A 69,088-nucleotide genomic window follows, 5' to 3' on the forward strand; every position below is an offset into this window, starting at 1 on the left:
GCTACGTCAGGAGGGCTTAGTGGAGGAGGCAACAACAGTGACGAGGGGCTTCGTGGTGCGTTAAGAGCGGTGTGGGCTTCGTGGAGGAGGCAACAACCGAAGACAACACACCTGCTCGACTTCTCTCGCATCGATATGTAAGCCTCTTCACTCCTGATTTTTCCATTTTTCATCTTCTTTTCACTGTTTTGCTTTAATTTTTAGCTTTTATAATTTGTTCTGAACTTGTTCTAAACCATTTTACCATGGAAAATATTAGTGGACCATTTTGTGTAAAGCTCCTTGATTAGTTGGTTGTGTGCCTACCCAAAATGACAAACTATTTTCACCTTAGCTCCTTGATTAATTGATTTTGTTTTGGAAAATTGATTATAAATATCTTGAGGATGACAACTCCTAGCTTCCTGCCAGTGTCTGTAACTTAAGAGTAGTCCCTCATAACCTAAATTTTATTTTCAAGTTATGATGGCAAAGATTTAATTTGTGACAATGGTATATTGTCACTTTCTCATATATAGTATATTGGTTGGAGAGTTCGTAAATATCATGCAAATTAAAGTTGGCATCTTGGGAGGGATTTGCTTTCTCTGTTTGTGTCTTTCGTAAAAGAAATAAGTTTTGCTTTAAATGAATGATGGAATGAGTTGTTTGTTATTAGTTTGTAGAAAATTCCTGATACCCCTTTTGTGTATGTTTGATGGACAAATTTGTAAGCACCAAAATATGATGTCACAAACTTGTTTCACAATCGGCAAGTATGACCGAATCGTTCAAGTAATAAACTTGGTAAGACCAAGTATCGTTCTTCCCAAAGGACTCACGGCCTAGTTTAGTTGTGTGGTTTCTTGATTAACTAAGACTTAAAGACGAAATAGTTTGATTTTATATGCAAAAGACGAAATTTAAATATGTATGCATGAAATTTGATCAATGGCAAAGACAAAAGATAAACACTTTCAATGAAATATATGAATGAATATGTTGTTGGGGGTCAATTTCATCTCATCCACTCTCATACATTTTAGGAATTCAACATTCAAATCATCATTGTTAATGCCACTCTCTAAAGTACCATTCTAGATGGCTTCTCCCTAATCAAATAGTTCATACAATTCCTAGCATTCCTAATGATTAGTTCATAAGTGCAGGAGCTTAACGACAACCAATATAACATTGGGAGAAATTCCCCGGATCTAGACTTCCCCGTACGTGTCCGTATCGACAAAACCAATAATCATGCAATAGAATGAGTTAAACAATGCAAGCATTGAGCAAAGAGGAAAAACCCTAACTAATGATGAAAGAAAGCATAAGTCTTAGATTAAGATGCAAGCATAAATTCCATATATGAGAGCTTCAAGAGATTACATTGATTCCCCAACAAACATACAAGGTTTAGTTCACCATATTCATGGTGAACCTAGATGAACAATGAAAGAATGAAAGAATAAACCCAATAAAGGTGAAGAGGTAGCCTGAGCATCCAAGATCCTCCTTCAAAGGGGTGGAAGAGAGAGTGTTTGCCTCGTTTCTGCCAAAGATATCTAACCCTAGGACGTGCAAGTCCTTATATACTATTCTAGAGTTACAAAAGATTACAAAAGCCCAAGCCCAAAAAGTGCCGCTCAGCGGTAAATACCGCTCAGCGGTGACCTCGCTTCACTTTTCTTCCCCTCAGCGGCCAATTTGCCCCTCAGCGGACCTCCCGTGACCTCCTGAGTGCCGCTCAGCGGTAAAATGCCGCTGAGCGGTGCCTTCGACTTCTCTTTTTGCACTCTTTGCTTCCTTTTATGATTCCACTTCTCTCCTTCTTTACTTCTTTCACTAAATTCACCTCAAAACCTGCACAAAAACACTCAAATCAAGCATAAACCTGTCCAGCTCTCTTATTTCTGAAAATATAGATAAAAGCATTGATTTCAAGCTAGTTTCTAAGTCTAAAGGTTGCTTTTAATATCAATTTTAAGCATGAAAATAACAGTTTTTCAACTGTTATCAATGTTACACTTCCATCTGATATGCAACAGTAAAAATATATTTAGTTATGTGAGAACATGAACATCTTCTGGAATTGGAGAATTGTTACTGATTTATAGAACTGCACTTGTAAAAGGATGTCACTCCTCTAAAGTGAGGGAACACTTTTCAGGGTAAAATACAATAATTACTGTTGATTTAAAAATCAGTAGTTAAGATTATAATAAAATGTATACACAAAATTTAAAATTTACCATGAAGTTCTTAGAATTTCAACCATGGCATTTCTCACCAAATTATTTGAAGAAGGTTTTTTCTGAGAATTCAGTAACATTCCCTTTCTGCCTTAATGCTGCCAGTTTGTCAACGTACACCTATGTTTCCCCCAAATCTTGTAATTAAAGATCTAGTTAGTTCTTCCCAAGATTGTAGGCAAGGAACCACTGAGGTTGTTGTAGGAGAGGTCCCTGTACATATTCAAGTCATAAGAGTTAACATAACAGTTTTTTACATAGAAATGAAAGGTTTGAATGTGCCCCTGGTTCTATAAGGTTAAACTGAAATATTATTAGGCAAAAAGGAAAATTAATGGTGCAACAAGGTGATAAAGACTTACACAAGGGTTTGACCTTCGATGTTGCTAAAAGAGTAATGAACTAGACCTAGCTGCACACTATCAACTAAGAGATATGAAGTGACCTAAAACCACTCAAAGACTAAACCACAGTGCTAAGCTCTACAAAACACAGAAACAATGATAAAACTAGGAAAATGATGAACTGAACAACTCTTTTTGAGATTCAGTGATAATTTCTGATTGTTAGCACCTGAAACATGTATGAATGTATCAAATACACTTGTCTCAAGCCTTAGAATCAATAAATATTTGCCAAAAAGAGTGTGCTCATAATCAAACCATTAAAGTAAATGCCTTTTAGCAACTGTATAATGTTTCTTTTTCACATGTTTCAATTCAAATCACAACCTAGCTTTTGTTACAACCCAAACCAATTACAAATGCACAAATTCAAAAATCAGAGTGTTGTTCAACTTTGCAGTAGAAAAAAGGAGCTGTAAATTGAGGTTTTGAGTTGTGAAATTGCACAACAGTGATTATAAGTAAAATTAGAATTTTAGAACAACTTTAAATCATCAAAACAAAGTCTTTTGAGCTATTATTTGGTATATAAATAGTAGATTCCAAAATTTGACCTTATAACAGGTAATAATGTAGCAAATTAAACAACTAGACACCTCATTCTAAGTTGTAATGATTCCAACATGTAGCTATCCATGCAAATGACTGTAGAATGTGTAAATACACTAAACTAAGCTTGAAAACAACAACTAAGCATGATCAAACTCGAACTGGACATTGCAAGGACATTTAACACGGTGAAAACCATCACTTTTTGAGTTAAAATAGAAGTGGAGTAGTGATTTTGAGTTGCAGGCTGTTTATAACTCATTTTAGAGTTTAAAGAGAATTAAAATCATCAAATAAAGTTACCTGCACTTTCATAAAATAAGTAGCTTAATCCAATGGAAACTAAAACAAGGACCCGTTGAGCGTTTTAGTATTGCAACATTTGAATGTGGTTTTGATTTTTAATAATCTGATATATGCAAAGGAATTTTTGTTCGGACTATCTCTTGCATGAGCATTGAGGTCATGAGTTATTCTTCCTTGTAGTGTAATTGCACAAGAGTTGTAACTGGGATAGTTATGTTCCTTCTTTGATAGCCAACCTATTACATTCAAATTATAACCTTCTTTACCGGTTTGGAACTAGAACAATGATAATGTAACCGTAAAGGTTTAAGACTGTATGCCCTTCTGTTGGTATGATTTAGATTCTGAAATCTAATTAGAAATCTTTAAATAAACTGTGAAATATTGTGAGAAACCTTAAAGTTAAAGTTGTTTAGGTTTGGGATGGATATAGGGTGTTTGATGATTAATCTTTTGTTGTTGTTGCGTTTTGGTAATTAAAATTTTCCATTATAACATTTGGGGTTTCAATTAGGAGCACATAACATTTGGAAGCTTCAAACGGAGTGGGTTAAAGTTAGTTGCAAAAGTGTCATTGTTTAAAGGCTACACTCAAGTGTCGAAGACTTCATCATTTCCAAGTAGGTAAATGATGTGTTATTCTATTTGCCTTGCTTTATTTTGCTCCTGATTGATCTGTCTAAAAGCCTATAGCCATAGCCATGCAACAATTTGATAAATAAACATGTTGGCCCCTCCTTTTGGTAAATAAAATTTTATTTGCCTTTTATCTCTCTTTCTGTTTCGCCTTTTGTCTTCTGTCTTGTGTTCTCTGTGTTGCATATTCTTCTAATATATAATCTCCACACCTTGTTCCCCACCCTTCAACCGAAATTCCCTCTTGGAAAGAGACTGTGACAACACCCTTAAAAATTTCTTTCAATACAGGGTAAGACTTAAAATGAGTAACTATAAGGATGAAGTAGAGCACAAGGACAAACCAACATGCATATATGTTGGTTATATATTATCTTGAATCCCCCAAGTAACCAAAGTAGAAGGAGGAACCAAAGTTCTAGTTGTTTTATAGTTTATATATTAACTAAAAAACTTAAAATTCCTTACTAAGGGCTAAAGTAGACCACCTCTTAGGTTAAACTTTATTAACTTTGCTCCAACTGGCAGTGGTTAAGGGCACTCCAACGATTAATTTGGCCTTCAACATGTTAAAAGATATGTCTATTAAAGTCTCCAAAAACTTGGACATCAATTTAGACTTTCATTGTGAAAGTGAACTCTAAAGTCAAAGTTCAACATATGATTTTGGACTTCAATTGTGAAGTCTCAAAATTGAAGTACTTAAAACATAAAAAGTGTTCTAAATAGGTGACAATTTCAAAATTCACCTAATATAATAGCAAAATATCAAAATTTGACAACCTAAAACCTAAAATGAGTACTACTATATTTAAATCCTAACAAGTTTAAACTAGTAGAATGAAGCTAGGAAATTTGTCAAAAGCAAAGAATTACCTAAACTTCAAAGTTTGAGTATGTAGAACCTAATAAAGTCTACTAAGAGGGTGAGAAAGAGGCAATTCACCTAAAGTAGACTAACAATAACTAATGTTAATATCCTAACAAGTCTTAAGTAGTGAAATGACACTAGGAAACTACTCAAAAGCAAACAAGTACCTAAAACTCAAATTTTGAGTAGTTAGAACCTAAAATAGTGAACTAAAAAGGTGAGAAATTGGTTTAAATCGTGTTTGTACTTGTTGTGCTTGTACTTCCATTGTTCCTTAGTGTTTCTTCATCATTTTAATCAGTGAATTTCGTTTGGTTGAGTTGAATTCCAGCTTGCATATTCATTTTTCAGTTTTGTCTAAAGTCATGTGCCTTATGTGCAGTGTTATTTCTGCCATGAAGTGTTGATTATGTTCCAGCCTTTATTTTCTGTGTTTTCTTTGCAAATCTTTGTTTAGATGCATGTGTAGCAATATATCAATCCATAAAAGGCATTGAGGCAATGTGTAGCGTGGATGATATAAGCTAAAGCATTAAAAAAGTTATTCTATTTTTCAAAGTCTGCACATAATTTTCAAATCTGGTGCAATATCCAAAACCTGTTCCAATGCATATTTTGTTGTTCTTAAGATTTGAACACGTTCATTTCATGTTATAAGACATGTCTCAAGTAGTGGCAACTTGTAATAATCCATAAAATGCAAAAAGCATATCTAAGTTGCTTCAAATCCATTAGCAAAGTGTTGTCACATATTTTAATCAATCTTTTCACTGTGATTGATATCCTTGCATGTGTTTTATGTCTTTAAATATGTCGTAGCTAATATTCTCATCGGCTACATCTAGTGAGTTAGGACTTCCATAAGCTTTGTTTGTGCTGTCCAGTTTGATTGTAGTATTTGTTTTCAATTCTGGTGAAAATTTGGTGTAAACAATGCTGCATAATTGGCTACACAGTTGAGTTGCTTGAAATCTGGTTTCAAAACACTGTTACTTTTTTATCCAAGCTTCTACACCGTGCTTGACTTCTTTGTTGTGTCTTAGGCCATTTAACATCTCCCAGCTAACATTTTCCAACTAGAATCTAGTTGCTTAGGACCTTTCTTACATGTTTGTTGATCCATCCACCATTGACTCTGTTATATTTTTAATTCCTGGTGTTGTTTGGCCATTTTTACTGCATAGTTGCCAACTTACAAGGTGATTTTGAGAATTAGTGTGCTTCTGTACTGTTTGACCATTTGTGCAAGTATAATTGGCCATTTCAAACTTGTCTGCACTATTCAATTGGTCAATTTCCAGCTTTGGTGCAACTTCACATTTGAAATACTCACATTTTGTTAAATTTTGGGAAGTGAACCAGTGAATTTCTGATGTGGTTACTTTCTTTGTTTCCTAAGTGATTGTACACATTCCATTTCATCATCTAAACTTGCTGGAAGTCTCAATTGAGCTTTAAACACAGTACCATTCATTTTGGACACTGATTTTTCCATTTTCCAACCAGATTTTATGGTACAACTTTGATTAAAAGTTCTGCATAATTGGCTACAACTGCTTTGAATTGTTGAGTTTGGATGTTTCTGTGATTTGTATATGTTTGCACAAGTTTATTTCACCATTTCAAACTTGTGTGCACTGTTGAAATGGTCATTTACAATCGTATATGCAAAATCACCATCCAAACCATCAATTTTGCTTGAAATTGGAAGTGGATTAGTGATTTTCTGGTGTAGTCTTTTCCTTTGTTGTTTAAGTGTTTCCACACATCCAAATTGATGATATAAACTTGCTTGAGGTCTCAATTAAGCCTTAAACACCCTGCCATTCATTTTTTCCACTGCAAGGACCACTTTAAGTGTCATTTTCTGGTGCAGTTTACTTTTTTTTTCCTGGACCCTGCAAAGGCTACAATGTAAACATGTAATGTACTAAAGGCTATCCTTGGACACTTACAACAATAACAAAAGCCTTATGCCACAAAGTGAGGTTCACTAAATAGATCCCATGATAATAACAGAAGCATATAGTGGTTATAAACCACTTTGTCTGGTTAATTTTCGTCAAACTAAATGTACACCTCAATTTAGGGGAGTCAACTACAAAAAGAAATATAGGTGACATTTTACCAAACAGAATTTTAGAGAATATAAATCCTCTGACTTCTTGGCTGAGATCATCGGTGCGAGGATCCTCCAAAGTCACCCCTGCAACCCACAACAGAATCATTAAGGGAACTAGAAAAGCAACCTATTACTATGATTATAGAAATATTCCTTCACCATTTTATTTGGATGAACAGTGCATGATCAAGACCAAAGAATTTATAAATCTTGAATTAATTAAAATTAGGAAATATTTCTTTCAATTATCTGCTTCAAATATAAAAAATGAAATTTGTCAAGATTATCAAACTTGAAAGACCAAAGCCAAAACAACAGGGGTAGAAGTTGAGAATTAGGACATATTAACCTACAACATGAACCAAAATTACATGCAAAGGAAAGTGAGTTAGAAGAGATAGAAGTTCCAATAAGGAGATTAACTAAAAAAATGACCCAGCTCTACAAATGATAACATTGAAATGATACACAGACATCAAAAGAAGAAATGATGTCTAGTGTCTGTAATAACATTACACTTCTAAAATTATGACCTAAGTCAAAAATGAAAAGGAGAATGAAGCAGGTAAAACTCAATGTCACCTATATTGTAAAAGAAACTTGAGTCTACTGTCAAAATTCAAAACCTTAAGCTTATAAATGAAGATCATAAATAAATCATTTCCTTTTATTTTTAAGCTAAGAACCTGTTGCATTTGATTTGTAAATATGTTTGAATACTTTAAGCATAAAAATAAATAAAACCAAGAAAGGTTTATTAAGTTTTGATAACCACATAGAAGTATTTAACACTCAAGTTCACTATCTTGACTAGGGTCTTCAACTGGCACTATCTTAGAAAGGCCTTTGAACTTGTTTGAACTCTAATTGATTCTGACTAATAAGTTATTCAGACTCTTTGGTAATACTTTCAGCAACTTTCATTCATCAATTTAAACTTGTTTGAACTGTAATTGGGTTCAAAACCAAACTGTATAGCAGATTCACCCTTTTAGTTCCCAATTTCACTCAAAAATGAGGTTTGAATATTCATATTGCCCATAGATGAATATGGCTTTAATTTGAATGTTCTAACAAGTTTAAAACAACAATTAGGACTTGTTTAAACTGCCAAATAGCACAAAATGACTGCTGCACGAAAATTGACACCCAATACAACTTTTTCTTCTTCAAAATGAGTACTAAAAATGCACTAGAATGGTTAAAATTTGCACACTGCACTAAACTAGCCTAAGAAACTTATAGGAAGTTATCCTAACAAGTTTAGAACGGTAAAACGTATCTAATTACAAACTCACTACAAAAACAACCTAAATCTCAATTTGGCTACTTAAACCTAAAATTAGACCTAATGTACACTTAGTTTAACTAATGTGAACATCCTAACATGTCTAGAGTAGTGAAATGGACCTAGTAAACTATTCAAAAGCAAAGAATTCCATAAACCACAAATTATAGTATATATCCATGCTTTTATTATAGATATTTGATTGCATAAATTATGTTGATGTCTATATTGTATGTTCATGTATATTGTCTTTCATTTATTAGGCTACAACTTGATTAAGTTAAGTAGTCATTTAAAATCCTATGGTACTACACACATTCTCAATGCAATTAGAAGGGTAAAAATACTGTAAACACTTAGAACCTACAAAATATATGGAAGTACTCTAGACAAGAGAACTTCAGTAGTAATAAGTTGTCTCCTCCAACTTTAATAGACATCCCCTTAGAATATCTAAGGCATTTCAATACTGAGGACTTCTCTTTGCATGCCCTTATTGAATGCCTATGACAATAGTGTTCAAATTGCCTTCCATGTTCGACTTGAGTAGTAATAGGTTTATTACTTATGTCACATGGAGTGTTGCTGTTTTGGCTTAGTTTTGATTTGTTTGGCTTGTCACAGAACATGGCCCATTTTCACAACCATCGTGGATGGATGTACGACCGTTGTTATAGTGGAAGGAGAGGTTTGAAGGAATCTTTTGTCATCGGAGTTGAAGAGTTCGTGGAGACGGCCCGACGATATCAATATTATGCCCTTGATGGAGGGATCCGATGTCCATGCATCAAGTGCGAATGTACAAGGATTTTGAAAGATGAATTCGTCAAAGTTCACCTTTACCAAAAAGGGTTCATGCCTAATTACACGGTCTGGACATTTCATGGTGAAGAAATTCCTTCGACCTCCACTGCAGCTGAAAAACGGCTTGCATCAGGTTCGAATACTGTTGTACATACATGTGAGATAGATCAATTTGCCTACATGCAAGAGATGGTCGACAATGCTCTTCATCACCATGCTGAAGAAGCACACGATAGTCATGATGAAGAGCCTCCAAATGAAACGACGCAGAGGTTTTACAATTTACTGACAGAGGCAAATCTACCTGTATTTGAAGGTTCATCTGAGTCAAAATTGTTAGTGTGCATTAGACTCATGGCTGGGAAATCTAATTGGAACGTTCCCATTCAAGCAGTGGACTTCTATACAAAATTGATGTTAGATTTGACACCACCAAACAATTTCATGCCGAAGAACTATTACCAAGCCAAAAAATGTGTTTCAAAGTTGGGATTGGATGTGAAGAAGATTGATTGTTGTGTTAATGGATGTATGTTATTCTATGACAATGACAGTGGCAAAAATGATGCATTGTTGGTGGAATGCAAGTTTTGTGGCTCACCTCGATATCAGACAATGCATGCTGGACGGAGGCAAAAAAAACCAATTTCATTAAAGTCGATGTTCTACTTACCTATAATTCCAAGATTACAAAGATTGTTTACTTCAATGCAAACAGCAGAACACATGACATGGCATGATGGTAACAAAACTCCGGGACTTTTGCGTCATCCTTCTGATGGTGAAGCTTGGAAGCACTTCAATCGTAAACATCCATCCTTTGCTAGTGAACCGCGTAACGTCAGACTTGGTCTATGCTCTGATGGGTTTACCCCGTACATTCAGGCGTCTGCATCACCGTATTCATGTTGGCCCGTGATAGTTACCCCATACAACCTACCACCTGAGATGTGCATGACAAAGCCTTACATGTTTTTATCGTGTATAATACCAGGTCCATCTAATCCCAAATCATTGATTGATGTTTACTTGGAGCCTTTGATTGATGATTTGAAGAAGTTGTGGAATGGTGTTTGGACGTATGACGTTTCAAGGAGGCAAAATTTCCTTATGAGGGCAGCCTTGATGTGGACTATTAATGACTTCCCAGCGTACGGCATGTTATCTGGTTGGAGCACACATGGTCGATTAGCTTGTCCACATTGCATGGAACATACAAAGTCATTCCAATTGAGTCATGGCCGGAAAAGTAGTTGGTTTGACTGCCATCGACGGTTCTTGCCCATTGATCACCCCTTTAGAAGAAACAAAAAGGCATTTCGCAAAGGACAAGTTGAAACGGATATGCCCCCGCCAAAGTTGACTGGATCACACGTGTGGAGAAGAGTGAAAGACTATCCAAAAGTGACTGAATCTGGTCCGAATAGGCTAGAAGGGTTTGGGGAATGGCATAATTGGACTAAAAGAAGCATATTCTGGGAACTTCCCTATTGGAAGGACAACTTGCTAAGACACAACATCGATGTCATGCACACAGAAAAAAATTTCTTTGACAATGTCTTCAACACAGTTATGAATGTTAAAGGTAAGACAAAAGATAATGAGAAAGCAAGAAAAGATTTACCTTTGTATTGTGGACGAAAAGACTTAGAGTTGAAGGCACAAGGTAACGGCCGATTATTTAAACCAAAAGCAAATTACACCATGTCAAAAGACGAGACAAGAATAGTGTGTGGATGGATCAAGGAGCTTAGAATGCCAGATGGATATGCTTCTAACTTGTCCAGATGTGCCAATGTTCAGAACGGTACTATTCAAGGGTTGAAGAGTCATGATTGTCATGTATTCATGGAGACTTTCATCCCTCTTGCGTTCAGTTGTTTGCCAATGCACGTGTTAAATCCACTGATAGAAATCAGTAACTTCTTTAAAGATTTGTGTTGCACGACACTAAAGGAAGATTCCCTTAAAAAGATGGATGAAAATATCCCGATTATTCTCTGCAAATTGGAAAGAATATTCCCTCCTGCATTCTTTGATTCAATGGAGCACATTCCAATTCATCTTGCATATGAAGCTTGGCTTGGGGGACCCGTGCAGTACAGGTGGATGTATCCCTTTGAAAGGTTTATGGGAGAATCCAAACGCTCAGTTAAAAATAAAGCTAGAGTGGAAGGCTCAATTTGTGCAGCTTACTTGCACAGAGAGACAACTTATTTTTGTTCACATTACTTCAAGAACTTCATGTTGTCCCCCACTCATGTCAGAAATGAAATGCAATGGCAAGTTGAACCATGTGAAGGTGCATTATCAGTTTTCCGACAATCAGGCCGTCACGCAGGGAAAGAATTCACTCATTGGTTAACTGATGCTGAATTCAACTCTGCTCATGTCCATGTCTTGATCAATTGCAGTGAAGTAAAGTCGTACCTTGAGTATGTCATCATCCATCTCTAATCTATCAAACGGTTTAATTGTTATACACTAATGAATTTCATTTGTACCAGCTCATTTGTTGTGGCTGAGCAAGTCGTAGAAGGAAATACTTCTGCTAGAATACACTCAGAGTTTCCCCATTGGTTTAGAAATCAGGTCCGTAGTTTTCCCTACGTTTAGAGAAAGGTTAATTTGACTATTGCTTTTATAATTTTGTTAGTACCTTTGTAGGTTTTTAATCAGGCATTAACTCCCACGGTTCAAGAGTTAAGACATCTCTCCAATTGGCCAATGAGATGTGTCAAAGAATGGCACACTTACTTCATCAATGGTTACAAATTCCATACACATGAATGGTCTAAAGGAAAGAAAACATCAAATTGTGGTGTGTATGTCAAGGGCCTAACAGAGGGGTCTTATGATGATTTCTACGGCATCATTCATAAAATATATGAGTTAGAGTACAACAGCACTACTTCTCCAAACAGGGTGGTACTTTTTTATTGTGAATGGTTTGATCATTCTAGAGCTGGTACTAGAGTCGATCCACGCTTTAATATTGTCGAACTGAACCAGAGATTAAGATATGGGCCTTTTGATCCTTTCATTCTACCATGTAATGTCAGACAGGTTTATTATGTGCCATATCCACCATTTCGCAATATTGACAAGCGTGGTTGGGCCGTAGCAATACAAACGAAGCCTAGAGGTCGCATAGACTCAAATGAAGTTGAGGAAGATGTAGCCTACCAACTTGACCAAATGTCACAATCACAAGAAATTATCGAAGTTGAACGTATAACCGCATTGGTCGACCCTGATGGTGATGGAGATGAATTAGAAGCAACAATACAAGGTGATGAAGAACAAGAGGAAGAAGAAGAAGAAGAAGAAGAAGAAGAAGAAGAAGAAGAACAAGAAGAAGAAGATGATGATGATGATGACGATGAAGAAGAAGAACAAGAAGAAGAAGACGATGCTGAAGATGAAGATGAAGATGATGATGATGATGATGATGACGATGATTGAATGTTGAACATCTATTGTAGCAAATTGGACTATCATTTCATTACCATTATCTAAAATACCATCTTTAAGTTGTATGCAATTACTTATACATTGACTTTGAAAACAATTCAATTATTTATATTTTTTCGCTTTATTTGTAACCATTTGAATGCAGTAATGACAGGACAAGGTTCAGAGCGTCCTGATAAAGGAAAAGGGGTAGCAAGGCCTACAAAGAGGCAACGGCAGGCACCAAAGTATGTACTTAGGGTGCCTGCTAGACTACCTACCCCTGCTCCCGGTAGTTCATTATCTGTGGGGCCTCCTCCTACCCCTAGTATACAGACTCCTACACCAGCAGTAGACCCTACTCCTCCTCCTGCAGTACACCCTTCTACTACCACTGCAGTAGATCCTTCTCCTCCTCCTACAGCACACCCTTCTACAACCCCTGCAGCACACCCTTCTACAACCCCTGCAGCAGACCCTCTTCCTCCTCCTATTATTGCCACCCCCACTCCTCCCCCTATTGTTATTACCCCCACTCCTCTCCCTGACCCTACTTCTATACCTTCCTCATTTTCTGTACCTCCTTCTGAGACTGTCACACCACTTGGTGATCCAGATTCAAGTGGTGATGCTGAAGATCTTGACCCGCCCCTCCATGATCGACCATGGATTGAGCCCTATGGTAAAGGGTAAGTTTATAATCTGTTGCACTCATTTGATGTTTAAACCATATTGTAATTGAAATGAGTTTTGTTATTCAGGTTTATTCCATCTAGGGTTGCTTCCCAGGCCATCACACGTTCAATAAAGCAACAGTTTTTAACTCCATGGCCTACTTGGGGAGCAATACCTCATGACGACAGAAAGCCATTCTGGCAGCGCTTTCAGGTGAGCAATCTATTACACTAATGTCTGTCTTATTTTAGTATGTTTTGTAATCAATGTTTGTTCTCTTTAATGTTACAGATGAAGGTGCAATGGAAACCTGAGCATGAAAGTCAGATACACAGAAATTTCCACATGAAAGCATCTCATCGGCTGTCAGAGATGTTTAGGGATGCCCGCAATGCAGGACAACGCCCTAACTGGCTGGGTGAACACATTTGGAACTCTTTACTGGCCCATTGGAATACAGTAGAGTTCCGTAATAAGTGTGCCAAAGCCCAGCGGAATAGAGCGTCTGAAAGGGGTGGCACCCTGCATACTGGTGGGTCGATCACCATTCATGAGCATGCCATTCGTATGGTATAATCTCATTACATAACTTTTTCTTTCATACATAAGTTATGTATATTCTATTTCATATGTACGCTTGTAATTCTTAATTATGTTACAGGCACAGGCTCTAGGACGGGCGGTCCATGTTGATGAGGTCTTTGCACAGACTCATGTTCGGAAGGGAACTAATCAATTTGTTGATGAAAGATCTCGGAAGACTCATGTAAGCAAATAACACTATTACTATTACTAATTGTTCATTTATGTTATACTATCGTTCCCTGACATTGCTTTTAATGTTTTAACAGGAAGACTTTTCTACGAGACTTTCACAGGTTAGATCTGAACATGAGTCAGCTCCTACACCGGATGATGCCAGTAATGCAGATGATGACATCCGTAGGACACAGTGCTGGATCGACATCGTTGGTGGGAAGAAAAAGGGACGAGTGTATGGTGCGGGACAGCTTGCTGCAAACTATACAGCATCTAGAGGAGGTACTCTGAAGCACCAGCCTTCTTCCACCAGTACTCCTGACGAGGTTCTTCAACTCAGGCAGGAACTCCATCAACGTGACCAGGAGATCACTGATCTCATAGCAGAGTTTACAAATTTTAAGGCCATGGTCATGAGAGTCTTGCCTCAAACCTCACAGGACGAACAAAATATCCCTCCCACCCAGTCACGACCCTCCTCATCACCTGCTGCCACTCAGCAGCCCACATCAGTCCAACCCTCATCAGTCCAACCCACACCAGTCCAGCCATCAATAGAGGAGCAGGATGATGAAGATCATTCTGATGATAGTTATGTACATTATTAGTTTCATTTTCTTCTTACTTTGTTAGACAAACATTTAGATATTAGAACATTTTAGACTTGATATCATTTCAGTGTTAGTTAGATCTACTTCCAGACTTTGGATGTTAGAACATCCTTTTGTTACATTGTTTTATATTTGAACTATAATTACATAATCTATACATTAATGGATGTTCTATGGATTAATTGATGTTCAATGGATATTGATAATTGATTGCATCTGCATCTTTGAGATGCACATTATGCATGTTTGTATGTGCTTGAAAACTGATATGCAGGTCTGTTTGTAATTGAAATTTGATATACAGGTGTGGGTTGCAAAGAAAAACCATTTCTCTGAAACCTGCTCCGCATTTTACCGAAGGCTTTTGATGTGCATTACCGAAGGCTTCTACCCTTCGGTAAATACCCTCGAATGGCCATTACCGAGGGCTTCTGTCCTTCGGTAATTACCGAGGGCTTCTGCCCTTCGGAAATTACCGAGGGCTTTTACCCTTCGGTAAGTACCGAGGGCTTTTGGCCCTCGGTAATTACCGAAGGCTTTTGGCTCTCGGTAATTACCGAAGGGCAGAAGCCCTCGGTAATTGTTAGCGACAACAGATTTACCGAAGGATTTTTGGCCGTCGATAAGCCTTCGGTAAACACCCATTATCGACGGCCTTTGGCATTTTCCGAGGGCTTCTGGCCTTCGGTAATACCCTACTTTTTTGTAGTGAAACCTCACAATTTGCTTAAAGTACTTTATTTGGTAAATTATATTTGATTTTCCACAAGCAAGCATATAGACATGTATTAAAAAATATTTGATTTTATGCTCAAAGTACGTTTTATGATGAATTTGTTTCATCCAAAATCTCAACTTCAATAAATTATTTCTTCATAAATGTTGAAAAGAAACATAACAAACTATAAAAAATAATATTAAATAACATTTATAGTTGTAACTACAAATAAGTCTACGTTTCCTGATGTTGTTTCATATATTTAAGACTCAAACAAATTATTTTTTCTAAATTTAAATATTAGCTCACTTAAATACCCTAACAAAACGATGTATCATCTAAGTGCTTATCATTTATCATCTAATCATACTATAATGTTTAACATTATGTCTATATTTCATTTCAAACAATAAAATATATCTATTTATATTTTACTCTTCAAAATATGGAATTTAACCACATTTAGTCTAACTTCAACCAAAAGAAATTTGTAATCAATTACTTAATACAATATTTGCAAACTCATACACATAACAATTTACAACGTGAATTTCTTTTATACAGTAGCCATCAAGAACTAGTTGAGAATGGTATTCAAATAGGAAAATATCTCTTTAACAACTTTTTTATAATAAAATATGTGATAATTTGTGATTAGTCTTTTTCAAATATACGGACCAATAAAATAGTGACAAATAATCTGTTATTAAAAAATTGTTAAAATATAATGATCCATTCAAATATATCAAAGTTATCTTTCGTTATTTAGACATCAATTGCCATATCCCCCCTCAAAGCTCTTTCCTCCTTTACCAAAGCAAGTATAAGACAACGCACTTCATTCTGTGCACCACACCTTTTTTTTTCCTTTTTTTCTTAAATTGTACGTCCAACCTTTTTAAAGCAAATTTGTAAATAAATTTTTATTCAAAATTCAACATAAAATCCTAAATTTCTGTGGTAGTTGTGCGGTGTCTACAAATGTGAAACAACAAGTTGTTAACCAAAGACAAAGATCTTCAGAAGGCACATGATAACAATATATCATGCTACATTAAAATAATGTATTGATTATGTTTTTTTCGAAAGCAATTCACACAATAGTTTAATGTTACTAAAATATTAATCACCCCATTTTTTATACTTTGAAAAGTATATCAAAATTATTACTGAGAAAATAGAGCTGGAGATATCTCATCCTTGGTATAGTATAAGTTTTATATTTAAAAATAAATAAAATCTCACGTGTTACTGAAGTATTTATTGATGATACTTCTTTTTCTCACTAAAAATAGTATAAATTTCTTATATTTATGCAAAATAAAAATAACTTCCGACAATAACTACTATTTGTACCTTAATCTTATACTCTCTGTTTCACGATTGAAGCTCGTGTCACATTTATTACAACAACTTCTTCTAACAAAGCAGCACGTGAAGAAATGGGGAAGCAAACAAAGGAGGAAGCTAATTATTGGTATTGTACTTTACAGGGGTAAAAAAGAGGGGAAATGTGGTTAAAAAGTTACAGAAGGAAAGTTGCAACTGTTTCGAGGCTCCTAATAACTGAATTAGTATCTTGAATGCAATGGAATATTGGAGAATCTTACTAAATTGACCATTCATTATCTACATATTTGAAGCAATAGTGTTGTTTTGTGGAACATTTGAAGTGGTTAGAAGCCAATCTGTACACGTGTAACACGTTGAGACAGCACATGTAGAAGAGTGTGTTTGGTTGAAGATAATGGAGTGAGGGAATTTGTCTTCGTATTTTGAACCATAAGTTTTCTGACAAATAGTTGGTGGCTAGAGATATATGTTTGGAAAGAACGCAGAGAATGAGCTATCACCACTCATTCCCCTCCACCAAAAAACCAACCTTCCAAACGCACCCTCACTTCGCTATGCTCTCTGCCACATTCCCCTCCCCTGTCCTCACCCACCACCACCATCACCACCACAACCTTAATCTCAACGAATAATCAAACACAAATTCCAAGCTCACACACACTTTTCTACATCATTCTTCGTTCCTCAATTAACATGAATCCCTCCTGTCGCTTCGCTTCGGCTAAACACACTCCCTTCCTTCGTAACTCTCACGCCACCTCCCCTCTCTTCCTCCGACACTCCCACCGCGTCAACACTCTCCTTCCCTCCCCGCCGCCACCGCCGATACCACTAAAACCTTCCTCGCTCAGCATTCTCAGGTTCAGGCACTTCAGCGCCGCCAAGCGCTTTGCCACGCTGTCTTCTTTCGCCGAAGGGGAGGCGGAGGGGCGGAAGGAGGGAGTGCGAGCGACGAACGGCGATGAGGTGGATGGGCTTGCAAAGGCCTTTGACATATCCTCGGGAACCGCGTCTGCCATATCGATATGCATGGCTTTGGCGGTGCTGAGCTTCCCGCTGATGATGAAGTCGCTGGGGCCGGGGCTGGCGGTGAAGACGAGGGTGCTGTCGTACGCAACGTTGCTGTTCGGGTTTTACATGGCGTGGAACATTGGCGCCAACGACGTGGCGAACGCGATGGGGACCTCGGTGGGGTCGGGGGCGCTGACGTTGAGGCAGGCGGTGCTGACGGCGGCGGTGTTGGAGTTTTCGGGGGCGCTGTTGATGGGGTCGCACGTGACAAACACTATGCAGAAAGGGATTCTGTTGGCCAATGTGTTCAATGGGAAAGATACTCTGCTCTTCGCTGGCTTGCTCTCTTCTCTGGCTGCTGCTGGCACTTGGTTGCAGGTAAAAGAAGCAATAAAAAACAAAAACAAAACCACCACTCTCTTTCATAATCTTCTCATTCAAAACGCAAAATGAAATTGAAACATAATGTCCTCATTGAAAATCCTCTCCCTCAACAACTATGCATGGTATTGCTCATAAGATCAGGTAGAATCAAATGACAACAGAGGTATTAAACTATTGTCGTTGTTATAGTTACTCAACTTATAGACAAATGCGCGCGTAATTGCGGTTATAGATTGAAGTTTAAAACCTTCTGATTAGAAGAAATATTTAATTTAATCGGAATGCACTCTAAGCTTCTTGGCTATTTTATACCGTGTTTCAAGATTGTCACGTTTAATTTTAACGGAGTAACCAAATTTAGTAAACTTTCAAATAAATCTTTTAAGGTGTAATTTGGTAATTATGTTAGTTCAAAAGATTATGTGACCTAAGTTATATGATTAACAAAAAAAAGTAAAATAATGAATTTGTTATAAATGAAAAATGTTTTATACTATTTTTAGTGGATTTGGGATTCATGTACACTTACCTCTTGTCCAATCACCTTAATCTTTGTTTATGCGGTAATTATAATCAATCTTTATCGATACCTATATCAATTGTTTAATTATGTCTAATATGTATTTGAATTCCTAAAATATTAAGGGTTATGACCCTTTGTTTGGAGTCATCAGGGCTCGTACCCTTTGTTTCTTTACAGATTAGACTTTGAAGCAACAGGTGTTAGATGCTCATTGCTTACTATAAGTAACGAGGGGATAAATTCTTTTGCACTCGTAAAATTTTGTTGTCAACAATTACTTTTGAAGAAATTTATCCAACCGGAACATAGTACTACCAATCTGAACCTGGGCTTTGAACATATTGCTTTGTTCAAGAGATAAATTAAGAGTAATGTTTTGTTTATATATATTCCAACAATCCAATGAAATTGAACATCTATTTATTGTTTTGCTCTATGCAGTTTGCATCATATTATGGTTGGCCAGTATCTACTACACATTGTATAGTAGGAGCAATGGTGGGGTTTGGTTTAGTATATGGAGGTGCTGGAGCTGTTTTCTGGGGTTCACTGGCAAGGGTGATCTCTTCGTGGGTGGTGTCACCACTGATGGGAGCAGCTGTATCATTTCTTGTCTACAAGTGCATCCGAAGGGTAAACTCTTGAATCCAACATGCTGTCTTCAGGGTTCTAACGTTTTCCTATTCGATTTCAATGGCAGACTAGGAAAAAGTAATCAAATTTCAAAAGAAAGGTTATTTCGGTTCAAAATTATTTGATTTTAATGTATATGCACTCTGATTGGAAAAAAGTTTAAACTGTATGTGACATCTCATAGTTTAACGAGTTTAATGACATCAACTGTCAAACGCCTTACTGGTGTGTTGGATGGAGAGGATGAAACTAATACGGATTTGGTAGGAAAGACAGAAAAGAAAAATAATTTTAAATTTACTATACTATTTCTCACTGATTTTTACTCATCTTAGTCTCTCCATATAACTTTTCTATTTTTCTACAACCAAACACTTTTACCTTCATTTTATTTCTTGCCTATTTTCAGTCTTCCATTTTATTCTCACTTAACTTATTTCTCTATTCTCCGGCAAAGATGACTGGAGCAGTGTAAAAATTGTCTATATATGTGAGGAGTACATCAAAATTAAACTAAAATATCTTGTGCTGAAGATTTATTATTGACACTATTTGGATTCATTTTCGAAACTTGTTTGGCTTGAAAAAAATTATAACTTCAAAATTTAACGTTGTCAATCAGAAAATATGCTGAATTCCTGCTCTTAATCTTTCCCCCGTTCAGTTTGTATACAGTGCACCTAACCCCGGACTAGCAGCCGCTGCCGCCGCACCAATTGCTGTATTTCTGGGTGTTACTGGGATTTCATTTGTTGCGTTTCCCCTTAGCAAGAGTTTTCCTTTAGCTTTGGCACAAGCTTTAGTCTGTGGAACTGTTGGTGCTTTTCTGGTTGACAGAATCATCAGAAAGCAGCTGGGCCATCTTCTTCTCAAGGCAAATACTCCAAAGCCTGAGCCAAAAGAAGAAACTGTCCACCACAATATAGGATTCCTGGATGATGTTGCAGGCCCAAAGGGTGCTCAATTGGAAATAGTTTATGGAGTCTTTGGTTACATGCAAGTCCTTTCAGCATGTTTCATGTCATTTGCTCACGGTGGAAATGATGTCTCCAACGCCATAGGCCCACTGGCAGGTGCACTGGCTATCCTTCAAGGTGGTGCCATGGGAACTGAGATTGTCATTCCAACTGATGTTCTCGCTTGGGGAGGATTTGGAATAGTTGCAGGGCTAATGATGTGGGGTTACAGAGTGATAGCTACAATAGGAAAGAAAATTACAGAACTTACTCCAACCAGAGGATTTGCAGCTGAGTTTGCTGCTGCCTCTGTGGTTCTGTTTGCTTCAAAACTGGGGCTACCCATCTCTGGAACCCATACTCTAGTAGGGGCAGTAATGGGTGTTGGATTTGCAAGGGGATTAAACAGTGTTAGAGCAGAAACTGTGAAGGAGATTGTGGCTTCATGGATAGTCACTATTCCAGTTGGTGCTGTTCTCGCAGTCATCTACACTTGGATCTTGACTAGGATTTTGTCCTATGTTTTATGAGGGTGCATTCCGAGATATGAAAGCTTATATAGGTGGTTAATTCAACTTACTGTTACCATCTTTCAAAGCATTGTTTTGTGCAATACAAATTGGAGAAGAGGGGATTGGTGTGGCTGCACACGCATCGTGGATGGAAGATTCTTAACTCAGTTGGCAAGGGATGAATCTTTTATGTTCGGATGTCAAAACTGTGATTACTATGTTCATTTAATCTCGGATGGAAATTTAATAAGAAGGAAAATGAGTGGAGCATTCCTCAGCTCCAGCATTTTTAGACTTTTACTTTTATCACGCTAAGGTATTGTTTTTAATAAGCTTCCTTGTTGTGTTTACAGGTTACGGATTCGGCGATATTGGTCTGTATTTAGTGAATTCATTTAACCTTTTTGCCCCATCTCTGCTTAAAATCCACTCGTTAAACATTCTTTGAAATAGAACTGTGTGATTCAATTAGACATCTTAATCTCCAGCCCAATTCCATGGAGTAATATAATGTGAAAATAGTACAAGAGAAGTACATCCTACACCCTTGAATTAGAAGGTGATCACTTAGAAAAAAACAATATCAAGACAACATGAAAGTATGAATTTAATAAAATAAATAAATAAATGGGATGTGATGGAGATACCTGGATTCAATATAACGAGATAACTCAATTTCATTTGTGGTGTTAGATTTGTGAGAAGTTCCGCCAATGCTAGCAATAATTTTATGCAAATGGCTCACATTTTTTCTTCTTCTGTCTAATACACATGCCAAAGTTCCTTATGCACAAGGAAACAATACAATTAAAAAAAAAACTAAGGTGGGAATTACGTATTGATTTTATTAAAGTGGTGCAACAGCTATCCATAGATCCTGAAGAGAAACGAGTGATTCAATGGCACGCAAGTGCCATAGAATAAGAGCTCTACAGCACAAAATCATGGCGAGAGTTCCTTCACAGTTGGGAGGCTAGGTTGCCATCCCAAGGTCCGATATGGTCGTGGCTTTGGAAGAGGTGCCACAAAAGGCTTCTTCCCTTTTATTCCTTTTCGTCTTGAAGGTCTTGGGGTTATGGACTTCTCCCTACGGCCATAGAAGTCCTTCGCAGAGTAAAAACAGTCCTCTACACCTCCTTCACCTAAACAACCATCCACATTTGACTCCACCTTTTCTACACCTAGCCCCATTCCCTCTTTCACAACACTGTTGCTCCCTTGTCCTTTGGGAGAAAGACTTGTCCTTTTTTCCAACCCTTGGCCTGCAACTCCATTTGGCTCTTTCATTTTCCCATTCTCTCTGTGACTTTTTCCACCATTGATGATTGTATCCAGCGTCTCATGGCCTGCTACACCATTCGCCGCTTTCACTCTGTCCTTTGGAGACCCCTCTGAAATTTTTCGTTTCAACTTCTCCACGTCTTTAAAAGAGATCAGGATGTACTTGTGACCAGGCACCAGAACCTCCTCTCTCCATAACACCGATTGATGAGGCACTTTGAACACTTCTGGCCGTGCAACACACATCCCTGGATACTTTGTCATCAACTTAGACGCAGGAACTGCATGTCTATACAGTTCCTGATGTCCACCCGCGTGAGTTATCCTCACAACAAAATCCCTGGACTTTGAGTACAATTCCGGCGACGGCACCCTTTCACTCTGATGGTTCTTCCTTCTGGAACCTTTCTCTCTATGTTCCACCCGGCCTAACGAATGAACCACTCGCTTCAGCATAGCCTGCACTTCAAACTTATTATTATGCTCTCTGAACGTTTCACCATCTCTTTTAGAAACTAGAGCTGGGTAGCGGAAGAGCGTGCGCCACAGAGGTATTATTTAAAGAGAGTCATCATAGATGCTTCTCAGTTTCCTATGGCCGGCTTTCTCTATAGCGCGATGAGTCCGAGGTTGGGGCATGTGCAAACAAAGGGAAAACAATGGCTTTTATTTGAGTCAGGACAAAACAAATTCATAGACTTGATAAGAAGGAATCAACCCTTTCCTCAAAATTAACTTCAGCGTTTGATACCGAGCCATGCCAGCACCACAGACACATTCTTGTGCCAGGATCATACTCCCATAAACCCGACAACACTTGTCGCTCGAGTTTCTTGAGCCTCCCACTGATCCAGTTGTTGTGGATCATGTAACTCCCCTTCTTCAAACATGCTGCCTTCACGTCTTTTTCCCACCATAGCTCTTGGTAAGCCCCGTTTGGGAAGAGGTCTCTGTCTAAGAAATGTACCGTTAGGTTTGTTTCAGGTTCCACACATTGGTTGTCACCAACGCGGTTGGATCCTCCTTCGCCGCATAACGTGTCGTAGAAGCTTGGCTGCTCTGATAAGCCAGAAGTTTCTGCATGTCTTACCACTTTCTCTATAGCAGCAATTGTCTGAGTATCGGAATGAGCGTAATAGAAGCCGGAGTTTAAGCGTCTAGGTAGGTTTATTGGTCCTGCACAAATGACATCAAAAGAATATTTGAAACCTTGGAAACATCTGCATCCAATCTGTGAGACATTATGTTCGAATGTCTTTCTCTCTTTTACGTTAGTATTTGACGTGTTTATTCTAGTTTTCTTTTACTCACTTGTCAGTCCAAAACTATAATTACCAGTGCAAAATAAATTATCACAGAATAGAAAATTTGCTATAGGTTTATACTCTTCTTACTCAAATCATGGCAATGGATGTTTTATGTTTCTAGTTTGGAAAAGTATGAATTCCAAGTGCAAAATAAGCAAGCACCTTGTTTTTTGTATTCATCAGACTGTGCAGCAAGAACAGCAGGGCCAAAAGAGTGAAGTAAGGGAAGTGGATTTTTGAACCAGTATACATCAACATCACTGAGAAGTACATTGTAACCTAGCTTGAGAATCTTTAGAACAATTCTTGACTTCACTTTTGTCACCCTTTGGAAGCACTTGGTGCCAAAGTGGCAGTCATCAAAACTGATGTTACTTGGAGCTGTTGGATCAGTGAAAACTGGAATTCCCTGTCTCAACAGAAAGCGAGTAACTGCGTTCAGATACAAGAAAGTATGATAACTATACTGATATAATTAATTAAGCTTTGAGAGCGTTTAGGGAATGCCAGCATGAGCACAAATAGAACTTCTTTTGGATTATTATTATTTTTATTATTTGAACACAAATAGAATAATAATGAACCGTTATTGGTTTGTAACCTGCATTAATAGTTTTCACATTTGGCCAAAAAATAGCATATAGTGCGTTAACAACATTAATGATAGATTCGTTTCTTATACTTCTTCACAAATTGCACGTTGTACCAAACATAGCTAATGTGTATAAGTTAGAAACATAAGAATGCATTTATCTTAATTTTAAGCAAGGTTTTTTCTGCTTGCATCCACGTCATGTGCACAAATGATGAAAGACTGCTTAAATTTAAACTTAAAACAGCTTTCATAAGCAATATAATAAGATGAAATATCTGAGTTTGTACAGGGTTACCACATTAGATGTGATCCCAACCCCTATTTTTTTATACTTGGACAATTTTTAATATCTTTTTTTATGATTTGTGGTATATTTTTAACATTAAAAACTATTAAAATGCAGAAGATTTTCCAAATTTTAAAATCTCCCCGTTAATGCTGTTTTGTAATTTTTAATGAATTTGCTAAATTATTCATGTGTTGAGAGAAATATTGGAGCATTGCTGACTTGATGGTCCAAAACTAGTAAACCATTTAGTTATAATGAAATAATGAACTTCTCATTTTTCAGATATCACAACTACGTAATTTTAGCTTTCAAGATTTTAATTATGTCAACTAACTACACAACGTATCGCTATGTTAATGAGCTTTCAATTATTCAAACATCGAAGGTCAGTGCTACATCTAACTTATCTTAAGCCTGAAAGGATTAACACTGCATTTAAGGGAACGACTCATAATAAGGTTCTTGCTGTTCATTTTGATGTAACAGTGTCAAGACCCACTAATATAGTTAAGTTTGAAATCCCTCCTAAATATGGGTCTTTTGAATTGAATTTCTATTATTTTTTCTATATATTTAATATTCAAAATATTTATATATTTCAATTAAATATGGTTAAATATCAATATCATTATGATTGATGTAAAACAAGTAATTTTTATTGTTAGATAATAATATTTTATGTTGTTTGATGTCTTCGATGTTGTGACTTACGCGATTAAGGAACTATCACTGTTACCTCCATGGTGATGACAACAATTATGCTCTCTTGTTATCTAAATGTTTTCATTAAAAGTCATTTGTTTTTTAACATCAGATCACATTTTTTAACATACAGATCAAAAAAGTCATATAACAGTGACCTTACCCATCTCAGGGACAAATTAAACGTCGTGTTTTTAATCGAAAAAAAAATACATATAAACTGAGTAATTAGAGTAAAAACTTTAATAGGGACAAACTTAAAAATATCAAAATTTGTAAGAGATTTAGAAATTAATTAAGCCTTGATTTTGCACAAATATAATTATGCAGAGCAGGACAGCACATACCTGCAGGATGGAGAATTGATAAGTTTCCTGATCAAGGGCACACACTACAAAATTTTGAACAAACAGTTGTCGTAATCTGCAAACCCAACTCATGAGCATATCCTTGTAGCTATATCCAGCAACGGTAACTATAACTGTTTTACTTTTGTCTGCAGTGATAGACAGGAGTGATTCTAAGGAGAACGGAAGCTCCAGAGTTGCTGGAATTTTCATCTGATCCTTCCCAGAGCAATCAAATGATGCAGTCTGTGGTTTCTGACGATCAATGCAATACATTGTATTTTCCTTTAACCAAGATGGAAAATACTTCTCCTTCATCAGGTTCATTGCACCCTGGTGCCCAATTGAATAAACAGCATTTTTCTTGGTGTCAACCATAATGTATTGTTTATTGCACTTCAAAAGTTTGACCAGGTTAGAGTTATCTTCACTGTAGAAGAATGATCCATAGTTTGCCCCCACATGGGAATTGCCAATGTACTCCCAATTTCTATTCTCAGTATCTAGAGCACTGGGATTTCCTTGTGTGTTGCTAAATTCATCCTCTTCATTCAAATAGAAACTTGTGATGGTCAAACTAGCATCAAAGACAAATCTGAACTCAGATGACATTGCCTCATGAATCACCCAATTGTTATGTACACCTTTCCCATACAAGAAAGGAGGAAGAACTCCATCATGTAGAGGCACATCCTTGCTGTTCCACACCATGAGCATTCTTGTATAACAACGTTTCCCCTGCCCATTCTGTTGAAGTATTTTCTGCAGCTGAACAAGAAAGGACTATTCAATTTAGTTTTCTTGAGCATACAAGTGTTTTCAATGAGTAGTTTTTCCCAGGTTTTTCAATTTTTCATACCTGCTGGATCTTCATCCGTTTCCCGTTACTTGTCTGCCAATGTTTCCCAGACTCATCCAAATGGAATGGGAAGGAAGAAACATTTTGAGGTGAAGCAACAAGAAGCCAATCATGGTCAAGTTGATACACATGGTTTAGGGTGGAGATGAATCCAGAAAGGATAATGGTTTCAGGGTCAACGATAACAGATAAATCTGATGTGTATGAGCGTGACTTTGCAATCATGGAGTGGAAAAAAGGAGTACCTAGGAAGCTGGATAAAAATTAATAGTTATAAAGCAGTAGTTAAGATATAATAAGTTGACGATACAAGAACTTTTACACTGATAATATACAAAAACAAGCATTAAAAGTAAATTAGTTTTTGTAAGTTTTGAGTTTAACAGAATCAATTTCAGACAGAAGAACTAATGAATATCAAATCAAGAATACTATCCTCTAGCGGACGAGGCCAATTTGTTTACTTACGTAAAATCGATGCTAGTGTCAACTAAAACCCTGGAATCAAAAGCATCAGCAAAAGAGGCAACGGAAGGATCTTGACTGTAGAAAACAACAGTAACATATGGAGACAGAGCCAGCCATGACCTAAGAGCAAGTGTCTGTTTGGTCCCAGTAGAGCCCTTAAATGGTTTTGGAGCTGTGAATATTGTAATACTTGTGGAATCCAATATAACATCTTTGGAAGCTCTGCTATGATCCTTCAATGAAGGTAATCTCTGAGTAGCATAGAGAGAGAGAGCAATGAAGACAAACCCAGATAACCAAACTGACCATAGCTCCACCTGAGATCCCTGCAAATCAAATACAATATTAATTTACATGTTTTGAAACAATGCTTTTGAAAGAATGCAATTCAAGGAACGAAAAAATTAAGGACCTTCATGGCTTGTAGTAATGACAAAATTCTGTCCTTGTTTTGTGAAATCTTCATGGCTTGTTAAGAGAGAGAGAGAGAGAGAGAGAGAGAGAGAGAGAGAGAGAGAGAGAGAGAGAGAGAGAGAGAGAGAGAGAGAGAGAGAGAGAGTGAGTGATATTTTACCTGAAAGAAAGAAATGCAACTCTAACAAACCCACCAGACCCCGACTAAGAATGTGAAGTTTGACGTCACAAGCACGTTAAGAGTTGAAAGAATTGAATTCAATATACAAAGCTAGAGATGAAAAACAAGTAGCTAGTCCAGAGTCAAACGCGTTACATATACTAAACTATAAACACGTATCATGAATAAAATCGAAGTTAATGACGTTCGATCGTTTCCTGTATTTCTGCACTATGAATTCACGAATGGCATGTGGACGTTACCAAATGAATACGTAAAGGAGACAAAAACATGGCCATTGAGTTGGTTAAACCAACACAAAAATGTACATATTAATTACCAACCTAATTACTCTTAACAATGGATAATTATTTAGTCACGTCTTAGTGTTTTCGTAACCCAAAGTAAGGGATGAGTGTTTCCCCCATCTAACCTTCCAGTCTTCCGATTTTCATCCTACACCTCTAAAATGTCAAAAATATCCCTACCAAACGTTTAAAAACTGGTTAAAAAATTCTTTTAACCCACGTTTAAATTTGTTAACATAGAATAATTTAAATTAAATATGTTAATTATATTTCGAAATATGAATATGAGAATACACATTTTCTAAAAAAAGACCTTAGACACATGTTAACAAACTCATATATATATATATATATATATATATATATATATATAAAAGATTTGTTAATTTATATAATTTTTTAAAATATACTAAATTTTAGTTGACAAAAATATTCTATTAAAAAAAACATACTTTAAATATAGATATATTTTAATAACTTTTATTTTTAATTTAAAATAAAAAATATATAAAAAAAATAAAAATTATTCAAATATCTTACCCTTAAAATTATAATTCATAATATATATACATACATCGGAAACAGTAGAAGCGTGTATTGCATTTCATTTTAACGTAAGTAATGTCATTAAACCAAACACGTTCACATTCTACTTGTTTAGCATAGTAAAATAACCCAGCCTGATAAATATTTGCGTCACATGGGTAAGGCTCAAAGGGAATAAACACAAGAAAATTGGGCAGTAGACTAATTAATTTATTGAGATTTATCTGAATCATTCAGATAACGCATTCAGAAAATATTCATATTGATGGGATCGAAGACATGACGGAGTTCTAATGAAAAGTAAATCTATCATATTTTTTCGTGCCTTTTTATACACATAAAAAGCCATTACACCACAGATCCAGCTCTACCTAGTTTTATACTAACCAAGTAGCAAAACCAGGAAGAAAACAACAGTATATATTGAACGTACAAAAATGGGAAAAAGGTCATCATCACTACCTATTACTTTTGAATCAAAATTCCCTTTGCAGTCCAAAGACCAGATATCACAAGCTTCGCCCTACCCCTCTAGTTGATGTTTTGGTGAATGAACCTCGGACGATGCAAACTCAATCATCTCTGTTTCCATCGTTCATCTCTGCCGCCGAACAGGTGATCTGGTTCTTGACCTCCTTCCCCTACATAAAAAGAAACCAGTAAATAAACAAGGCACCAAGTAACCAATAAATATGAAGCCTGACAAATTCACCTGTGCAGCTTAATCTTATATGATGGAAGTTTGTCTGAAAAACATAAATCTTAATCTCAGAAAAACTTTATGGCAACAAACCTGGAAGAATCAAGAGAAGAATAGGGAGAATGCCTGCGCTGAGAACGCTTGCTATGAGGAGACCGCGAAAGTTGTCTAAAAATGAAACCACCGTACTGCCTTGGTGAGTTTAAAGTATACAAAGTCTATAAATACAACTCAACCTGGTATAGTGTCAACACTCCATTCGAAGAGGTCTATTACAATAAATTTGTTCTGTTTCTTATGAATACGATCACAGTCAAAAGTCTTATATTCTAGCTTCAGGGTAGAGATATCCTAACAATTATGGATAAACAAGTGCCAAATTTGTGCACATCAAAAGTATCTTGCTCTTGTATGTCTTACTTATAATATATTGTAGAGATAAATTGAAAGGTATAATACACACAGTAGACAAAAAAGTGCACGAAAATGTGTTAATTACTGCAAAACGTGAACATGAAAAACATTTCATATAAAGACCAAAAGATTGAATCAGTGGCATGGTATCAGCTTCAGAATCTTCAAACTGCCAAAACCATAGGCTCAATAATTTTTCTCGAAGAAACAAGGTTTAAAATAAGTCAAAAGTTATATTTTCGAATTTGAAACTTACGGTAATAGTAAGTTGCACTAAGATGCAGCACAATCTTATAAATAACGGCCAGCATAAATAATCTAATTATACATAAAATATTTATCAGAAAATACCTACACAAACACAATTAGAAAACAATCATCATATTGATAAAAAAAATTGGAACAAAATTACACAAGTAAAACTTTCTTTTCACCGAAAAAAAGTGAATCGAACACATCATATTAGAAAAGCTAAAGTCCAAAAACAATGCTGAAATAAATTTATCATTTTCTGGCCTTTAGACAGCAAGATAGAGCTTCGGTGAAGATTGAGTTAAGCAATTAAGTCATCACACCTAAGTCACGAGAAAATTCACCTAGAGCTGAAATCATTAAAATAAAATATAGAGAAGCCGATAGTGTCAACATCTAATATTCACTTAAGCACAAATAAGATAACCTACTCGTGAATCACAAACATTCTATTAATAACAAGAGAAGGAAAACGAATCAATTGACACTATCAACGTCCAGCATAAAACAGTAATCGTATGAGAATTACTATAATGGTAAATATATTACACACACACAAATACTGATATAGCCTATAAACACAGTCCAAGATGCTCTGAAACACAAATTTCAATATTGCAAACCTGAACAGTGTAAGGGTCTCTTAATAAATGATACCTTCTTTTAGATCTGACAGGAGACGGTGACAAGTCACGCTTTCTTGAATGCAGCTTCCTGCATTACAAACATTATGAGACACTATATATAACAACCAGACAATTGAGGTTTAAGAATATACTATAGACCTTTTTGAGACATCTGATCCTTCACTTGAATTACCAGCATGATCAACACGATCCTTGTTGGTTCTACCTCTACTACTTACTGAAGATGAACGTCTTCTCCTATGCCTGTCAGGATTACTTGCATCTTTTTGCCTTGATTTATGTTCCCCCTTATCCTTTGTATGCTCCCTTTTCCGGCTTGTATCATCAGTGGTACTACCTCTATGGGATTTTTCAACTTCCCTTTTATCATCCTTGACATCAACATGAGAGGATCTTTTCCTTGAATCTGATTCCTTTGCCTTTTCCCAGTGCCGGAAATGGTGTTCTTTCACCCTTTCTTTTGACTCACTGCCATAATCTGCTTTTTCCCTTTTATGATTTCTTTCATCCTTCCTTCGATGATTCTCATGACCTTTTTCATCTATCCTGGTCTTACTACTGTTTACCTCCTTCACAAAGTCTTTCTCAGAAGTATTCCTGTCAGGCCGCTCATTTTTTTCAGATTTTCTTCTGCTTTCCCTACCTGAATGATCATCTGTTGCTTTTTCCCCACCAATGCTCTTTCCAAGCAGTTCAGATCTTGGTATCCCTGAAGTATCTTTAGAACTAAAGCCATTAAATCTATCATGGCTTCTTTGAATGGCATCAAGCCTGTTATCCCTAAGATCTTCAGGCACCACTTTGGAAGAATGTGAAAGATCGGATGCTCTAGTAACCTTGTCATCATGCAATTGATCGGAAGCAGAATCATTGGATGGTAAAGACGTGGTTTTGATCTGAGCATTCACATAATTAGTTTCATATCTACTATGCTCAGGAAGTTGTGAAATGCCATTAACAGATACATCATGTGTATCTGCCAAAGGTTGCTTAATCCCTGACTGGTAAGCAGCATCTTTTGCAGGAGTTGGCACACTGGAACTCTCAATTTCATTGTCTTCATCATCAGCATCAGAACCATAATTTCCAAGACCTAAAACATCTCCAGGAGAACTAGAATTAGATTTTTCACTGGAACCATCATTTTCTACCCTCTCTTTGACTGGAACTAAAACCTTTGCAGATGCCTTAGGAACTGTAACTGAGGGTGGAGAAGCAGGTGCCTTGTGGTTTGAGGTGACAACCTTGTGACCTACTGAAGGAAACAAATTGTTAGAACTTATATTATTTAATACTAGATTAGTAGAATAAAGATATTTACTTAGATTAATAGATACAATTTAAGAGAAAATGAGAGTGCAACAGACGAATATTTACCTTCAGCAGTAAGATCATCTTCCGCAAGAACTTTGGTTGCGATTTCATCAAACAATTCATCAGTGACCTAAGAAGAAACTGTAATTAGAACTACAATATATTTTTTTCTGATATATCCAGTTTACAGACTTCAATAAGACCAAAAATTTACATTTTAAATAAAACTGACCTTCAAAAGAACTTCAGTCAGAACTCTTTTTATTTCTTGGTTGATTGCTGCAGTTCTAGCTACCTCAACTTGATCCTATACAAAAAATAATCCCATACTAAATTAAAAATGATAATGGAATTTTATTTTCTTGACAAACTTTAAAGTCAAAAAAATGAAACCTCTTCATCTTCTTCATCCTCCGCCGATCTAGATGAATCAATGCTTTTACTATCTGCCTCATCGCCTCTCGTGTATGGCTTGTCAATGCCATCATTTACAAATGCAGCTTCCTCCTTCAGATTCTCTGCAGGAGCAGCAATGACTGTTTTCTTTATTTCTTCTCTAAGCCAGTTTGGAACTGAAGCCTGAAATAATAGAAAAATGGGGTTTGGTGACATACATACATACACACACATAATATATATATATACAAGCATTAACCTTTGCAACATACTTACCTTCTTAGGACGATCAGAAACACTAGATACCCCATATGCATCAGCAGAGAAAGCAGGAGGATGAATTGTAGTTCCAGTGCTAAGGGTAAAGGGTGCACCACTTGGTGGAATGGTTGAAGGGAGGCTGGGTCCAGCAAACCTTCCAAATGGTGGTGCCACATGACCAGGAGTGGAGATAGAAGGGTCAAGCTGGTAAATTAACCAAGAGCCAAAGAATTAAAATAAATATATAAGTTGACCAGGAAAACAAAAGGTTTCAAAATTAAAACCTGTGGTCCAGAGGCAAGAATTGGTGGATAACCAACACCAGGGGCCACTTGAGCGGCCCAGTTATTCATTGAAGTACTTGAATCATGATGGCTGTAAGTTGATTGCATCTGCAAGTCATTATCACGATTAAACCTGGGTGCAAAATCTAATGGTTGATCAGCAAGACTGATAGTCGAGTCCACTGAGTGGCTGCCAGATGCAAAAGGTGGTGCATGCATTGATGGTTGCACATGACGTTCTTGAGATGATGAACTTGACAAAGGGAAGACTGAGTATGATTGTTGAATCTGATCAGCAGCCTCTTTACCTGCCAGGTCCAACAAGTCAATATTCAAATGACCACTGAAAAATAAAAAGGCAAGACACAAAAAATGTGTAAACTTTAAAAAGCACTTTCACACTGTCTGATATTTCAAAGTTCCAACTAGTACTTATTCTCGAACTCATCTTTAGATAGGAAAAATTAAGTATTTGTATCTACTAATAACATGGACCACAAATAAACCAGCATAACTGATAAGAGATGGGTTAATCATTCCTTGTACTGAACAAATTTGTGAAGATGTAATAACTGTTATAGGTAAGGCAGCGAGGTGCCAAAAAAGGCATAAGGTCCAACAACTCATTAATTAATCCTATTACAATAAACAATGCTCAGAATATGAACCGATGGCTAACAAAAAACAACTATGGGGGCAACACTTATAAATAAATTGACTTAACAATTAGCTATATAATGATGTTCAATTCTCACTAATGGTTACTTCATCAAGGCTTCTGATTTCATATATAAATATAAATAAGCCTGGTTATTGCTAAAAACTTGGATGGTGGCATCCAAAATGTAATCAATCCTAATTTGAGCCACCTAATTCTCAGCTCAAAAATGGCTTCTCATGAAAAGTGGAAAAATATAATTTGCTTGACATGATAAAAATTAAGCGAATTCATATATGTTCCCTATATTTCTAACAAGAGCACAGCTCTCATTAAAACATCTATTATTTTGAAATACAGCAAGTCCTAGTAGCTCGTAACACATGAAAAAATTAATGTCATCCTGTTTCTCAGTTTTCCTTCCCAATACTTGTCCAGAGAGGACAACCTTGAAGATTAGCTGCCACATAATCCAGAAAAGACAAGTACTGATTCTGAAAAGGAAACACTTCTCATCCAGATACTGTAAATTTGAAACCTTATGGCCAAAGTGAGCATTGTTGAGTTTTAGTATTAGGTTTCCCGTTTTGTTGAGTTATTTGTTGACAATGGGGATTAACTGGTGCGTAATCCTTGGGTGAAGTTATTTTGGTGGTTTCTCAAAGGAGATTCTAGTTTTCATTGTTTTCATTCAGCTTTGTGTACGTGCGTCTGGTAGATACCTTGTATTCTCCCCTCCCCATCAATTAATGTTTCTTTTTCTAACCAAAATAATCTATAAAATCATACTAGTAGTCCATTAAACAAGAATTGGGATAGGCTGATAATATCTTGTTTAAGAAGACAGCATGAACATGTCAGAAGACCTGTATACCTATATTGTTAACGGGTAATCAATATGAGTGACTCAGCATCAATTACTAAAATTATATTTTTAAACATATGCCTAAATACAGCATGAACAACATATCAGAAGACCTATATCGTTAGCAGGTAATCAGAACATGAGTGATTCATGATCAATTACAAAAAATATACTTTTAAACATAGGGATCCTTAACTTTATCTCTATTAATTCTAGAACTTTGCAACAGAAACTCTTTTCCCAGTTGTCCCTCATCTCTCCTAGGCAATTGTCCCTCTCAGATCAACTGGTCCGGGAAGAGGCCACCTCCAATCAACCTCACCACCCATACCAGACCATCTTACCACGATAGACTCATCCCAGAGCATCAACACAGTCCCTCGTTCGAATTGCTGTACTGTCTAGTCATCTGGATAGCATTATACAGCGTTTGAACATTCTTCAGAAGCCAACTTCACAAGCCTCTCTGCCACAAGATTCTGACCACAGCCACCCAACACTGGCTTGGTTTTTCATCCCACGCAGGAAGTTGTAGCCCCTCCATATCAATATTGATGGAAACACAACACAACAGATATTTCTAAAACTTTGCACAGTTCTAGCAAATCAGAGTGAATCTCCAATGAAATAATGAAACTCTAAGCAATCAGAGTGAAATAATATACTACGGTGTTACAAAAAATTGGAGATGGTAATCCATGGTGGAGTGCAGTGGCAGTTTGTCACCAGCAGCCACAGCATGGCCGTGGCAAATCAGATTTTCTGTGATGGGTCATCACATCCACTTTGGGCACCGTAGTATAGTGCTGCAGATTCGCCACAACAGAAATTATGCTGCCACTGCCATGCATGCCTTCTTACTGAAGAAGTCTTCATGTCAGAGTGACCCAATTCAAGCTGCATGTAATCCTAGTTTTTTTTTCTTTTCTGGGTTGTACACAATCAAAGCCCAGTTGAATTTTTGTTTTGAAAAAGAATTGGGTCATACAACCCACAACCTGACCCAAACCCAAACAAAAAATAAAAAACCCTACCTGCTCCTCACTTCATTGCACCACACTCTTTGTAATCAACTACATTTCGCCATGTTGCCACCACTGCCACCACCTGTGAGTTGTGCAACCACCACCATCACCTGGTTCGTCCCACCATAGCACTTGGTTTGTCCTTTTGCAGCAGTGCCACCCACTAAGGTTTGCCTCCTTCTGCATGGCAACAACCCACCTTGGTTCGTCCCATCATTGTGCCACCATCATCCACCCACCGTGGTTCATCCTCATTTATTTTTCTTTTTCCTGTTTGTTCTTTGTTTCTACAATAGCAGCACAACCCACCCTCCCGATTTCTTTCCCTTCTTTTGTATTTTATACTTATTCACTAATATATAAATCTAACACCACAGTAGTTAATTTATTTGAACATGGTGGTGTTTTGCTTTGATTTTATTTTATTCGAACGTCTAGACTTACTATTATATTTCATTATTATGATTAATGATATGATTGTTTTACATTATGTTGCATTTCAAGTATATTTCTGCATTTTTCATTTATCTATATGCATATATTGTATTTGTTTGGTCCATGATGCTTCTATAATAACCCGTTATGGCTTCCAATATTTTTTTTAAAGGACTTTTAGGTACACGATATTTTCCTTTTAACTGATATCCGATAACACTGTCATTAAATCATTATTCATGTGATTCCAACTAACAATATCTTTTAACCAAATTTTGACAGGTTTGTATCACATACATACATTAAAGGAAAATTCCAGAATATTGATTTATGATCCATTCCACAGAAGCTTCACTTGCAACTTCAATAAACTAAATAAACAATTACCTGCAACAGAACTATAACTAGAAGGTACCTCCTGCTGATGAACTGATGGATTTGCTTGCATGCTCCCTTGTTCAAATGAAACATTTGAATCTCTGATGCTGGTCCCATCTCTGGCACTGTACGAATGTCCATCTTGAGCATAAGATGTCTCCAAACTGACAGGTACAGCATCCTGAGAATGTCCTGAAAGTCGCTGCGCAGAAGTATCTAAGTAGGAAAATTGTTGATAGCTTGATGTTGAATGAGATTGGTTTTGCACATCAGTATAATGTGAGTCAACCGATTGCTGGTACTGATCATGATAGTGATTTTGCTCGTGCAATCTTCCAGCAGGTGAAAAATGTGTTTGTGGATGCTGACTTTCCATGGCAGCCTTAGCTGCCCAAGCTCTTGCCTTCGCAGCCCAATCTTCTTCATTGTTATGAGCTACCAATACAACATTATGTCAAATTACCACAATATCCGCTGCATTAAGAATGGACATACAGAAGCTCGGGGATTGGGTTTCCGAGATGTCATATAGAACTTAAAAATCACAGAGACAAAGTCAATAAAATTACGCTGTTATTTTTTCCAATGAAAGCAACGCATATTAACAGACTAATAACCATTTAACAAGTTGCAAACAACAGTTTAAAAGTGCAGTAATTCCTCAGACACATGCAAGTATTTTCCGAGATGTCATATAGAGCTTAAAAATCACAGAGGCATACAAAATCAATAAAATTACGCTGTTAATTATTTTCCAATGAAAGCAACGCACATTAACAGAGTAATAATCATTTAAACAAGTTGCAAACTGCAGTAGTTCCTCAGACACACGCAAGTATCTATCATAGCCAATATTCGGTGTCAAGTCACGACTCACAATAATCTCATGAATACATACAAAATCAAATGAATCATAAAGAAAAAAACATTGTATTTGACCCAAATAACTTGGTATTAAATCAACTATCAAACATAAGCTAACAAAACAATGCAAGATTCGTTTTTCCCACTCCGTATTTTCTTCCTTTTCTGTACAAATGTTTCCCTCTCAAGTGAACATAACCTCAAACTATTCCGCACACCAATAATAAACAACAAAACCTTAATTGTGGCATGAACACGAAAACAAAGTTTCTAACGTAACATTAAAAGAAAAAGCAACAGCTAACCTGGATAGCCCTCATTAGGTTGCAAGTTTGGATTGCCCCATTCCTACAAAAATTTCAGGCAAATAGTGAACCTATAACAGAAGAAACCCTAGCAAACCAAAGAGGCAAAAACACGAAGGGCAAGAAGGATATTTCACCTGAGGATAAGGCTGAGAAATGTGGGAGTGAGGGGTGAACTGATGAGGAGGCGCATGAGAGCGAGGCGGAGGAGGAGGGAACCGGCTTGGATGGTACGAATATGCGTTCGACGGAGGAGGAGGGGGCGGCGGCGGTGGTGGTTGCTGCCACTGTGGCGGAGGGGAAGGGGTCTGCGAAGGGTGGTATTGGAATTGAGAGGACAACCAGGGAGCTTGGGGTGGCGGCGGCGGTATCTGGTGAAAGTGGTGCGGATGATGGTGGGGATCCGCCGCATGCGGCGGAGGAGGTGGCGGTTGCGGTGGTCTCATGTAGCTGTGATGTTGCTGGAAGGAATCCATGGATACCGGGGGGTTATGGGATTTGGATTTCAATGCGATGCGTTTTGTCTTATTGCAAAGTGCGAAAGAAGGAAAACTTTAGGATGAAAAGAATGAGGGTTCAGGTAGACACCGTATGGCCATCCGCTTGCGAAGGAAACTCTTGTTCCCACTCACTCTTCTCCTCCACTCTACTATTGTGTGGAGAAAATAACTAAAAGAATAAACAAGAAAAAATTAAATGAATAATAATAATAATAATAACATATAATTTTTTAAATTAGATAACTAATAAATAAAAATATTTATTTAATAAAATTAAAAATTTATTTATTTGTAATTAAATAATTATTTTGTAAGAAAATTTATTATATTACTTTTATAAAATTTTATATTTTTTAAATTGTATTATTTTTATATCTTTTAATTAATTATTCATAAAGTAATAAAATTGGAAAAAATATAAATAATAATTACAAGGACTTTTATAAAGTAAAGTAGAGAGAACAGTGAAATTTTGACACATTTTTAGGAAATCGGATGAGAAAATTCTCTCGTACAGACTAAATTGAAGTTTTATTTATTAAAATGAATTTATTTCCGATCTTAATATATAATAATAAATGGTTTTGTGACTCTTTGCCAAGTAGAGATTCTTGAGATAAATAACACTTAAATAATAAGTGTTTAATGTTTTTATTAAGACAAACTTCTAACAAACGAATATATAAGTCTAAAAGGAAAGTAAATAATATTTCACAATTCAAAGAAAATACACACAAATCTCTATTCCTCATCAAGTGCATATTTTCTTATCTTTTGTTTTAGATCAAGACTTTAAGTTTTCCTTCAAGGTCATTTTCACCTAAGATGCTATCTCGAAGAGGTTGGATCACCTCTAGGACAAAAAACCAACACCAAAAGAGATCAACACCACCAAAATACGAAAAGGAGCCAAGGAGAAAAGAAAAAAAAGGTCAAAATGAACAAGACTATCTCAAATGAAATTTTTAGATGACAAAACCAAGATTAGCAAGGAGACAAGGAAACAAATAAATGGTTAAGAATAAAGGTTCAGCACTCAAAAGTAAATCCTAAGGAAAAGATCTTGAAAAGATCACAAAAACTAAAAAGTTACAAAAGTTGAAAAGGTGTTTTTTGTCCTTTAACCAATTTTTGAGCACATGTGGCACTAGGCCAACTTTATAGCATCAAATGGCATGGACTAGCTATTGGAACAAAGGTTTGGGATGTGAATTTCAGGTGCAAAACAGCCACCAAATTATCATAAAATGCACACCAAAAGGTAGTGGTGGTAGTGTGAAATGAACCTTGCTTTTTTTTTTGCTTTTTACTTTTGTTTTATGTAGTTGTTTAGTTACTTTTTCTTTTTCCTATGATTTTGTCTCTTGTTTTTTTTATAACTTTCCATAACATAATGCACACAAAAAACACCCCAAATAAGATTTTAAAGATGCCTTTAAAGGTGTATAAGGTCACACACATAATAGTAGAAAAATCCTCCTAGAATCAAAATTTTGATTAGAAATTAAAATATGACATGTATGAAACCTAACTCTATGAATTTGTTGATGAACTAACAACAAATATGGAAAGAAAAAGCACTCAAAGGTTCTCAAAAGATGCAGTTTCGAAAAACACACAAACATATATTGTTGGTGATCTTTTCAAGGTTTAACTTGAAAATAAAGACAAGTAAAGGAATAAACACGACTTCTACGCAACATGGATGGATTCAAAAGTTAAAATGACACCAAATAACATATATAACCAACATAAACAATGAGGAATGATTCAAAAATAGAAAAGACACATAGAACATAAAGAAACACAAGAACACTAATAACTCTCTATATTTGCATATTTTTCTAGGTTTAGAAGTCTTTCTTAGTTCCTTTTAGTTTCTTATTGTTTAAAATTAGGTTATTTTTAGGTTTTTCTTTTAAATCTTTAGTTTTATAAAATTGTTGTTAAAATTAGGATTTTAGAAGTATTTTTTTAGTGTTTGTCATAAATAGGAAATTAGTATTTCTTTTTAGAATTCTTTCCTTTATTTTTGTTTAGATAGGCTTTTATTTTCTTTAATTTCTGAAATGGTCTTTTCTTTAATTATTGATTGATTTTTCTACAGATTGGGCTTTGGCCTTGGTCAACTGGGCTAATATTCTTGGTCAACAAAAGCAGCTTTGGGCTGAATGGAAGCTTTGGGCTGTTGCACTTGGATGTTGCTGCCAAACTTGGTTTTTGCTAGGATTGAACATGTTGCTGGAATTGGGTTGCACTAATTGGGCTTGCGGATTTAGTTGAACAACACTGTTTTGGTGCGCTGCTGCTGACCTTGGGAATAGTTTGAGTTCCAGGTTCATTTTCCAATTGCACGGCTGCTGATTGGAAGTGATAACGGTTGAAAAACCGTTATTTTTATACTTAATTTTGATATTAAAAACACCCTTTTTGACTTAGAGGCTTGCTTGAACTCATGTTTTTGCTTTAGTTTTGTGAATAAGAGAGTTGAAGGTGAATTTAATGGTTTTGTGCTAGATTCCCTTGATTTTGTAGGCTATTGGAATGATTTGAAAGAAAAGTTAAAGTACCGAATGGTTGGAATGCAGAAAAGTCAACCAGAATGCAGAAAAGTCAACCAGAGTGCAGAAAAAGTTACGTTAAGCTCCAAATTGCGCTGAGCGCTAGTGCCGCACTTACCGCTGAGCGGCAAAAGTGCCGCTGAGCGCCAAAAACGTGGGTTTGGACCTGTTTTCTGTCATTTTTATGTTCTATTTAAGGACTTGCACGTCCTAGGGATTGTATCTTTTGATGGCTTGAGCACGGAAACACACTTTTCACCCCTTGGGGGTAGATTTGGGGATGGTGACGACTCTCCTCTTCTCTTTCTCGGGTTTTTCTATCTCTTCCATTCTTTCATTCCATTGTTCATCTAGTTCTTCCATGACGATGGGGAACTAAACCTTATTTGTTGTTGGGAAAGATGTAACCTCTTAAATTCTCATGTATTGAATTGACTCTTGATTATATATGTTTTACTTCATTAATTGTTAGGGTTTTTCCTCTATACTCTATGCATGCTTTGTTTAACTCATTCAATTGCATAATTATTGATTTTGTCACTATGGACACATATGAGAAAATCTAGAAATGGGGAAATTCTCCCAGAAGCAATATTACCTAGACATAGGAATAGGAGGATCGGTTGCCTTTAAGCTTCTATGCGAATGTAATGCATGATTAATTGCTGGGGAGACAAGACATTGTGAACTAGTAATTAGGAGTAGGCTTTCTTCACCGAGACATCGGGTTTAAGGTAAATTGGAAAGTGGCGTTAACATTAATGAAGAAGATGAATTCAAATATGCATGAGAGTAAATTAGGTGAAATCTAAACCCAACAACAATATCATTAACTTCATCCATTCATTCTTGTGTTTAGCCTCAATTGATCAAATTGCATTCATGTTTATTTTATTGCATTTGCATCCAAAAACCCCAAAATTTGTTCTTTAGAGTCTTAATTAATTGAGTAATCACATAACTATTTAGTGCCGTGAGTCTCTTGGGAAACGATACTTGGTATTACCATTTATTATTATTTGATACGATTCGGTACACTTGTTGAGGTCTTAACAAGTTTTTGACTCCGTTTTCGGGGATTAAAAATGAGTTTATCAGGAAGCAATGAGTTGTGCCCACTTAATCAAAACACAACAGCTGAAGTTAGTGAAACAGAGCGTTTCAGCAGCAGCTGCCTTAGGGGTTTCTTCCCCTCGTTTTCATTGGAAGAAAGAACCCATTTGTTGGGGTTGAGATAGAAAGAAAAATCCTAGAGCCAGGGTAGAGCAAAGAGAGATGCTGATGTGACCGAAGGAGCTGCCAGGAGAAGATGACGGAGCTGACCGGCGCTGCCATGTGGAGAGGATCAAACAGCCAGAGAAATGCAAGGAAGTAGAAAGAAGGTTGGTCGTCCGATTAGGAAGTACGAATCGTCCAAGTTGTGAAGGTTCCCTTTCCCATCACCCTCTATCTTCAACCCTATATAAAGGTGTTTGCTTCTACCATGTACACACGCACTTTACTTTGACAGTTCTTAGTTTCTGAATAGAGTAGGAGCAGCTGCATTCTAGGTTTATTGCTTTCATCGATTAGGGTTTACGTGCTATCGGTAGATTCGAGTTCTTGTCTTCTCGCTCGTACATTCTTCGGTATATTCTTGTGTTTTCTTTGTTTCTAGTTAATAATACTTTCGTTCTTGATGTTTCTATGTGTTGAGTGCTTGTTGATTTCTCTATTTCATTAAATATGTGTTCTTGATCGATGATGTGCGAGCCTTTCTAGTTTTTTTTTGCAAATTCTGCTTTAGACTCTATGGCTCCACACAGTTGAAATTCCTTAAGGAATCACATGACTCCACAGTGAGCATGACTTATCGAGATGTCTTCTCGAGTTTGGAGATGAGTCTAATGAAAAAAAGAAATATTGTGACTTCAATTCTGCTATTGCTGTCTTTTCAGAATAAAAAATTTTGGTTTTATTTAGGTTTTGGATTGTGAAACTGCACTTTATTTTCTCTAATAAGAGAAACTGTATTAACTCCATAATGAGCTTTTCTTTTCCAAGGTGTCTCCTTGAGTCAGGGTGGAATTCAAAACACTGAATGAATCAAAATATTTGGTTTGGATTTAATGTCCGTGATTGTTAAGTGTTAGTTCTCTATTGTTTTCTTGCAAATTTTTGAGTTTGTTTGGATTTACTATAGTGAATTGTGATGTTGATGTTTAGATAGAAATCTTGAAGTTTATATGTATTTGCTGATATTAGTTAGAAGATTGAATTAAAGTTGAAATTGTTGAGGTTTGTTACATAGAGTATGCATTTGCACAAACTAAGTTCTGATTTGGGACTTAATTACTCCAAAGAGGGTATACCTTTACAGGATGTCTTCCTGAGTTGCAAATAAATATTATGTTGTGCTAATCCTTGCATTTTGGATTCCAATTCATGAATCTAATCAATGATTTAGTGTTTGAGTAATAGTTTCAGGTGTTCTAGATTATGACTTAGTAATTCTTCATCCATTTATATTGTTTTGTCTTTGCTTAAAGATTTGAATTGATAATTTCTTTTTGTTTGAGAATTCTGATAATTGGATTTTGGATTTTAAATTCTTAGATATTAGGTTCTTTACTCATTCCACTTTGACTTTTCACTTCATTATACTATTCTTTCACTGTCCAGATTAAGTTCATTTTTCTTCATTGTATCATTTCATTTAGGTTCATGTCATTTAACATTTAGATTCCTCAGCTTTTGTATTCGTTCAAAATAGCATTGTTTGTTCTTGTCTCATACCATCTTTTCTTTACATTTTAGGTTAATTTCTTAATAGTTTAGATTTCTATTTCTTTTTCTTGTACTTCATTTTTTTTCTTTCTTTGAACAGATTTTAGTTTACTTTTTTTTCTGTTTTAATTCCTTTTCCCCACTTGTTAGTTAGTAATTAGTAAATAAATACAAAACTTAACTCTACATTTTTAAACTTAATTTTGTTGAGTCCTTGTATTGATCCTAGGTTGTCCCTATACTTCATTAGTGGGGAAACTTAGTTTGTTCTGAGCTTGTGCGACCAATCGTAGTTTAAAAAACACCTAGTGGAAAATATGATTCCAAGAGTAGAGCAAAGTAGAACCATAAAAACAACAAAAATGGAAACAAGATTATGACAAGTAAGAATAACACATAAACACATAAAAGCAATAAAGATATATAAGGAACCAAGTAAACTTAACTCTTGAAGAACCAAGGCTCTTAATACCAAATGATAGCAACCTCCTTAGCTAGGTTGGGACAAAACTAGGAGATGTGCATGGAGGGTTGTTTCCTTGGATGAATGATGTGAAAAGGTGGTGGTAAATGGTCCAAGGATGATGAGCTAAGGTGTGGATGGTGTAGAAGCTCATGACCTCTAAGAGATATGGTGGTGATGATGAAGTGTTTAGTGGCTCCAACAGAGGTGAGGCCAACTCAAGGAGGAAAGTGACTAGAGGGGCCTCTAATGGAAGCATGATGCATGGCACACACTTTCCACTTGGTTTGGATGTATAACTTAAGGAATATCCTATGCTACTTAGGCCTTAATACAAGCCTTAAACAAACCTACACTACATGCTTCATGATGGCTCCAATGGTGGTCCACAAGGTAGAGTTGACACCATCTTCAAGGATGACTTTCACTCTCTTGAAGGTGCTTGACCATGGTGATACGTTGTCGTTGAAGCTATCAAATTAATACTACTTTTAAAGGCAACTTCAGTATTGCCAAGTAGTATTCAAGAAAATAGATAGGGTTAAAGTAATCATGAGTCGTCTCCCAATGAATACGAAATTGCTCTTCAATATTTGACTCTTATGAATGTTATGAAATGCTCATAAATAAAAGTGAGATATTATGCTAACGACGTTAATGTTTGAAGAACAAATAGAAAACTTAGAAACAATTATAATGAAATAGGCTAATTCCACTACTTTCCAAGTTAGATTCATCATCAGTTATCCACATATCATTGTTCAATTGATTATTATTCGGGTTTCAAATTAATTAAAGTACATTCTTAAATAATTTGAGGGCGATCATACAATTAAACAAAGTAGATCTTCAATCAAATGCAAGACCTTTCTAGATTATTCACAATGAATTCAACCAAAGTACATTCTTAATAAAATCCTATTGTGTTTAATCATGTCTGTTCTTAAATCTCCTAACCAAATTAAAAGCTAATTAATCTAAGTAAATTCTCAATTAATTATAGTTGAAATTCTTACCACCAATCAAAGTACATTCTCAATTAGTAGCAAGAACACGTTTAATCATATGAAAGTTCCTAAATTCAATAAAAATAAATTCTCAATCAAACCTAGAAACCCTTGAACTTATATGATTAATATGCATCTAGATTCAAACACCATATGATGCAAAAATCATTACTTTTAATATGATCGAGAAATTAAAGACATAGAAAGAGAATAACTCAAATCAATAATCAAAAGAAACAAATTCATTAATTCAACTTAACCTTAGAATCCATAATGAAATTATAGTGGAATAGTCTTAGCCCTCCATAAATGGAGTGGAATACATGGTAAAGTAAAATGAAAGGAGTGGTGGATGATTGCTTTCTAACGGAGGAGTTTGAGAGAATGAATGAGTTATGATTTCTACCTCCCTATGCCTCTTTATATATGCTTGATTGGGTTTGAACTCTAAGTATTATGTTGATAGGATATTTCTTGTTGATTAAATAAATTATCTTAAAAGTATCAACTGAATTATCTATTCCATTAATATCCTTCTTAAGTTTTTAAAATTACATAAAAACTCTTGAAAATTCCTCTAATTGAACTTTAGCCAATCTGAATTTCTCAAAATTGCACCAAAGCCCCTCAATTGACCAGACTTGACCAAGATTGACCAACTTTGACGAAGTGGATGCAGCAATGAGGGCTTACCACGTGTCAGCCCCTTCCCCCACCCAAAATCAGGGTTTCAGATTGGGGAAGAAGCTTTTGAGCTGCGAACTCGCGAGAATTGGTTTCACCCCTTTCTCCTCCACGGTGTTGTTGAATCCTCGCAAGGAAGGATGAAGGTCGTCATGGTCTTATGGTTTAATCTTCTACAGGTTCGGTTTGTGTGCGTCGTGACACAGTTGCTGGTTAGTTCATTGTGATTTCTCTTTGTAGGTTGAATGCTTCTCACGGGATTGCTAGAGGCGTCAGGACGGACAATGGATCGCGATTAGGATTATGGCTTGAAGGATGTTGACCCTGTGATTTGATACGTTGTTTTTGTGTTTGATTTTCATGTGGTGGAGAATGGAGAAACTCGAGAATTGCGTTTCTGGTCTGTTAGTGGGGAAGACGAAGATATGTGGGTCGCTCTCAAACTCGCGAGTTAGGGTTTCACACTCACAAATTGGGGTTTTTTGTGTAGTTGCATTTTTTGATTCTTGCTGGTTTCGCGATTCTGTGTTCGGTGATGCGGGATGCGATGAAGGTTACGTGAAGAGGATGATTCGAGGCTTGCGTGATTATGGATGCAGCCACAATGGTTGTTTCGAGCTAGGGTTTCTGAAGATGGTGGAGATGGCTCGCGGTGGCAGTGAGGGTTTTTGTCTTGAGGGAAATTAGGGTTTCTAAAGGTAGAAGATGACGCTGATGTGGCAGCTGATGTAACAGAGCTAATGAGGTGGCATCATGTGGTTAGATGACACTGTGTGTGATGGATTTCCACATGGCATAATCTGATGAAGTCTAGTTAGAAGGGGTGTGCGTAGGAAAATTTAGGGGGTGTAAGGGTAAAATTTGACTCTTGGGCCTAGTTAAGAAAAGAGGGTTGTATGTAGGGAAATTTAAGGGGTGTAGTAGTAAAGGTTGCCTGTTTGGCCCATTTGTATATTCTTTTCCAAACAAAATCTGATTTTGGGCCTATTTTGCAAATTGGGCCACTTATTTTCATGCTTTACATCAATTAAACTCTAATTTCAATTGTATCAACAAACATTATAACGTCCAAGAATAATTTATGCGCTAAAAATCACTTTTTACGACTCTTTAATTCCCAAAACCAATAAATCCAATCGTCACATAATCACTTTTAAATCAATCATTTTAGCACAATAATCTCATCAAAATTTTACATTTTAAACCATAAATGTGGGCATAAATATGCACTCATCACATGGCTAAGGGATTTGCCATCATGTGAGGAAAGTTCGTCAAGCACATCGTCTTGGGCAAGAAGCTTGTTTACAGGTTAATCTCAATAAAAAAAATGGAATACATACTGGAAGAACTTGTATTTCAAGGGTACAATGACCTAACTTCATCTTTCCCTCCACCTATGGACAAGTATAATATAAGGGCTACTCAGTTTGCCCTTAAATCGCATCCGAGGACATGTCATCTTCACATGGTTCAAAGCACAAGGCACCTATGATTGACTTAATGGATTCACAATTTGATATGTTGGTGACAAGGATCAATGGCTTTATGGATGTCATGGGATCTAATAATGCTCATTTTGAGAAAATATCATCCATGGTCGAGTTTCAAGTGGTTGTCATTGAGAAGCGAAATGAAATTCTTAGTGAACAAGTGGAGATCATGCATTGCAACACAACATTTCAATACACTGCGGGTGACATATAGGAAATGTTATATGTGACGAATATACAAGAAGATATCATTACAGAGTAGTGTTATGATTTCTTGTGTTCAAACTCAGTATGCACGAAAATGTTAATGTGAATGCCCCCACATCGCCGGTGGTATAAGTTGTGTAACATGATGATGAATGGTAGTTGAGTCCATGTATATGACTTATAGTCTTAAGTTGATTTCTATTACACCATTTAGACTTTTCCTTCAATTGTTGCATTATTTTGAACAATGTTAATCATGACCACCTAATACATGTATCAATCATGCAATTGCTATTAATATTTTATTGATTGTATGACATTTGTTATTTTTATTTTTCATTGATTTTGAAGTTATTGTTTAATGGCATCATCATCGCAAAAAAGACCCAAAGAAATCCTAAGCAAAAAGAAACAACAATTGAGACAAACACTCATGCACAAAGGAGACCATACGTGGAAAAAGTATTAGATCAATGTTGTTGCTTCAACAATAGTCACCATATGGAGCACTACGCAACTAATTTCTATATAAGAAATATTATGGTCTCAAAGATTACGAATTTTGATTCATTTGTAACCTTTGGTCTATACTTTTATCACTGCCTCGTCTTTTAGAGCGTATCAAATTTTGTATCATTGGAGCGACCATTCTATCTGGATTTGATAAAAGTCTTATATTCAAATCTAAGGATATCAATCAATGAATATCTTCAGAGTGAGATCAAGAAAAAAATAATTAAATTGAGACCATATGATTAGTTGAATGTTGCCCATCTGAAATACAAGGGTTTAAAATTGCACTTCGAAAATATACCATGTGACTTTCCCTTTGATAGCGAGATGGCATTGGCTTCTATGGTCAGACCATACATGCATGGTCAACATCTAAAAGCAGTTGGTTGTTTAAACATTAATGATAAACTTTTGCATTATGTTGTCGTGCATATGTTGACTTCACAAGCTGAAAATTTCGTGAAATTGTTAAAAAAAGATATCTTTATGATATGAGTTCTTAAAAATAATATATATATCAATTGGCCTAATCACATCATGCAACATATGCTTAAATGCAAGGCCGATTACACACCTTTACCATATGATGTATTGATCACTCAAATCATGCAATATAGTGGAGTACATCTTGAAGCTGACGCCAACACTCAGATTGGGACCAGACAACATTTTTCTACCAATTCTTTGAAGAAGTTGAATAATTTCAACATCAATGGTGTTTTGAAGCACGATCTCTATGTGAATGAAGACGAAGGACAACCATAAGATCAAAGTCCTAAACATGACAACCCTGTTGAAGGAAGCCAACACCCTTGTGGTCATTTTGAACATCCTCCCTATCCTTCAAATCCTGACATGATGACTAAAATGTGGGAGGGGGTACAACACTTGAAAAACAGAATGCAAGGTATGGAACAAATGCAAGGACGTGTTCAGCGAATTGAAGATAACTTCGTCAACTTATCTTTGGACATGAATCAACAATTTCCAGAAGTCAATTTTAATGATAACTTAGTTACGCATAAATTAGATGATTAAGTTGTTTTTCATTCGATGAATCTATTACATAAGCTTATGAATTTGCTTTATTATATTACATCAACTTACATTACATCAACTTCATTTATATTTTATTTCATAAAACTTGTCATACTTTTTGTCATTGTCAAAGTGACCTTAATGAACTTTAAATCAAATGTATTTGACCTTACTTAAATACAAATATATTTTATTTTCAAAATTACTTTTTATTTTTTTATTACTTATAATATTTTTTACTAATAAATATGTTATCAATAAACATAATTTTATATTACTTTTACCGGTAAGAACATTTTTGTAATCTTAAGTTTCTATAAACTAAAACATTTCTTTTATATGTCATATTGGTCAAATCTTACAAAAATTTTGACAAACTTTACTTTCAAATTCACTCTCAATCACTTTCAAATCTCTTAGGAAAAAAACACTCACTTTACTCTCAAATCTCCAAAATTCATCCACTTCCTCTCCCTCATATAAATCCTTTAAAGTGAAGACACCCTTAGACTTATGTGCAAGATGCTATTTTGTCTTTTCCATATTTAAAATGCTTTAATTATTTTTATTTTATTTTATTAAAAATAATTAGTGAATGTGCTAGGAAGTGACTCCTAGGTTGTCTCTCAAGGACCAAATGTGGTTCGAGTCTCAGGTCAAACACGTAGTGGGGGGTTTCGAAAGTGTTCTTGTGATTAGAAATAAACTAAATTAAAACTAGAAATTAAATACAACTAAACATAATTGAAAACATTGAAATAAATGAACAAAGCAAGGAGACCGAATGGTCTTACAAATGATCGAACGGTTCTACATTGACACCGAACGGTCTCTAAAACAAGTGAAAAAATTGGAAATGCAAGAAGATAAAGAAGCCGAATAAAATAAACAACATAATGAACGAAAATAATAAACCAAATATAATAGACAACATAGTGAAATAAAAAAAAGTAAACTAAACAATGCAAAAGGTAAATATCTAAACACAATTAAAGCTATTAAAATGCAACACTTAAGTTAAAAAGATTAATGCTCATTGAAGTTATCTATCCCATACATTCATCACGGAAACAACACTAAAAAGAAATGCTTGAACAGGAATAACAAATACTAGCACCGCACACCTACTTCTACCTAGGCCATCACTTCAAAAGAAAATGGAATAGAAGATGCTTCAAGAATTCCTTCTTAGCCGTGACCTGCACACCAACTCACATCCCATCACCTCTTCATTCTCAAGCAATTGGATGCAGCAATGTGCTCAAAATTCCAGCCTCCATTCAATGGAAATTAAAACCTTATCTTCACACACAATAAAGCACCGTTCACTTTTCTAAAAGAAAGCAAATGCTAAAAATGAATTTTTCTCCCCTGGACGTGACATTGATGGATTGAAAATTCAACCAAAAGAAGTGCACGAAATCAAATGAAAAGGCAAAGATTAAATTAAGCAAAATGAAGTAAACTTCTCTCGTTCACGCTGGCGTAACATCTCCTGCCAGCAACCATGTCCCCAATTCCTTTGCCTTCTTTTCATTCCCAAGGGCATCAAAATAAAATCATAAAACATTACTTCATTATCCCCCTCAACCGCGTGAACATTCAAGCATAAAAGCAATAAAGGCTTCAATCAAAGGTGTATACAAACCCAAAATGAAAAAGGCAAGAAATAAATGCAGCAAATAACAATGAACATAAGCTCTTGTGCACATTCTTTTTCATTCAATAGAAAACTAAAGATGAGTCAAGCGCTTGTTACTTAAATAAAATAAAATTCAGAATATGCTCTCCCATTCATCCCCTATAACAGTATTCTCAAAGAAAGGAAAAAACAAAAGAAGATCAAGTCAGCACACCCTCAAAACAAGTGGCGGTTCCTCCTTGAATCACCGTTTCACACCTCTTACATTCTTCTCTACCCAAAAATAAAAGCCCTCCCCTCCGTTATGTTCTGGATGCGTGGTCCCTCTCTAGGTTGCGGTTGAAGCTCTCTTCACGTTTGGACCGTGGAAGTGCTTTCATCCAAGCTGCTGGACCCGCTCCTCACGTGTTGGTGTTGTTGGATGTTGTCTGTGTGTTGTCCACAAACCTGTTGGACCTGCTTGCTTTTGACACCACCCGCTGCTGCTGGATCTACTTTGTTGTTCGTCACCCCCTGCTGGACCGCTTATCTCCTAGACGTGTGAAGCTCTCCAAGTTGCTGAATGCACCGCAATGTGTGTGTGCTTCTCCAATTGAAAGCTGGATGTGCACCCTTGCTGCTTCCCATTCTCTGCATGAAGCCCAAGTGTTGCTGGACACACCCCCAATTTTGCTGGACGCACCAAATTTACGTGGGCTTCCTTCATTCAATAACCATCCTCTTCTTCATTCACTTCTAAAAATGAAATCCACACCTCTCTTTCATTTTATTTTAAAATATAATTGATGTGGCATTTCTTTTCACCTCCAAATGTCCCAAATATTATCCAACAATTTCCCTACAATTAATAATGCAAATAATTAGCTCAAATAATTCAAATTAATTAAAATAAGAATTTTTTGTCAATTTAAGCACAATTAGCAAAAACAGAAAAATACCGGACATTTAAGCACAATTCGCTGATTAAATCTAGCACAATAAGCTAAGTGAAATCAAGAAAATATTGACTCATCAAGGATCATTGACAATGGAGATAGGAGACGAGAAGGTGCGGTTCAACGTGTTGGAAGCTGGGAAGCACCCGATTAAAGATCATTCTTTGTTTTGTATTGACTTATCAAGTGATGTTGTAAACAATTTTTCTTTTTCAAATATGACGTCCCTAATTTTGGACGAAAAAGGAAACTGTAAAGCAAGTGATATTGAGAACGCAATATTAATAGATGATACCTCTATGGCGTCTGAGTGTGATGTTGAGGTGGCTGGGATTACCTTAGGCAGTAAAATTTTGCCATCGGTGGTACGACCACCCATTTTGGAGTTAAAACCTTTACCATCCCATTTGAAATATGCTTATCTTGAGAGGGATGGGAAACTCCCTATTATAATATCTGCATTGCTTATTGATGAGCAGGAAAAACAGCTATTACAGGTTATCAGAGACCATAAGAAAGCAATACATTGGACTTTAGCAGATATTCCTGATATTAGCCCTTCTTTTTGGATGCATAAAATACTTTTAGAGGAGGATGCTAAACTAGTGAGACAACCTCAAGGAAGATTGAATCCTCAATTGATGGGGGTTGTAAAGAAAAAGGACACCAAGTTGCTACAAACAAGTCTTATATATTCAAATTTTGACAGCACTTGGGTGGGCCCTACACATGTGGTTCCCAAGAAATATGGAATCACAATGGTCAAGAATGAGAAGGACAAGTTGACTCTTATTCAGTACAGAAGTGAGGCACATAATTTAGCAGTTGACCATCTTAATAGGATTAAAAAGGGAAAAGATAACATTCCTATCCAGGATGACTTTTCCAATGAAGTCCTACTAGCATTCCTTCCACCATGAAGGAGGTAAGTTCCCTCATACTTTTTCTGTGCATTTCATATATAAGGTATACATTGAGCAATATGCATAGTTTAAGTGTGGGGGTGTGGGGAAACAATTAATTTTGTTCCTTATTTTGTTTTTTTTTTAATAAATATTTGCATTGGATTTAAGAGTTTGAATCAGTAACTGGAATGATCATGAATTCAAGAGAGAAAAAAATGAGTCAAGTTTATATGAGTAAATTGCTTCTATGATTTGTTGATTGAGTTGACTTGAGAATTTCCTGATTAAATCTTTTGTGAAAGAAATTCGAACCATGTGAGTTTTGAACTTAATGTTAAGGATGGACCACCATGTGCCATACCTATTTTTCTTGTGTGAATTGCCCATGTTTTGTTGATACTCTAATAGTTAGCTTCATTCTGTGTTGTGCAACTAAGGAGAATATGCATGATTTGATATGATTGAGGCATTTCTTGTTTTATCTACTTGGCCAAATAAATTTGTCCTAACATTAATCCATTGGAAACCTCTTTGAGCCTTAAGCTTATTTTTCTTGTTCCCAGTCATTGTCAAATGAGAAAAGAAGAAAAATCATATGTTCCTTACCTTAGGAAAGAAGAAGGAGTAATGGATTCTGTTAGAAGTAAAGTGATGAATAAGTGTGTGGTCACCCACAAAACAAAAAAAAGGGTAAAAAGGAAGATGAAAAGTTGAAGTTTTAAAAGAAAAAAAAACTTCCTTAAAAGAGCAAGAAATAGAGTTGTTTTTGAAATCAAATGTCATTACTCTTTCTATATCAATTTCAAAAACTCATAAATTCCAGGAAAATTTCCTACCTTTGCCTTGGCCTCAATAAAACCTTAAAAATCCCTCATGATCAATAATTGCATGTTTTCTGAAGTGTGTGAATGTTAGAGTCTTGCTAAATATCAAGGGTGTCTACTTACATGGGTATTTTGAGTGTAAACACAAGCCAAAAACACTTGAGAGAATTGGAGAGAAATAGATACATGTTGACTTGAGTGTTGTTTTTCATATTTTATTTTCTTGGGAATTCAAAAGGTTAACTCATGTGTGAAGAATAGAGTGATTTCATTTGCATGTCCATGACAAAGTAATGCCTAAATGATTTGATCTATGTCTAGTGTTGTTCATTCTTTTGATCCAAATGCAAATATGGAATAAAATGACCCAGAACAAAGTCTTGGAATTAATTAATTTTGCCCAGGAGTGCAAAAGGATAAGTGTGAGGGTGTGATGAGTGCATATTTATGCCCACATTTATGCTTTAAAATTAAATTTTTGATGAAATTCATGTGCTTGAATGATTGATTTAAAGAGGATTTGTGATGATTGGAATTGATGGGTTTGGGAATTAAAGAGACGTAAAAAGTGAGTTTTAGCGCATAAAATATTCTTGGATGTTCTTACGTTTATTTGTGCAGCTGAAATTGTAAGTTCTATTGGTCCAAATGGCAATTCAAGGCCCAAAATCAGGTTTTATTTGGAAAATAATGTACCGATGGGCCAAACAGGCAACTTTTACCCTTGCACCTCCCAATTTCCCTACACACACTCCTATTTCTGAAACAGACCAAACAACCAGGCCCAATACTAAGCCAAATAGTAACCCTATTCTAAGTACACCTCCTAAATTTCCTTACCTATACCCCTCCTAAGCCAAATTTCACCAAATCATGCCACATCACTGATCCTTGCACTCACTAGTGAACCAATCACAACACGCCACCTCAGCCTTAACACATGAGCATCATCTTCCACCCATTGAAACCCTAGCGCTGCCGCGCCACTCCGTCACCGGACAGTCACCATCATTCTCGTGCTTCCACCGTGACCACCACTTCTTCTGCTCTGAAACCTCCATCTCCATGCCGCCGTGAAGCCGCCGCGCACTCCTCCTTTGAAATAATCCACGCTTCTCGCGCAGCATTGATGCAACCATCAATAGCTGTCGTTACTGCCATGCCACCACCACGCCGCAGATCTGACCAACCACGCCGCGAACCTTTCCGCTCCGCAATCGGACCACCATGAACGTCCAGAATCTCCTTGTGTTGCCAACTTCATGACGCCGTGAATCACCACCGTCAATTTTCACCTCCGCTGCGTCACGAGAATCTTCGAGCGGCACCATCATCTCGCGAGTTCCATCCGCCTCAACACACCACGATTCATGCTTCTCACCATCTCCACAACACCGCCTCAGTCTCGCCATCACCACCACGGTTTCGCATCTCGACCATCTTCATCTTCGAACCTCTAGCCACCATCGTCGGAACATCACGAGCCTTCTCCTGCGCGGAATCATCGCCGCCTTCGTGGTACCGTTTCGGAACGCAATTGCGATTTCTCCATTCGCGCCACTATGGCCGCCGCAACCATCAATACCAACCACATACACCGCTTCCTTCACGCGAGCCCTTGCCAGACCACGACTCTCTCTTTCGCATAGCCGCCGTGAAAAGCCACCTACAATTTGAAACAGAAAAAGGCAAAAACGAAACCCAATCGCGCCAGTGTTCATCTCCTCCATCTCCATTATCGCACGAGAATCTCCTACATCAGAAACCAGAAACGCAACTCGCAGAAATTACCAAATCTCCAAGCCATCGCAAGTCCAGAGTACGAGCTTCTTCTCCACAGCGGCGGAAGCAGGAGCAAGATTTTCTCTACTCTACAATTCACGGCGCAAACCCTCAACAATCCGAAACCCTAATTGGGGAAGGAAGAGGGCAACCACGTGTGAATCCCTGATTGGTGCGTGCAAGCTGGGTCAAAACTGGTCAAAGCAAGTCAACAAGTCTCCTCTGGTCAAAAGTGGTCAAACTGAGGGGCTTTCTTGCAATTTCAGAAATTCAGAAGGGGCTAAAGTGCAGATAGAGACAATTTTAGGGTATTTGTACAATTTTGGAAAGTTAGAAAAAGCTAAAAGATAAAATTAAGTTGTTGAATTAATTTAATTTGGGAATATGAACAGAAAATATCTTCCAAATAATGTTATAATTATCTAAATCTTTTAGTTATTTGGAAGATATAAGATAAAAGATTTTGTCAACTGAATACTCAGAGTCCAAGCCCAATCAAGCCCTATATAAAGAGACCATATGAAAAGTAGATTCTCAATTAAACCTAGAAACCCTAGAATTCATATAATCAATATGCACGTAGATTCAAACACATTATGATGCAAAAATCTTTACTTTCAACAAGATAGAGAGATGAAAGACATATAGAGAAAACAACTTAAATCAATAATCAAAATAAACAATTGCATTAACTCAATCTAACCTCAGAATCCACAATGGAATTACAATAGAATAGTCCTAGATGCTTAGCTCTCCATGAATGGAGTTGAATACAAGATGAAATAAGAGAGCGAAGTGGTGAATGAATGAATGAAGTGAAGTCCCCCCTGGGTCACTTTATATAGGGCTTGATTGGGCTTAGACTCAGAATATTCAGTTGACAGAATCTTTTATCTTATATCTTCCAAATAACTAAAAGATTTAGATAATTATAACTTTATTTGGAAGATATTTTCTGTTGATATTCCCAAATTAAATTAATTCAACAACTCAATTTTATCTTTTAGCTTTTCTGACTTTCCAAAATTGCACAAATGCCCTAAAATTTCTTCTATCTACTCTTTAACCCCTTTTTTAATTTCTAAAATTGCAGGAAAGCCCCTCAGTTGACCACCTTGACCAGATTCAAACAGAATTGACCATTTTTTACTCAAGATGATCGTGTCCAATGGAAGCTTGCCACGTGGCAGCCCTCTTTCTCACCCAATTAGGATTTCAGATTGGGAATGGGCTTTCCCCTTTGCTCTTGCGGCGACTTTGACGGTGAAGGACGATGAAGTCTCGCGGTGGCTAGTGCGTGTTTGATGGTGGTCTCACGGCATGCGGTGGCTACCATGGTTGTGCGTGAAGGAGATGGCTCTCGTTGATGATGGAGGTTACGAAGTCCATGGATGAGAACGAAGGCAGCGACGGCGTGGTGGCCATCGTGGCTGGGAGTGACTAGCGGCTGGCAGTGCGGCGGTGTGTAGTGGCGAGGCGCGAAGAAGATGGTTGCCCAGCGAGATGATGATGAAAAGAGTAATGGAGCTGCTTGCGACGACTCTCTGGTGGCCTGTAGTGGCGCGACGACAAGGTGGTGGAAGAAGGTGATGTGCGGCATGGTGGCGCGATGATGATGATTGAGGATGGCACGACGGAAATCGCGAGGAAGATGAAGGAGCTCGCGGCTGATGCGGCACGACAGTGACGGAGGTGGTTGCGCGATGGTGCTGGGTGAAGCGGCGGAGGCGGTAGTTGACGGCGCGTCCACGGCGGCTAGGGTGGTTAGAGTTTGGATTTGGGAATTAGGGTTTCTAGGGAGAAGATGATGATGTGGTAGAGGGGTGATGTGGCAGCATGTGGTTGGTCTATTTGGTGTGCAAAGGATTAATGACGTGGCAGCTTCTTAATGGTTAGATCTGTGTTTGAAGGATTTGGACACGTGGTAGAATCTGGTGGAGTTTGGCTTAGGAGGGTTAGGAACAGGAAACTTAGGAGGTGTATTTAGAATAGGGTTACTGTTTGGCTTAGTATTGGGCCTGGTTAAGAGAAGAGGGGTGTATGTAGGGAAATTGGGAGGTGCAAGGGTAAAAGTTGCATGTTTGGCCCATCTGTACATTATTTTCCAAATAAAACCTGATTTTGGGCCTTGAATTGCCATTTGGACCAATAGAACTTATAATTTCAGCTGCACAAATAAACGTAAGAACATCCAAGAATATTTTATGCGCTAAAACTCACTTTTTACGTCTCTTTAATTCCCAAACCCAACAATTCCAAATATCACAAATTCACTTAAAATCAACCATTTAAGCATAATTATCCCATCAAAAATTTAAACTTTAAGGCATAAATATGCACTCATCAGTTGCCTCCCAAGTAGCGCTTATTTAACGTCACGAGCCTGACCCATGAATCCTTCAACATCCTTCAGTAGATGCCTATCTTTCTTACCAACACCCATCAGTAGGTGTGTATAAACATAGTATCCTTCAGTAGATACTCAATCACCTAGAATCCATCAGTAGAAATACTATACCCAAATAAAACAATGTTCCAAAGTTTCAAATTACATCACCAAAATAAACAAACTCAAAGAAATTAATATTCTCAAATCACTGGGGTGCCTCCCAATAAGCACTCTTTTAACGTCATTAGCTTGACCCAATAAAGCTCAAGTTCCATCTTTTACGTTGGTGTTCTTCTTGCTTTCATCACACCAACTCATCAATTGGTTTCGGTCCACCTTCTTGACTCATCTTGAATATGGAGATTCATTCTCTATCACTCCATTCTCTTTAAAATATTTCACAACGCACAACTTGTTCTTGAATCTTACAGGTGTGCCAAGTTTCAATTGTGCATCCACCAAGTCATCATGAACCATCCTTCTTTTGTCATCTTTTTCTTCTTCCCTAACCTGTGACAAGAAAAAATTCTTACCTTTGATGACCGGCTTGACAACTTTAGGGCTGATTGATAACAGTTGAAAAATTGTTATTTTCATGCTTAAAATTGATACTAAAAGCAACCTTTAACACTTAGAAACTAGCTTAAAATTATGCTTTTGTTCATATTTTTAGAAATAAGAGAGTTGGACAGGTTTATGCTTGATTTCAGTGTTTTATGCAGGTTTTAAGGTGAATTTGATGAAAGAAGTGAAGAAGGATAGAGATGGAATCAGAAAAGAACTCAAAAAGTGCAAAAGAAAAGAAGCCACAAGTACCGCTCAGCGCCAATTTACCACTGACCGACACTAATGAATACCCGTTGGCTCCGCTGAGGGGTGAAAGTGCAGCTGAGGGGAGAATTGACTACGCACTGGTACCACTGAGCGGTGGTTTACCGTTGAGCGGTGGTATTTTGGGCTTAGGCCCACTTTTCTGTAATATTTCGAATAATATATAAGCTTTAGGACTTCCTAGGATTTGTATCTTTGGTTGGAGAAGACGCAAAACACACTTTTCACCCCTTGGGGTAGAATTGGAGATGGTGACGGCTCTCCTCTTCTCTTTCTAGGGTTTTTCTATCTCTTCCATTCTTTCATTATTGTTCATCTAGTTTCACCATGACTATGGTGAATTAAACTCTTCTTGTTGTTGGGGAATCAATGTAATCTTTTGAAACTCTCATATATGGAATTTTGTGTTTAAACATCATATCTATGATACATGCTTTCTTTCATCATTAGTTAGGGTTTTTCCTCTTTGCTCAAAGCATGCATTGTTTAACTCATTCGATGTCATGATGATTGGTTTTATTGATATGGACACATACGGTAAAATCTAGATCCAGGGAAATTCTCCCAAAAGTAGTATTGCCTAGACATAGGGACATGAGGGTTGGTTGCCTTTAAGCTTCTGTGCTTCAGAATTAATTATTAGGGATGCTAGGAATTGTATGAACTCATAATTAAGGATAGGATTTCTTCGCCGAGACATCGGGTTTAAGGTAATTTAGAGAGTGACATTAACATTGATGAAAAGAATGATGAATTCGTAAAATATATGAGAGTGGATAAGATGAAATTGATTACCCCAACAACATACTCATCCATATAATTCGTTCAGTGTTTGTGTTCTTCTTTCCCATTGATCATCACATGCATACATGTTTACTCTTTGTCTTTTGCATTTGAAACTTATAACAATTTGTTCACAAGTCTTAAATAATCAAGAAATCATATAACTAACTAGGACGTGAGTCCTTTGGGAGAACGATACTTGGTCTTACCGAGTTTATTACTTGATACGATTCGGTCACACTTGCCGAGGGTTAAACAAGTTTTTGGCGCCGTTTTTCGGTGTTCATAAATTTGTCATCACTGGTGCATCCTTACATGCAGCTTTATGATTAGTGTTCTGCTCTTGAATCTGCTGCTCAGCTTTGAAGACATTAAAGATAACCTTTTCTCTCGTTCTTGAAGCACTATCATCCCATCATCCACATTAATGATTACCTTTGCCGTTTTCATAAACGGTCTTCTAAGAATAATTGGGATCTTCTCATCTTCCTCCATCTCCATCACCACAAAATCCACTAGGAATTTAAGTTTCTCTATACAAACCACAACATCTTCCACTACACCATAGGGTTTTAGGGAAGACCCATCCGCCATGAGCAAAGTCACCTTTTTTGGCTTGACTTCAAGATCACCAATCTTTTCAAGCATAGATAAGGGCATCAAATTAATGCTTGACCCTAAATCAATTAAGGTCTTCCTTATATTCATCCTCCCAATGATGCAAGGAATAGTAAGACTTCCTGGATCTTTCACTTTTTGAGGAAGTGGTTTCTCCAAAATAACACTACAATCTCCCTGTTCATACATAGTCTCCTCATCTAAATATCTCTTTTCTGTGAGGAATCGATTCATGTGCTTAACATAAGCAGGAATTTGTTGCAGTGCTTCGGTCAAAGGTATTTTAATCTCCAATTGCTTGAAGATCTCTTTAAAACGCTCATATTGTCTCTCTTTATCAAATTGTTTTCTCTCCTTAGGATAAGGAAGAACTTTTTCACTTTTCTCACAATTTTTCTCTCCCCTCTTCTTTTCTTTTTCTCTCGTCTCAACCTCACATATTCTTTCTTCTCTCTTTTCTAACTCAACTCTTCCTTTGCTCTCATCCACCCTCTCATCATCTATGCTCACAATAGCTTTACACTCTTCCTTAGGGTTAACCTCAGTGTTAGCCTCAAATTGCTTTTCCACTTTATCATCCATCTTCTTGGCCACCTGGCCAACCTACATCTCCAAATTTCTTATAGTAGCTTCAGTGCTTTTATGATTAGAGATAGTCACCTGCATAAATTGTTGAAGAGTGTCCTCTAGCTTTGTTGATCTCTCATTTAATGTAGAGACTTGTTCCCATATTGATGGTTGCTGTTGTGGACTATTAAATTGTCCTACTTGTCCAACTTGTCCATTTTGACCTTGACTCATGCTTGGATGAGGTTTCCACCCTTGGTTGAAGTTTCCTTTGCGGTATTGGAATTGATTGCCCATAAAATTGACATCTTCTAGGGCCTCCACTGGAAAAGCACATTGACCATTGATATGATCACCACCACATAATTCACAGAGTTGTTGTTGAACCTATGAAACGTTCTTCAGCTCCTTTGGCAACTAAGCGAGTGTCTTTATTAAATTCTCCAACTGTTGAGTTATAATTTTTTGTGTGCAAGCAAGGCATCTTGAGATTGCAACTGTAGGACTCCTTTCTGTTGAGGTGGAGCTCCTCTTTCGCTATGCATCTCGTTGTCATTAGTAGTCATGTTGTCAATCAATTCAAAAGCTTCCTCTGGAGTTTTACACTTAATATTACTTCCAACTGAGGCATCTAGCATCAATTTGGTTTGTGAACCAAGACCTCCAAGGAAAAGAATGATTATTGTTGCTTCATCAAAACCATGAGTAGGCGTCTTTCTCAACAAGCTTTTGTATCTATCCTATGCTTGACCTAACGTCTCCTCCATACCTTGCCTGAAAGAGGAAATTTCTTGCTTCCCTTTGTTGATTTTGGACTGTGGGAAGTACTTGTTCAGAAACTTTGAAACCACAACTTCCCATTCAGTAAAGCTATCCTCTGGGAAAGCATTCAACCATAGCTTAGCATTGCCTCCCAATGAGAAAGGAAACAAACTAAGCTTTATAGCTTCATCCGGCAGACCATTGATCTTTATAGTGTTGCAAATCTCGTTGAATGTTGTCAGATTTTCATATGGACTTTCATGAGACAGTCCATTAAATTGATTGCTCTTCACCAATTGTATCAACGTCGGTTTCACCTCCATGTTTGTAGCATTGATCCTCGGCCTTGCAATGTTGTTAAAGTGATGAGGGCCAACAACAGTGGTGTAATCCGCCAGAGTGCGTCTGCCATTATTTTCTCCAGCCATCTCTTCAGTACTCTGGTCAGATCTTTGTGGTGAGGGTTGTAAAAGTGTCTCCAGAGAAGGAAATAATTCTCTAGATGTTCGAATTCTCCTTCTCCGTCTACTCTCGTCCAAGCCGTCAAGAAGAGGTTCCGTTGTTTTCTCGCTTCTAGTTCGAATTATACCCTACATACACAAGAAAACAAAACCCTAAAAAGCACTTTTAAAACAAAATAAAACAAAAATACACTAAAATAAAAAAAATCAAGTCAAAACTAATCAATAATCACACAGAAATAGAATGGTTAAACCACGAGTCCCCGACAACGACGCTAAAATCTAGTTAACACTTCGGCAAGTGTACCGAATTGTATCAAGTAATAATAAATGGTAAGACCAAGTATCGTTTCCCTAAAGACTCACGACCTAGACATTCATGTGGTTTCTTGATTAATTAAGACTTGTAAACAAAATCATTGTGTTTGTATTGCGAAAAATAAATATGAATGCAAGTGTTGATCAATTGACTTGAAAGATGCAAATGTGATTGATATAAAATATGGAATGATTATGTTGTTGGGGTTTCCGATTTATCCTATCCACTTTCATGTATCTATGAATTCATCTTTTTCATTAATGTCAATGTCACTTTCTAATTTACCTTAAACCTGATGTCTCGGTGAAGAAAGTCTACTCTTAATTACAAGTTCACAATGTCTTGTATCCCTAACATTTAATTATGCATTACATTTGCACAAAAGCTTAAAGGCAACCAACCCTCCTATCCCTATGTCCAAGTAATATTGCTTTTGGGAGAATTTCCCCAGTTCTAGATTTTCTCATATGTGTCCATAGTGACAAAATCAATGATCATGCAATTGAATGAGTTAAACAAAGCATGCAAAAAGTGTAGAGGAAAAACCCTAATAATTAATGAAGTAAAGCATTTATAATAAGAATCAATTCAATACATGAGAGTTTCAAAGGATTACATCGTTTCCCCAACAACAATGGAGGTTTAGTTCACCATAGATATGATGAAACTAGATGAAAATATGGAAAAGAATGAAAGATAAAACCCTAAAAGTTGAAGATCGAAGCTTCCACATCCAAAATTCGCCTCCGAGGGGTGAAAGGAGTGTGTTTTCGCCTCTTTCTGTCAAAAGATCTAAACCCTACGTCGTCCAAAACCTTAAATAGTTCATAAAAATATCAGCAAAATGGCCCAAGCCCACGTCGTCAGCGCTCAGCGCCCCAAAAGGGCGCTCGGCAGTAGCTGCGGCACTCAGATGACCCTCAACGGTGGCGCCCAAGCGTGAAACAATGCTTTCAAAACCAAACTGGCGCTTAGCGGCGGCGCCCAGGCGTGAAACCATGGTTGCACTACCTGACTGGCGCTCAGTAGTGGCGCCCAAGCGTGAAACAATGCTTTCACCTCCAAACTAGCGCTTAGCGCCCCAAACTGACGCTCAACGCTATCTACGATTCTTTTATGTGCCACTTTTCTAGCCTTTCTTGACTTCAGCTCCTTACTACTTCAACTTCTTCATCCAATTCATCTTAATTCCAGTCAAAACAAGGAAAACAAGCATAAAACTCATTCAATTCTCTTATTCTCACCACTTAAGCAAAAACATGATTTCAAGCTAGTTTCTAAGTCATAAAGGGTGTTTTTAATATCAAAATTAAGTATCAAAATAACGGTTTTTCAACCGTTATCACAACTCCTTTAGGAATTTAACATACTTGGGAATTTGCTTGATGACATCTAGTAAATGTATGTTCACCTCCACTTTCTTGAAGGTCTCCAAGATCTCTTTGTTCACCTCTTACACTTTTTGCTTTGAATCACCTTGGGGAATGGAAAAGGGATAGGACGTTGTTGCAAGTCATAAGATGTATTGGTGCTGGTGGAAGAAGAAGAAGAAGATCCATATGAAGAAGAAAAAGATCCACCTGCCTTAAATTTCCTTCTTGGACTTGCCTGATCCTCTTTTCTCTAAGATGTAGCAAGGTCATCCTCTTTATTAGGCTGAGGTGCAGGTGTATGTGCAGGAGGTGGCATTGTACGTATATGAATTTGCTTCCTAGTTCTTAGGATGATGGCACTGACATTCTTTTGATTCTGCACAGTCTGAGATGGTAATTTGTTAAAGTTTTGAGACTGTGTCTGATTCAACTGTGTAGCCATATGTTTGAATGGAAGCTTTGGTCTCCTATTGGAATTGCATATTCTGAATTGTCATCTACCACACTAACTCCTTCAAAGTAGGCTTAGAAGAAGTGGAAGGTTGAGGAGCTGTTTGGGTAAGTATATCTTGCTGCTGTTGTTGCCTCTGGTATTGTTGGATTAGTGGAGGCACATAAGGTCTACTCAGCCTTGCGACATTTTGATTCTGGAAAGGTGGTGGTGGTTGCTTCTGCTGTGCAACATTAGACCATCTCAAATTTGGGTGATTCCTTTACCCTGGGTTGTATCTGTTGCTGGACAAGTCATAATTTTGATGTTGCTACTACTGCTTTTGAGGCTGTCTGTCGTTGTAGATGTTTGCAACATAGGTTTGAGGAGCATCTAGGCCAACATGTTGCTGCAAAGATGGACAAGTATCTGTATAATGATCACTAGAAGAAGGGCAAATGCCACATAGACGTGCAATAGATGCAGATGCAAGTCTTTGATTGCTAGCCAACTAGGTTACCAAACTCACAAGAGCGTCAAGCTTGCTCTCCAGCTTCTTTTATGGAGATGAAGAATGAATAGCCACATCATGAACTCCTCTAACAATAGTAACATCATTTCTCGCACTGAATTGTTGGGAGTTAGAAGTCATCTTCTCAATCAAATGTCTGACTTCAGTCATGTCACCAAGAGCTCCACCACTGGATTGTTGAGAGTTAGAAGTCATGTCACCAAGAGCTCCACCACTGGCAACGTCAATCATACTCCTCTCCATGTTGTTCAGACCTTCATAGAAGTATTGAAGAAGGAGTTGCTCCAAAATCTGGTGGTGTGGGCAGATTGCACATAGCTTCTTAAATATCTCCCAGTATTCATAAAAGCTTTCTCCACCAACTACCTAATCTCATAAATGTCTTTCCTTATGGTCGTGGTTCTTGATGCTGGGAAGAATTTCTCCAAGAACAATCTCTTAAGATCATCCCAGCAGGTGATGGATATAGGTGCAAGGTAATACAACCAATCATTTGTCATACCTTTTAGGGAATGAGGGAACGCCTTCAAGAAGATGTGATCTTCAAGGACATCTAGAGGCTTCATTGTTGAACAAACTACGTGAAACTCCTTCATATGTTTATGTGAGCATTCACTTGCAAGACTATGAAACTTTGGCAACAAATGAATCAATCCAGTTTTGAGAACATATAGAACGTCATCATCAAGATATTGGATGCACAAGCTTTCATATGTCAAATCAGGTGTAGCCATCTCCCTAAGAGTCCTCTCGCAAGGTGGAGGTTGAGCCATATTGTTCTCGGTATGAAAAGAAACAGAGTTAGAACAATATGCACAAAATAAGGAGCAATAGACACAGACGGAGAATGCTTAGAATTATTCAAGCTAATGGTATTTAAATGCACAAACTCTAAAGACAAATTTCTAGAATGCCTAACTAATCTATAAAAGGTCCTATCAATTTCTGGATCAAAGGATGATAATGGTCCAGGATTGCCCCTAGTCATGCACCAAGTCAATGCATATTAGCAAAAGTCAACACATGCAACCATACGGGGGTACCACTACAAGTATATGCAAACCAAATTAGCTGAAATTTTGTGAGCAACACCCTAAAATCATGAAATGATAGCACACAATTTTTCAAAGCAAAATTCAAAGGATAACTCTTTTGACCAATTAAAGAAAGTTTGGAAAACTAGGAAAATAAAACTTGAAAATTAAAAACAAAATAGAAAATGACATAGCGGTCTAGGATCACTTTAGAATTTTTTTCTACAGAAATATTGTCAAGATCGGCTACAGCGGAATGGTTAGCGTGGAATAACAAACCAAGAGGGTTTTTAATACAAACGTGTGCCTTTTAATTTCTACTCAATTAAACTTACTTAGCAATTAATATTGACAAATAAAGAGAGTAAGGTTGAGAGAAATTTGCACAGATGATTTTATCCTGATTCGGATCTTACCAATCCTACGTCCAGTCGCTTATCTCAAAACAAGATAAACAGTTTCACTAACACAAAACAATTACAAACTACAATCACAAAGATACAATTTGTAAGAGTTTAGAAACCACCTCTCTTGATACCACAAGAGATGAAACAACACCTCCTTTGAATCTTCACAAAGGATGAAACACTTCCTCCGAATACTTCACGAAGGATGAACACCTCCTCCGAATACTTCACGAAGGATGAACTTCCTCTTCCAAACACCTCCTTAGACACACCAAGGATGAACCAGCTATTCCTCTATCACCGTAGCAGTATTTCACCAACTCTACAGACAGAGTTTCCTTAGCTGAGCAAGAGCACACAATTCTCAAGAGTTTCTGAGTATTTGAGCACAAGGGAAGAGTTTCTCAAGTTCTTGTTGAGAGGAAATGAGAGTCTATTTATAGACTCATCCAAAAGCTCTTCCATTTTTCGTTTTCAGCCTTTCTTACTGTGTTAATCGATTATCTTAAGTTGCTAATCGATTAGTCACTAAAAGACAAAATAACGGATAGTCGAACGGCTCGAAAACGGCTAGTTTTTCAAACGGTCACCTTGCTAATCGATTAGTTTGCTCTGCTAATCGATTAGCGCTAATCGATTAGCGCTAATCGATTAGTCTGCTATGCTAATCGATTAGTCTGCATTGCTGTGCTTCTCCATTCGTCTCTGGAATAATCGATTAGATACCCCTGCTAATCGATTAGCACTGCACAATTTTTTGCTTTTGGTTTATTTTTACATCACTTTTGAATGCATACATAAAACCACTAATTTCCTATGTTCATACAGTTATTACAAAAGTTACAAGTCTTCAAAAGATCATTCTTCATGAGTCTTGGTTGTTCTTGACTTGATTTGGACATCATCAAAACTTCATCTTCATCATTTTGCTAACAAATATCGTATATGATATGTCCAATTCTGATAAAAGGATCAAAAGTTATCGTAGTTGGAAGTTTTGACAAATCATGTTTTCAGAAAAAATTGTAACTCAGAACTGGGACTACCACAAGTTATTCTGTGATTTTTCAAAAAAAAAATATGAATCAAAATAAGTGGAAAAAAATTCAAAAAAAATAACACCTTTAGCTATCAAAACAAAAATCTGCAATTAAATAGGAAAATTGACTACTATTCATGACACTATTCATGGTGGTTTTGAAGGTGGTTTTCAATGTTTTTTAGTGGTTTGGACACCAAACGTGCCAAATAGCTCCAATTCACCTAATTTTGACACCAAACAACCACAAAAGAAAAAAACGGTGAACAACAACAAACCCTCTACCTAAACGGTTTGGACAAAATGGGTGTTCCTCGCCGCAACACTACTTGCCTCTTGCCCGATCCTGTTTGGTTCTCCCGCCTAACTATTCTACCTCGTAGGGGTGGGAGTAAGCGATATCGATTGTTGGGCATACTGCTCCCTCCGTCCGGCAAAACATTCAGATCTTAAAACTGCTATCTCAGCATCATGTTTTGTCTACATATCTTGCATTTGTCGCTGCATTTTCAAAAAAAAAAAATATGAATCAAAATAAGTGGAAAAAAAATTCAAAAAAAAATAACACCTTTAGCTATCAAAACAAAAATCGGCAATTAAATAGGAAAATTGACTACTATTCATGACACTATTCATGGTGGTTTTGAAGGTGGTTTTCAATGTTTTTTAGTGGTTTGGACACCAAACGTGCCAAATAGCTCCAATTCACCTAATTTTGACACCAAACAACCACAAAAGAAAAAAACGGCGAACAACAACAAACCCTCTACCTAAACGGTTTGGACAAAATGGGTGTTCCTCACTGCAACACTACTTGCCTCTTGCCCGATCCTGTTTGGTTCTCCCGCCTGACTGTTCTACCTCGTAGGGGTGGGAGTAAGCGATATCGATTGTTGGGCATATTGCTCCCTCCGTCCGGCAAAACATTCAGATCTTAAAACTGCTATCTCAGCATCATGTCTTCTCTACATATCCTACATTTGTCGCTGCATTTCTCGAATTAACTTCATCAGATCCAATTGTTCTCCCATGTTCCTTGTGGTTACCATTAGGTTCCTTAATCGTTCTCGGGCCCCGTGGTGGATGCCAAAATGTTTCTATCTATTGGGTTGAGAATCTACCTCCTTGTTTAGTCGTCTTATACTCCTAAGCCTTGATCACTAAATAGCCTGTAAATGCTCTTGAGTCGTTCGGTCTGCTTAAGAAGTACCTACAAGAAATACTCTGATGTTCAAGTCAATAATTTTATTCAATGATTTTGTAATAAAACTGAGTTATGAAAAGTATGTATTACCTCAAGTCAAAGCTATATTTTTAAACTTCGTGATGGACCTCTAGGTCTCACCCATTAATAGTCAACTAATTACCTTTATTATTCTTATTAATTACCAATAAATGAATTACCTATTAATTACTGTTTCTAACCGGTCAATTGCTTGATTGATATATGACCGTCCGATCCATTGACTAACTCGACCGTCATACAGTACAGTAAATTATTATAAAATTATAAACATGTATATTTTAATAATTATTATAATTTATTATTGTAAATGCATATATTTTAAAGTAGTTTTATAATTATAAACACACATTTTAATAATGTAAACACATATATTTTAAATTATTGCATTAAATTTTTAAATTATAAACGCATAATTTGAAAATCAAAAACATATTTATAAATAACAAACATTTAATAACATTTAATGAAATTTCATTTGAAAATTAAACGTGGATTAAAAGAAGTACATGAAATTAAAAAAATTAATAACATTTAATGAATTTTCATTTAAAAATTAAATTCGGATTAAAAGAAGTTAATGAAACTAAAATATTTAATAACATTTAATGTAATTTAATTTAAAAATTAAATGCGGATTAAAAAAAATTAATAACATTTAATGAATTTTCAATTAAAAATTAAATGCGGATTAAAAGAAGTTCATGAAATTAAAAAATTTAATAACATTTAAAGTAATTTAATTTAAAAATTAAATGCGGATTAAAAGAAGTACATGAAATTAAAAAAATTAATAACATTTAATGAAATTTAATTTAAAAATTAAATGCGGAAATTAAAAAATTTAATAACATTTAGTGAAATTTATTTTAAAATTAAATGCGGATTAAAAGAAGTACCTGAAATTAAAAAATTTAATGACATTTAATGAAATTTATTTAAAAATTAAATGCGTATTAAAAGAAGTACATGAAATTAAAATATTTAATAACATTTAATGAAATTTCATTTGGAAATTAAATGTGGATTAAAAGAAGTACATGAAATTAAAAGACAATGAGATGAAACGAATATATATTCAGTTAAGTTTAAATATTTTTATGTCATATTAGTTGACTTGTGTATTTTTATCAAATTTAAGTGAGAGTTTGAATTTTATATTAAATGAAAATGAAAAAGTTAGAATAATGTATAATATATATATATATATATATATATATATATATATATGTATATATATATATATATATTTATTTATTTATTTGTGTTAAGGTTTTTTTTGTCTTAATTTTATTTGGTTCATGTTTTATTGTTTTTGATTTTTTTTTTAAAAAATTTCTTTTGGAAGACTCAATAGTAATGTTAAAATTGATAATTTGTTTTGGTGACTAATTTGGAATTTTGAATTACATTTTTAGTTGTAAGTTAATTTTTTTATTTGTTTTTAGAGTTTAACATTATTTTAGAGTGAAATTTTTTTAAATTTGAATTACAAAAAACTTGTAATTTTTTTGGATTAATTTTTTTTAATTAAGTGAGCTAGTGAATCAACTCGTTTAGTCTACCAACTCGTGGTGAACTAGGTTGGGTTGAGCTGGATGGCCCATTTTGAGAGGACTAAATACAATTATAAATAATCAATAAGGTACTTGTGATTAGAAATGTTTTTCCTTGATGTCATAGTAACAAATTTTAATATTAGTATTTAAGTTGTATGTTTATATTGTTTCACATGTTTTTTATATTTTAATGTCAGTTAAAAAACGTGACATGTCAAATTTTTTTAACATAATTAGGTTAAAAAGACTATATTATTTATATTTTTAAGGTTAAAAAAATTATATCTATTCATTTCTTAAATTTGAAAACTAAAAGTATATAAAATTTTGTGTCGAAATTTAATGTCAAAATTAAATAACTAAAAACATATTTAACTCTAATAAGAATGATAATATTATATTATCTTTTTTTGTCAACAATTATTTTCTAATTTTATCCTTAAATAAAAGGTTTTTTAATTAAAGTAATTAATTTTATCATTTAAATGAACGTTTCTTTATATTTTATTAATTACTTTTTCAACTGTTTTTTTTAACTTAACATATTT

At 36.3% G+C, this 69,088-nt stretch overlaps 4 protein-coding genes across 4 annotated transcripts; 2 read left to right on the forward strand and 2 right to left on the reverse strand.

Annotated features, from left to right (window-relative positions):
• The first annotated feature begins 13,711 nt into the window (after positions 1-13,711).
• Positions 13,712-15,077, forward strand: LOC128194741 (uncharacterized). The gene is made up of 5 exons (XM_052870766.1): positions 13,712-13,909; positions 14,001-14,105; positions 14,191-14,355; positions 14,443-14,564; positions 15,014-15,077. Exons 1-5 carry the CDS (start codon positions 13,712-13,714, stop codon positions 15,075-15,077), a joined length of 654 nt encoding a protein of 217 aa, XP_052726726.1.
• A 2,161-nt stretch (positions 15,078-17,238) lies between these two features.
• On the forward strand, positions 17,239-21,224 carry LOC108323758 (inorganic phosphate transporter 2-1, chloroplastic). Its single transcript, XM_017556483.2, has 3 exons — positions 17,239-18,169; positions 19,140-19,331; positions 19,996-21,224. The coding sequence occupies exons 1-3, from the start codon at positions 17,474-17,476 to the stop codon at positions 20,815-20,817; spliced, it is 1,710 nt and encodes a 569-aa protein (XP_017411972.1). The 5' UTR covers positions 17,239-17,473; the 3' UTR covers positions 20,818-21,224.
• Positions 21,225-21,447: 223 nt separating this feature from the next.
• On the reverse strand, positions 21,448-22,536 carry LOC128194913 (uncharacterized). The gene has a single exon (XM_052871403.1). The coding sequence runs from the start codon at positions 22,534-22,536 to the stop codon at positions 21,742-21,744; it is 795 nt and encodes a 264-aa protein (XP_052727363.1). The 3' UTR covers positions 21,448-21,741.
• On the reverse strand, positions 21,448-37,529 carry LOC108342829 (uncharacterized). Its single transcript, XM_052870801.1, has 17 exons — positions 37,011-37,529; positions 36,874-36,916; positions 35,714-36,139; positions 32,344-32,651; positions 32,075-32,263; positions 31,796-31,981; positions 31,635-31,709; positions 31,466-31,532; positions 30,227-31,343; positions 30,099-30,155; positions 28,869-28,943; positions 28,674-28,716; positions 26,648-26,973; positions 26,180-26,432; positions 25,321-26,088; positions 23,550-23,796; positions 21,448-23,256 (listed from the first exon to the last, which is right to left on the reverse strand). The coding sequence occupies exons 1-17, from the start codon at positions 37,347-37,349 to the stop codon at positions 22,772-22,774; spliced, it is 5,004 nt and encodes a 1,667-aa protein (XP_052726761.1). The 5' UTR covers positions 37,350-37,529; the 3' UTR covers positions 21,448-22,771.
• Between the last annotated feature and the right edge of the window lie 31,559 nt (positions 37,530-69,088).

This window comes from Vigna angularis, chromosome 1 (genome assembly GCF_016808095.1).
Source record: "Vigna angularis cultivar LongXiaoDou No.4 chromosome 1, ASM1680809v1, whole genome shotgun sequence".
Classification (NCBI taxonomy): domain Eukaryota; kingdom Viridiplantae; phylum Streptophyta; class Magnoliopsida; order Fabales; family Fabaceae; genus Vigna; species Vigna angularis.

Coding starts and splice junctions, on each gene's coding strand:
- LOC108323758 (XM_017556483.2), top strand. CDS start 17,474: ATGAATCCCTCCTGTCGCTTCGCTTCGGCTAAACACACTCCCTTCCTT. Junction 18,170..19,139: donor CTGCTGGCACTTGGTTGCAG/GTAAAAGAAGCA, acceptor TGCTCTATGCAG/TTTGCATCATATTATGGTTG. Junction 19,332..19,995: donor TCTACAAGTGCATCCGAAGG/GTAAACTCTTGA, acceptor TCCCCCGTTCAG/TTTGTATACAGTGCACCTAA.
- LOC128194913 (XM_052871403.1), bottom strand. CDS start 22,536: ATGCTGAAGCGAGTGGTTCATTCGTTAGGCCGGGTGGAACATAGAGAG.
- LOC128194741 (XM_052870766.1), top strand. CDS start 13,712: ATGTTTAGGGATGCCCGCAATGCAGGACAACGCCCTAACTGGCTGGGT. Junction 14,106..14,190: donor AAAGATCTCGGAAGACTCAT/GTAAGCAAATAA, acceptor ATGTTTTAACAG/GAAGACTTTTCTACGAGACT. Junction 14,565..15,013: donor CAAAATATCCCTCCCACCCA/GTCACGACCCTC, acceptor TTTGATATACAG/GTGTGGGTTGCAAAGAAAAA.
- LOC108342829 (XM_052870801.1), bottom strand. CDS start 37,349: ATGGATTCCTTCCAGCAACATCACAGCTACATGAGACCACCGCAACCG. Junction 36,917..37,010: donor TTTCTCAGCCTTATCCTCAG/GTGAAATATCCT, acceptor AAATTTTTGTAG/GAATGGGGCAATCCAAACTT. Junction 28,944..30,098: donor CCTGTCAGATCTAAAAGAAG/GTATCATTTATT, acceptor TTTCATTTTTAG/ACAACTTTCGCGGTCTCCTC.